This window comes from Coturnix japonica, chromosome 12 (assembly GCF_001577835.2).
Source record: "Coturnix japonica isolate 7356 chromosome 12, Coturnix japonica 2.1, whole genome shotgun sequence".
In the NCBI taxonomy this organism is placed as follows: Eukaryota; Metazoa; Chordata; class Aves; order Galliformes; family Phasianidae; genus Coturnix; species Coturnix japonica.
In genome coordinates, this window is record NC_029527.1 from 5,597,519 (window position 1) to 5,669,607 (window position 72,089).

The 72,089-nt window shown below is 38.7% G+C and overlaps 2 long non-coding RNA genes across 3 annotated transcripts; both read left to right on the forward strand.

Moving 5' to 3' along the window:
* The first annotated feature begins 17,276 nt into the window (after positions 1-17,276).
* Positions 17,277-34,969, forward strand: LOC107320027. 2 transcript variants are annotated; one of them, XR_001558113.2, is made up of 5 exons: positions 17,277-17,378; positions 19,089-19,255; positions 25,482-25,629; positions 29,884-30,920; positions 34,242-34,969. It is a non-coding gene; the product is annotated as an uncharacterized LOC107320027 (long non-coding RNA). The 2 variants fall into 2 exon arrangements; XR_004308839.1 differs by lacking the exons at positions 17,277-17,378; positions 19,089-19,255 and adding an exon at positions 25,115-25,389.
* A 24,328-nt stretch (positions 34,970-59,297) lies between these two features.
* LOC107319779 lies at positions 59,298-62,577 on the forward strand. The gene is made up of 5 exons (XR_001557938.2): positions 59,298-59,370; positions 60,916-60,982; positions 61,058-62,110; positions 62,193-62,344; positions 62,492-62,577. It is a non-coding gene; the product is annotated as an uncharacterized LOC107319779 (long non-coding RNA).
* Positions 62,578-72,089: the final 9,512 nt, after the last annotated feature.

A 72,089-nucleotide genomic window follows, 5' to 3' on the forward strand; every position in this document is an offset into this window, starting at 1 on the left:
TATCAAAGGACAAAGGGCACTTTGAATAGTAATAAGGACTTTCTGGTTTTAAATTCCATTACTTGCATTAAAGCCACTTACTGCCACGAAGAAAAATGAGAATAACTTTGTGCAGTTTGTGGCAAATAAGCAGTCTTTTGATATCTTATAGCAGAATGTTTCACTTAATAGTCTTCTACTTGAAAGTACCCTTTCACACCAATGGTTGCAAGTGCATTCTGCGTTTCTGTGTAAGTCTGACATCCATGAAAAGACAACCAAGATCTGTTTCTTATTGTGCATTAAAGAGGATTCTTTGGAAATTGCTGAATAACTCAGCAATATGTTCTGTATCATTTTTACTGACGACAAGAGAGATGTCATCTCTGGTGCATCTGTATAAAGTATCTTCTTGGATGACATCTGTGCTCTGCAATCTGCTTCATTTCTTCAAACAGGAAGCTGTTCCAAAAACCCTGCTAATTGGCAAATACAAAAAAAATTCACTTATTTGCAAGTAACAAAAATAGCACACGCCTGCTCTTGGGTATCAGTGTAATAACTGTTCCATTAAAAAGAAAAAAATAGAGTGCACCTTATCTAAGAGCAGAGCCTTTTTTTTTTTTTTTTACCAAGTGATATGCTGTATTGTTTCAACCATTCTGGTCTTTGCCTCAGTATGTTTAATAAGCACAGCTGTATCGAGTTGGTTTATCTTCCAGGAAAGGTCAGGACAGCTCATCAGATACAGAGACAGAATTTTTATTATATTTTGGTGTTTAGATTCGTTTTATTCTGTTTATCACTTTTGTACTTGGAAGAAGAAAGGGATCCTTTCCAAATAAATCCCATTTCAATTTTGATGTAGGCTACCTCTCCTGATGGCATGGGACATCATCTCAGCAAGCAGGGTGCAGCAAATCCAATGAGTGGTCCTGCCCTGGCTGTACTGGATTAACCCCATAGATGTTTGGTGCAAGCATTGGGAGCAGCCTGAGAACACACTGAGTGCCTGTCCCATGTGCATAACTCCATGCACAGCACGTGTAGGATCAGGCTGGAGGTTTTAGTGTTGTCTCTTTCACAGAGAAAAATGCGTCTGCCGTAGGCTGCCCAGAGAGGTGGTGGAAGACCTGTCTCTGGGGATGCTGAAGGTCAGGCTAGTCCAGGCTCTGGGCAACCTGACTGAGTTGTTTGTTGCAGGGGAGCTGGACTAGATCTTTAAGGAACCCTTCTGACTTCCATGAAAACATATCCTGATAGAGCTTAACACAAAACCTAAAATGAATGAATGCTGCCTTTTGGTACACTTGGTGTAGGGTCACTATTAAAAAAGTGGGAATCACTCTGCAAAACAAAACTGAATAGGTTCTGAACAGTACAAATTTCTTGCAGATATTCCCCTTTTTCAAAAACAAAAGTACAGAGGAATGGAGCAGGAAAGGACAATGAGCAAACAAAGCACACCTGCAAGCATGGGCTGCTACAGCTGTCTCTCATCCCAGACTTCTGATGAGATATGCTCAACAGCTCACAGCAGTTTTAAATTCTGAAGGGGCAGGTGTATGGTGGGCAGTGCTAACAAGTAACCTGCTATGGCCAGGGAAATGTTTTGTACCAAAAATGAAGCAATTTTCACATTTTGCTCAATGGTGTTAGCTAATGATTCTAAGTTAACACATCTGTGTTGTTTGAAAGCTTTTAAATATCTGGACTGTCCATTACATGGTACATCAACAGAGACCCTTTTCTTTCTAAATCCATAAGGCTCAGCTTTAGGGTATCCCTATTACATCTAAATGGGGTTGTTCCTGGAAGTTTCTCTTACACTAAACTTAAACGAGCCTTTTTTCACTGCAGCTGTGGTTTGGGATCATGCCACAAAACTTCATCCCTGGGAAAGTTGCTCAGGATTTGTCGCATTAATGTAACTGCAGTTTGGTGATTAGTATTCCTACATTGGGTGTTTTTCTAAAACCCCAAGGGTTTTGATTTAGCATATTGTGTCAGGTCATTATAGATGCAGTGAGTCAGCATTGGTCTTCAAATCTGGATCAAAACCTACCTGTAATTTGGCATTGTGCTCAGTGATTTGCTGATCCCCTGACTACCACTTCCTGCAGATTGCTATGAAATTGGTAATATTTAATTCTAAAATCCTCCTGAAAAGAGCAAACACTGTTTAGTGAGATGTGAAGAACCATACTCCTAATACTACATTCGTGGCTTCTTCCATCCCTCTTTCTTACAAAATAAAATGTAAACACTAGGAAAATATTACCATTTAAAACTATAGAGTTGGACTTTTTGCTGTATGCATGTACTGTTTTTCTTTTTAAACGATGGCAACTCAGGCATCAAACCGACTTCTTAAACTGTGATTTTAAGATGTCATCAGGAACATTTCTTTTACTGACTGCCAATCATTAATTGTTTCTCCTGTATGTCTCCATAAACACTGTAGATAGATATATTAGTATATAATATTCTTGTGTTTTATGTTTATATAAACGTACTGCTAATACTGTGTTCCTCCAATAGAGATGTCCATAAATCTTGACCTCCAGAGATACCTTATAATGACTTAAACATTACACCAAACAAGAGATTCCAAGGGGACATGATCAGGATGTAATAATGGGCCAATGTCAAAAAGGATTTATGATTATTATTCATATGACTCAACCATATGCTCCAGCTACTGCTGTAGTCTTGCTAGTCTTGGTTTGACATCTGTAGTGATAATGAGTAAAATTGCATTACGCCACAGAAAGAAATCAAGACACTTAAAAAATAACTAGTAGGCTGCCAGGAGAAACATTGACCTCCTCTGTGGGGTCAAGAGATGGTTTTAAAGTATGCTGGATGCTCCTGACATAGTTGAAGCACTCTGAGGATCTGGCAACCAGCTGTTCTAGCTTTATTAGAGAAGAACTTAAGTATAATTGAATTCCTAAACCATATGTATGTAACAGTGTAGTTGAATAGCATACATGATCCTATCAAGTTGACTTTAAAAAAGGGAAGTTACCTATTTTCTTTTATATAGTAGGACAACTGGTAGCTGTTCTAAATAATTTGAGGTTGGGAAAGGTTCATAACTAACAGATATTTTCAGGATCATCTAAGCAGTCATACTATCTGTCTGTCTTTCCTGGTTAAGCATTAAGCTTCCAAGTGACTATGATGAAAAGACATAATTCTGCTTTTTTTCCCCCTAACAGTCTTTTCTCTACATGGTCTCCTATGGAGCAATACTCAGCTCTGTTGGCAACAGGACCTGACACCTGCTGGGAAAATCCAGCTCATCTATGCCATTTCCAGGCTTCACCATTCTGTGGGATATTAGTAATGAAGCAAATACCTTCTGGACCAATATGTAGACACTGGGAACTCCTTCTGAAGGAACATGCAGTACTGTGCGAGGTTAATTTCTGAATGTGGACTTCCTTAGTTTCTGTCACAGTCCATTAACATTCCATTTCTGACTGCAGCACTTAGGTGGGAGTTGAAAACTTTTGTTTCTCACCAAGAAAGTGAAAACTGAGGTTAAACAGTCTGATGTCAGCCCTGCTAATCCTGCATCGGTGGTTAGTAGAAGGGCAGCAGGCAAAAGTCAAAGGAGCTCATGCATAAAGTGTGCTATGTCACAAACCACCGAAGTTGCTATAAAACTGTGGCCAAACATAGCAGTAAAGGACAAATATTTGGGCAGTGTCAGTCAGTCAACTAATGTATGTATCAGCATATTAGTGAGGAAATCCCCAGAACCTCTGTGGGAGGTTGTCCTTTTGATCTGCCACCACCTGCCAGGCTGCTGGCATAGCTTCTGCAGCCACCAGGCAGGCACGAGCAGTTCCTTTGGGATCAGAACAAGTTGCTCCTTAAGGCAAATATCCACTTCATTAATTCAAAGGCACGCTGGGCAACTGGCAGCAGGTGAGGAGCAAACGACAGGGAACCAGACTAGATGAGTATATCAAATATTTATTGGTGGGGAGGCAAGCTTGTCTGCCTGCTTGTACAAGATCCTGGTGCCTCTTCTCATCCTCCTGAGTTCCTTGGCCAACAGACACATTCAACATCTGCAAAGCCTGCAGCCTTGGCTTGCAGGAACACAAGTGCTGGTAGACTCAAGATGTTGTTTTAAGTACCTGGCATTCTCCATCTATCTTCCTTATTTTTAATTATTTCTGCTCTATGGAGTGACCTAATCAAATAAGCTCCTGTTAGATGTCAAGGTTCTTTCTTTGCTTTAATCTCTTCACATTTCTATATAATTTCTTTTCCTCTGGATCTATCAAAGTATTTTCTTCAACAAGTACATCAACGAAAAACAAAGTCTGCATTCTTGAATTCTAAGTCACACATAAACCTTCAAAATACTGTTTGCTTGGTGTTGACAGAAGCAGTCGTCTGCCCTAATTTACCTTCATTGTATGTTTTTATTAGAGCTGCGAGAGCGTGCATAAACTCACCAGGGGAACATGCATGCTACAGGGCTCTTTTCTTAAACCCTCCACTAAGAACACATTGGCAAAAGCACTGCCCTGTATTGGGAGAGTAATACCTCTGAAAGATACTGTTGTTTCTGTATCACAAAAATTATCTCAGAGAATGTTCATTCCCTTAAAGACACCTCAAAGGGCATGAAGAAATGGTCTTTGTGAAGCAGTGTCAAGGAATTGTCCCTTTTCATTGGCATTCTTCTGGCCTGTCCAACCAAAGAGCTTAGTAATGCTTTACCTGTGTCTTAGGTGACAAGCCTGGTATTTCAAATCTAATTCAGTGATTTTTCAGGTGTGTATGGGGAATGACTAATGTAGTTCACTAACAAGTCTTCAATAGTAGCTGAAGTTTATAAGCTCACATTTTCTAAACAAGATTTCCACGTTTACTGAAAAATTTTTGAGGTCCTGCGTATTGACCAATGTTAAATATGGATGCATACATTCAATTGCATAAAAATAAAAGACAGACAATTTGAGCTCAGTGGCAAAAGAATTATCATTGTGGCTGATCGCAGTGCTTCACATTTAACTTACAAAAATCACTTAGATTAGAGAAAGGTGTTATTTGATCTTCCATTTTTTTTCCACAGATGCTGCCAAATAGTTTTCTAAATCAGTCCCAAATGTGGCCAAGCCTCCATGTTGGGCCTGTGTGAGTATAGTGGTGGTTTTGTTCCTTCTTGCTACTATTTCTTCTCCCTCCACATTTCCTCCCAGACTTTGGGTCGAGAACACCAAGCCCCAGAATATCTCATACTTTAGACAAAACAAAGTTTTAAAGTGTGCTAGATGTAATAACCTGCAATGTCTTCCTGTCATCCCAAATTACTGGAACATGCTGTGTTTCAGCCCTGCCACCTACACATCTGCCTGCTACAGAATGGTGCCTGCTCCTCATCAACCAGGATGGTGCAGTGTTCAACATCAGATCCCCCTTGCTGAACTGTGCTCACATTGCTTTCTGCCTGCCTCTGATTCTGTGGGCACACAGTACTTAGGTTGGGCTCCTGGAGGTTTTCACATGTGGCTCCTCAGAATTGGTTTGGGGTTTGTTGACTGTCCCCAGGAGAACTGTGGAGATTTATCACAGCCAGCAAGCAAGTCAGGCACACGATTTTCACTATCAGCTGGTGCATGCCCTCAGCAGTTGCATAAACCAGTCTCTATGTTTGGATTTATGAGAGGGGGAGAAAGACTTTCTACCATGTCAGGGTGGCAATGCTGCAAATATGGGAGCTATGCTTCTTAAAAAATAAAATCTATGACATGGTGGGCAATGCATTTCTAAAGCAATCCTGTGTCTCTATCATGGAGACACATATTTGATCTTGTCACAGATTGCTTGTATTCTTAATGAAGTTCATCATAATTTTTGGTCTTTTAACTTTACCTCCTGAGTATTGAAAAGCACTGCAAGCCACAGTGAGTGGGCTGTGTAGACTAAAACTGCGTACTCTGGGCTGCACTCTCAGATGACTGAGCTTTAAGACTTAATGTGCTATCAGGTAACTGATCTTTAAGACTTAATGTGCTATGTTGGCTTGATGTTCTTATAGTACTAAATATATAGTACTAAAGTGCACCAGGTCCACTGAAATAGTTTATATCTAAAGACTGAAAATACCATCTCAACCAGGCAGAAGCAGGTTAGAAAGCATTTTTTAAACCTTGTAGCTACCAGCCCACAGATCACAAGCACCTGAAGGCAGTGGGCACTCCCATTGACTCTTATGAGTCCAGAAGATTATGTATTCCTTCGCAGCATGGTAAGTGAATCCATAATAACTACTGCATGGCAGTTCAATGTACCTTGAAGAGTGTTGAGGCTACACAGTGACCCATCTGCAAGCTTTCCTGGTGTACTTATTAGCATAGTTTAAAGACAAAGATGTAAAACTAATATTTCAGTTAAATCAATGGGAATATGGCAAAAAGTGGTAAAATAGATGTTTACCCATCAATTGGTGAACCATAACATAGTCTAGATATTTTTTCCCCCCACTACTGCAAATAGTTGCCATATTCAGCAGAGAACCAAGGCCCCAAATAGCTCTGAGACTGCATATATTCTTGCATGCATCAATTTTAATCACTGATGGGGACTCTGTACTCTAGGAAGTCCTGCTGCCTTATGTATAGTCTTCTATTTTGTTCGTTTCATTGGAAAAACTAATGGTGGAAAGCAGTTTGGTTATTTGGCAGAATGCTGTTCTCTCATGCTTTCCATGTACTTTTTCTTCTATTTACCTGAAAAAAGAAAACAGCAAGCACTGCAGAATCTGGTGAGCATGGCCTGGCTCTGTGCCAGTGAAAACCCCACCTATCCAGCAAATTAGATTTTTTTTACAATACTTTCTTGAAGCGTGAACACAGGATTTGTAGAAAACATTGTGAGAAGAGCTCAAAGGGATTGAAAAGTGCTGTTTGGGTTCTGTTTGGTTTGCACAATGCAATTTTTGCTTGCAGCAACATTATTTAATGATGATCACGGCAGAAATAATTCCTAGTGTCAAATAGATTCTTGTTATTGAAGTCCTGTTTAATCTTGCACTTATTTTCAAACATTTCTTTAAAAGAGCATCAGAGGAGCACTGAGTACTCAAGAGAACAACTGGAAAGGCAAAGCCTGGGGCATCACATTCAGCTCTATTTCACTTTCAGGTGTGAGTTGGCTAATGTGACTAAGAGAGACAAGGAACGTGTGCTATTCTCTACCCACAAGTACTCGAGGTAAGGTATGAGCAGGTCTAAAAATGACCAATTTTTAACACACACCTGTAAGGAAGTAGGCAGGATAAGCAAGATCTAATAGTTGCAGTGGTTCTGCAGTGGTATACTGTTGCATTTTCTGCCATGCAGAAAGGGTATCTGATAGCTAATCAGGTCATGGCTGTCCAAAAGGAAAAGAACAATTCAGTAACACAGCAAGTCCATGGTTCTGTATCTTCAGCTTCACTTACATCTTCCACAGTACCTGTCCCTGATGTTGGCAAAGGGCCTTATTCACTGTCCAGGTAAATACTTGATACAAACACTATATAGGCTGACAGCAAAAAGCTGCTCCTTCCTCACTGACAGTTCAGGTCACATTAGAAGAGCTGTGCAGATGGGGTACATTGGGGCATAACTGAAGAAAAACCCACTCCAAGCCCTTTAATCAGATCCTCTGCAAGCGTAAACCAGACTGGCTTTCCTTACTTAGAAACCTGTGCTGACAGCAAGTGTAAAACAATATAGAAAAAAGCCACCAGCAAACCAAAACAGACAGTGTGATAGCCTGATCTTCAGGATATTAACCAGCTCTAATGATGTACTTTGCTAGGCTTGAAAGTCTGCTGGAATGCTTGAGTTCTCAAAGGTGATGGAAAAAGAAATATAAGTGTGTTTGCATACTGTTAACAAAGGTCTTTTGGTAGGCTGCAACCTGTATTTCTGCTAATCTACCAAAGATGTCATCCCAGGAGCACAGTGTCCAAAATCAACCCAGGGAAATTTCCTTCCAATAGTCACAGTGTGAGAATAATCACTGCCACCTTTGTATCACAGGGATTTCATATCTTTCAACAGACTTTTCTATCATCCTTGCAGTAGTGGTTTGTGAAACGAATGAAGTCCCATAAGTGAAAACATAAGTAGAGTAACTGACCTTCATAAATATAGGTAAAACATAACAAATCAAGCATCGCAACAAGTGAACAGCACAGTGTGCACAGATGAAGGCAGACAAAATAAATTAAACCAATGGTGGTATCTGCTCTATTGCCCCAGTATCTGAGAGGTACTGAAAAGCTGTCCAGGTACTTTTGTGTTGTTTTTTTCCTTTCTTCTTGTTGTTTATATTCAGAATTTTAAAAGCCCAGAATTTGCTTTATGGACATTTTGCCTGGCATTTAATGATAAATTAAGGGAAGAACAACTAGAAATTCAGTAACTAATTGGGCTGGTAATTTAATCATAAATTAGTTACCAATTTAAGTATTCTTTTTAAATTATATTGAATAGTAACATTCATCCTTCTTGTTGCTCTGTAATTTAGATTAAAACTACTGCTTTAAAACCACCATCTTAAAATCAGAAAGAAAGAAAAAAAAACAACAAAAAAAAAAACCTTAAAGAAAGGAAGTAGTTGAATGCTAGTTTCAGGATGTTTTTATTAGAATACTTTTAGAAGAAATGGTTGGTGAAATATTGTTCTTGTAGCTCGGTTTTCTTTACTGCTGAGGAAAATCAGAAGCAGAAAAGGAGGTGGTTTCTGGTCACACCACAAGTCTAGAGAAATAGGGCTCAGTCTCTGCTTACTGCTTAAACTCATAAAATGCGTAGGCTCATCGTTGAGCTCCCTGGTGTTGCTCTGAGTCGCTGGAAGCCATGCCAGCCCATTCAGACAAATTGCTAACTAACACATCTTGCATTTCTATACCTGTCTTCTTAGTGCCAAAAAGGAAGAAGATTCATCTTTCTGTAACACAATATGATCAATTTTGGGTACTATGTTTTCATCTCTGAATGTCATTTCACATTTAGGTAACTATATACTCAGCTACAATTGCAAGCAGCACGGCATAAACATTTTTGCTCTCTGTTTGTCCACATTTTCTACACCCTTTTGTTGCCTGGTAGACTTAAGACAAAGGTGTGTAGTTTTGTTTTGTTTTTTAAGGTACTATAGTTGTGTAAATATAGCTCTAAAACAGAGAAAAACAAGGTTACTGCCCTTACCATTCAACCAGCTGAAACATTTCTCCCTTTAATAAAACGTGCCCGTGTTACTATCACGCTTAAACAAACAGCCTTATAGGCAGCTCAGTCCAAGGGTGTGTACCCAATGTCAGCAAATCCTGCTTTCTTGCTTTAATCTTGAGAAGCAAAGTGTAGCTCAGCGCTGCGGGGCACGGGAGCGTCCCCTGGCGGCAGGTCCCGCAGGCACAGGGCAGTCTGCAGCGCTGCGAGCCGCTCAGCTGCTCAGTGCTTGAATATCGTGGGTTAGAAGGGACGCACAAGGATCAAAACCCAAATGCTTCCTGAGCTCCAGCAGCTCGGAGCTGCGCCCACGGCCCTGCGGAGTGTGCTTCATTCCCATCGCCATCTGCTGCAGAGCCTTTCCCTAACCAACACCCGACCCTCCCCTGACGCCTCTCCACGCCGTTCCCTCGGGCCCAGAGAGCAGAGCTGCGCACTGACCCTCCGCTTCCTTTGAGCAACTGCAGGGCCATGAGGTTTCCCCTCAGTCTGCTTTGCTCCGGGACCTCAGCAGCTCCTTAAACATCTTGTCTTCCAGACCCTTTTCCATTTTTTGTAGCTCTCTTTTGTATTCATTAATAGTTTTATGCCCTTCTTATACTATGGCACCTAAATTGCACCCAGTGCTTTAGGTGAGACTGCACCAGCACAGAGTGGAGTGGAACAGTCCCTCTCCTCCCCCATGTGGCAGTGCTGGACTTAATGCACCTTAGGGTATGGTTGGTTTCCATTGTGCACTGCTGACTGCATAGCTTTATTTTGTAAAATAGATGGGCTGAAAACTCTTGAAAGGCTCTGTGGAGCCACTGTCAAGGGTTACAGGAAGAGTTAAGCGACTTTTGCCACGAGATGTTTTGTAACAATAAGCTGCATCCATGGAGGCTTGTAACTCAGCTTGCATGTGCCCACATCACAGGGCCCTGTGGGAGCAGCTTTTGCCACGAGAGCTAAGATTACAGAGAAACTTCCATCCCAGTCCCGTGGTTCCCCACGCACAGCACACATGCATACTTCCAAAATACTCCATTCGGGGCAATGTGTGTTTTTTTTATGGAGTTGCCCTGTGCCAGAACATTCTGCAAAATCTCTTGAGCTTTTGGGGAGTTATGAGAGGATAGCAAGTATGCCCTTCCTATCAATCAAAAATCCCAACCACTATTTATTTCAGCAAGAAACAAGTAAAGCTACTGTGAGTCCTGAGGTATGTCTCTTCACATGCTCTCTCTTCCAGTCATTTTCCTCTTCCCAAACAGCATTGCTTTCACTTTCCCCGCTGAAGAAAATGAAACCCATCTCCCTCTGTATTCTCTTCCTGCCATTAGCTCTGTTCTTTTTTTTTTTTTTTCCTACAAAATCTTTGCCTCTCCTTTTCTTCCCTTCACTTCTTCTTTATATCAGATGCTCCCCTAATTGTACTGTGCTTCTTCCTTCTCCTGGCTGGAGGAGCCTGTATCGTCACCATCCATCATTAAGAACAAAAATGGGTGAAATGTGATCCCATATTGTCCACTTGGACATGACCTTAAACTCGGTGTTCAGAGGAGTGCCCCTGGGAGGATTTCAATGCTCAAGTACTGTTTTATATTCTCCTGTGCCATTTTAAGCAAAGGGATGACTTACCTGGTCACAGCAGCATCTGAGTCCACAGGTTTGATGGTTTCAAGTTGGATGGAAGATTCCTGTGCTAAAGCCCCTGTACTGATGCTTATTTTCTGCCACAGTCATGATGCTGTCATTTGGAGGACTCACTCTCTGCATTCTGCCTGCCCTCAGAGGTGTGGAGTTTGCCCACCTGGACGTCAGAGCAGGATCTGGCCCTGTTACTTTTTGGCTTCTTTCCCCGTTTATAAATTCTGTCTTCTGTAACTTGAGCCCATGGGAGATGTTGGCATCTGACCACCAGTCCCTCAGTAGAATCTTGAAATTAAACTTCTATTTGTTACTTTGTTATATCTTTAGTATCATCTACGATGGATCTACAAACCCCACATCCTTTTTGAAAACAAATGTGACTGACAGCAGACGTTACAAAAAGAAGCTGAAGCAAACCTCGCCTTGGGGGATTTTCTGTTAGGATTCATAATAGCATGGAGTTAAAAGAGAGAAAATAGGTGCTTTGGAGCATAAGATCGTAAAATGCTAATTTCAGTGACAAAGTGGTGGACTGAGTAAATATAGAAAGGATTTATTATGAAGTTCTTTAGTGTTGTTGGCAGTAGCAGCAAATTGCTGGGCAACATTATATCACCAAAATCCAGGAAATAGCACAAACATTGAACCACTGTATTTTCAGTGACAATAATGAGAGAAGCTTTGGTGTTGGTTGGCATCCCCACAAAAGGCACATGTTGGCATGTTCAGGAATGTAAATGATAGATCTGCTGCTTGAAGTTTATAATTATTTAATCAAACCCAGACTGCAGAATCTGGAGGGACAGCGTGGATCCTTAAAGTGGAAGAAAGAGGGAAAAAGAAGGGAAAAAAAGAAAGAAGAAAAGCCACGCATTGCGAATGATGGAAGGCATCAGTCCCCTGGGTGTGCCTACCACATATTTGTGATCGCTGCAGAATTTGTGGGTGATCTTTTCTGCTCGCTACGTCACCATATATTTAAGTAGCGCTGCAGAAAACAAATTGCCAACAATCTCTTTTATATGCTGATGGAAGTCAGATCAATTATTTCCATTTCCTTTCATGGAAGAAAGTAAATCTACAGATCAGGACAGGAAACCACGCATTTGATAAACTATTTCGGAACTACTGTACACACACACAATCTCCCCCTTCTCTCCTACAAACAGACACGCACATTACTACAAACCCTCTCTCTCCGAGACACACAGAGAGGCACATTATTTTCAGCTCACATTTCACATTTAGATTACTATTATGGAATTTCAAGAAGACTTATTTTGTTTCCATTTTTAAGGGGGGAGGGGAGGGGGGGGTGAAGAAAAAAAGAAAAGATAATGAACATTCCGTTTTTTGGAAATAAATCTCCCACCACTTTATGTTCTGGCTTGTTACAGACGGAGTAGCAGAGGTCTGCTACATTCCCAGCCTGCGCTTTTTGCTACCGACTCAACTTTCAATTTAGTCCAAGCATGATGGAAAAAGAAAAAAGGTCTTTTGAGAGCGGTAATTGTGTGTTTCTGGGGAGAAAGAACAAATTACTAAATCAAATTAGCATTATGTTTCATTCCTAGACCCTAGGAGATTCAAGGATTTACATAGGATACTTTCTTAAATTACGTTGCTAGCGTAAACATTAAAGATTCTGCACGAAATCCTTGAGAAGCGCTGTCTTTAGGTGATGTCATCATACAATTCTTACAAAATAATGAAGTAAGAAATGCTTAAACTACACTTATCAACACATGAGTTTACTGTATTTTGAAAGAAAAATGCAGGATTTTATTGTATTCTGGAGGATCTAGTGTTACTAATTCTTTTACTGTGCATACTAGGAATGCTTGGATTGCTGTTCTTTTCTCTGCAGTATTGCTTATCTTTTCTTTCTCTCCTCACTGACAAAAATATTTGCTGTAGGATATTCATGGCTGTAGAAGATTAAACAAGGCCTCACACGAGACAGTGGGAGAGTTACCATGGATTTCTATACAGCCATTGCTTGATTCAGAGTCTAAATCAGGATCCTCATTGTTTCTTTTTATAGTGAACTCCTCTTTCTTTGTATCACCAAGTTCTTTGTAATTCTCTTACAGTTTGGTTTTTTTTTTCGTTTTTTTCTTTCTACTTTTGTATTTGGAAAACCAATGAAGAGCAAAGTTTCCATATGGGGAAACTCCGCAGCTCATTACATGAGTGCTCCTGCACTTCCACTCCCTCTCCATGTCACATTAATAAGAATGTGATTCTATTGTTAATATTTTGAGGTTCAGATCCTCAACTACAGTTGGTGCCAGGAGAAATGAAGTTAAATTGTATTTGTGTCTCAGGACTTTAAGGGGCAGTCAGTGTTACAACGCTTGTCGAGACAGACTACCCCATCTGGGGAGCTAAATCATGATAGCACAGGGAAATTTGGAATTTATGTTTAATTATTTTAACTTAATGATGAGTTTGAAAGCTGTAGAAAACAAGGACAAAGTGAAAACGTATCAAAAAAAGCTTCATACATGTAAAAAATATATACCTATTTTGTTTTTAAAGTAGGTATGAACATTTCTATTTATTGTGGAATGTTTTCTATCTTTCAGACAAAAAATGCTCCCCACAAATTTATGCAAGAATATGTAATATATTCATGAAACCTTATTACTGAAGCAATTTATGTTTGGAAAGTTATCTCTAAAGCCAGAGGGATAGAAACATTTTTATAATGAGAATTTGTATCCCACACATAATTTCTTTTATTTAATATACTATTCTTAGAAACTTATTATTTTTTTTTTAAAAAAAAAGAAAAAAAAAAGAGAGAATAAATTTTGGTTGGAAGACTTAAGAAAATGTATGCAAATTATGACAAACAAATTCAGGCGTTCTTGTGATTTTATATTGAAATATGCATATATGCTTCTACTAAACACATCACTCTCCCAGCTTACAAGTAGATTACTCATATAATACTGGGGAAAAATACTCAATGATCCCTTTTTCTATCTTCTTGTTTGTTTATTTCCTTTTCTTGATAAGGAATGTGGACATTTGTATTTTTGTCTTTGGTGATTTTCTGAATTGGAATCTGTCTCATTTTAGCTCTCCTGTGGAATTCTCCTGTATTGATAATGGAGTTTATGTAAGATCTGTGATTAAGGAAAGATATGAATAGATTTTGCAAAGTACTTATTAAATATGTATAAATGAATTGAAAACTGACTGGACCACTCAGGAAAGCCTCCACTCATTGATCTGTAAGAATCATCCAGAGAGGGGAAGGAATATCTACAATATCTAGTTATTTTCATACAAAAAACCATAACCCATGAAGAATTTTTTTCTTTTTATTCCAAACAGCTTCATTTCATGCTAAAGTATCCAGGTGTGCTGCTTGGCTGCTGGTCGGTCTTAAAGGCTGCAGTTTCAAATGAGGCAAATCCGTTATCCAGATACATATGCTCTCTGCAGATGATCCTGAATCCAGCAAAATCAAGGGGAGACCACACGTGAAGATCAGGCACAACAGCTGTTCCACGGAGGCACAACTTTGTTGAGTGAGACCACATAACCTCATTACTTCACACCAGGAGAAACAATGTACTGAAGATGATTTTAACTGATCTCTTAAAACTGGCTCAGTCTCTCAGTTCACAGTAGTCCGAGTACTTGAAATATGTCAATAGATTCATTGCTAATAGATGTTAAATTTTGCTCCCAGGTGTGTTGAAGGAACTTCTACTAATATGACTAGGAGTAATGAACTAGCATAAGGTGAATTGATTTTAAGAGAACTTACTTATGCTCTAAAAATATGTTACCATCATCTCAAAGCTTTCTTTTTGCTTTCTTGTCATAGACACTTTCTAGTTTCCTTTGATTGTTTCCCAAACTGCATACAAGCGTTTTAAGTCCTTGTGCAACTTGGAGTTTTAACACACTTTTGCCTAATGTCAAGAATTATGGATGCCACTCGCTGTACATGTGATTTTTGTTTGAACTATCCTGTCAAAGACACACATGCTGGTCTTCATCCCTTTTGTTACATAGTACAATCAATGCAGTGTGTGTGTGTTTATCTATACATCACACTGTCCAGTCTGCATGACATATTTGTGGTCTGTTTTTCTAAAATCCTAATTGTGACTGTCTAAGCTTTCCAATCCTGCACTTGGAAAGTCTCCCTAATTTCTTCCTGATTCCCAATTGAGAACTTCTGTGCACCAGCAGTATTTTGAGAATATATATATGTAATTATGTGCTTAGCTATCTTATGTCACTAAATCACGTGCTGATAAGTAGCTGCCAAATTTTAGCCCTGTATTCTTGGTTTTCTCCAGCACTGGGAGCTTTGCATGTGTTAGAAGGATTATTGGCACTTTCCCAGGGAGGTGCCAGCTGTGCTTGAACCAGCTGTGCTTCTCACTTCTGCCTCTGTATCAGTGCCTGTGTCTTTAGGCACATTTGTTGATGATGTATATGTGCTTTAACTTGAATTTCAGCAGTTTAAGTTAAATTATGGCTCCACTTACTTACTTTTGACTTTTAAGGCCAAATCACTTCTTTAAAAGTTGCTGCTTGGTTAAAGTGTTTGTGTACAATCGTTACCAATGCTTTTGTCTTACAGTTATTTTCTTGAGTGACACTTACAGAACAAACAGTACTTAAGCACAGTGCGTTTATATTAGACATGTACATAGTAATACATTCTTATATTAGAGTATCATGAAGTTCTGTGCAGTGTAAATAGCATGTATTTTCTAAACAACACTTATGCTTCAACAGCCTAAATCTCCATTCATCCCACAAATAAATTTCTCCAGACCTTCAACCCAGAAAGAAAAATACTTGGTTGAAGTGGTGAACCCCCAACTTAATGACATGGTCTGTGCTGCCGTCACTGGATATGACAGTAATTCCATAGCATAAAACGCAGACAACATAATATCACCACATCAAGTTTTAAGATAAAGGTTAATCTAAACCCCTTTCCATTAAAAAAAAAATAAATAAATCTGTTTTCATAGTTGGAGTACTTTGCAGAAATTTGATTATATAAAATGGTCAATTGAGGAAAACCTATGCTGTTCATTTTATTTCTTTTTAACATGACATATTTCAATAAGAGATATATTTCATTATTATAATTTCTGTTATTTGACTTTTAATCCATATTACTGATTATACCTTTTTAACACTGTGATATACAATGACAAAGGACATTTGAAATAGAAGAGTTCATTGGGTTAAAGTGAGAATATTTTCTAACTTTCTGTCTAATGTTGGCAACAAAGTTCCAGTTTATTTTTCTCCCTTTCAGTATTTTATTTTTTATTTCAGAATAACCAATGAATTGCAAATTCTGATTTCTGCTCAGGAGGAAATCTGAAGAATTTATAATTTATATTTACTTGTATACTTCCTATGTGACTCAGTTTCTCCTGTCACATAAAGGAGAATGATGGACTTTCCATTGTAAAGTACCTTGAGATTTACTAATGAAAAATAGTTTATATAAAATTTATTTGGTCTTGCTTATCATGCTTTTATTCTTTTTCACCAAGTCCTCTAAGGACCAGATTCTCAGAAGCATGATGCTACCCAAAAGCAAATTGGAGAAGCATGGAGCTGTGAGGCTGGTGCAAGCACTTTCAGCCCATCCTCAGCTTTGGCCTTTCTGCCTTAAGCTGGTGTCCAAATGCACCCACACATGGCAAGTGACGAAAGAATTCTACAATCTTGTGTGTCTGATGCCCCCTTTGCAGAAGGAGCAGAGAAGAGGAAGTCTTGAATATAATTATCATCTCTCGCATTTTAGTGTTTCACTAACATGCCATGTTATGTTTAAAAACCAGACCACAACCCTGCAGTGGCCACATCTTTTTTACTACACCCAAGGCAATGGAGTCATCACTGGGATCTCAGTTGAGTCCTGTCCTGTCATCAAACAGCTGTCTTGAATTAAAAACAGTGACTCAGATCAGGAAATTGGTAAGGAAAATATTTCAGTATAGGTCTAGTTTTGAAATGCTAATACTTCTTATGAAATGAGATTAATACATTTTTAAGCTAAAAATGCCATACTAGTGCAGTGGAATTTACTTTAATATATTTACTAGCATTCAGGTAGAGTATTATAACTCTGTAGGAGACAATCTTTGATATGAGCCTGGCAATGTGAACCATTTGCTGTTTATCCTCTTCCACATTCTGCCAAAACACATCTGCAGCAATTTGCCTTGCAAAATGTCCTCGTTATTGTCTTAATTAACATGTGCTCTTATTCAGAGCAGTGTGTGACAAGGACCTGATGGGGGGGTGTATGAGAAATCACAGCTTGAACCTCTGATTAATCAGCTGAGGCAAGTGTTGGGTCAGCTGCGGGAGCACAGGTGAGAGTAATTTAGCTGTGCTCCTGGAAGAGGTGGAGCTTGACTCTACCTCCTCTAAGACCTCATTTAAGGGCTGACCACCACCAAGGCAGCATCTTTTGGAGACTGCCCCAGCTTTCTGGTCAAGGTATTGATGTTGGTGAGTTTTCTTTTGCAAATAACTGTTGAATATTTACTATCATCTTTGTTAACATCTTTATATTAGCCACCTTAATGGGGGGTGTGAAGAATTTTCAACTGTGTGTGTCCTGCTTGCACCCACCTGACTCCACTCCTCCGAATACGGCTGTATGTACCCCCAATGACATACTGGAGCAACAAGCAGGGCATCAGCTGGCTTTGTTCTTACCCAAATAAGTCCAGGCCAGAAAAGTCCAGGATCATGGGGCATATTTTGAAAGAGAATGGCTCCTAGTGGTGCACAATTAGAAGTAGCTGCTAGTAGCAAGAGAGTGGGCATTGCACAGAGAAAATGCTCTCATTTACTTGGGGAAAACCATATAGGTGCAGCTAATGTTACCTTTTGAACTCTCTGGAATTCATAGCAGAAAATAACTGTGCAGTGTACCAGTCTGATTGTGCATACACAATGGGAAATACTTTTCTACTTGCTTAAATATTCTCTGAACTGGATGCTATTGTGTGAGTAAGTACACAGAAAAAGCACAGGATTTTTTGGCTACCCTATTGTTCCATAAGATATTTCTGTGCAGCAATGAGCAGAAGACACAACCCTAGTGCCCAGGGTATCTCACAAGTAACATCCAGAACCATGGGAGAACAGGATGTGCAAGGCATTTAAAAATCTTATAAGGTTTCTGTTAAGGCTAGAAAAAACTGCAAAATTGCTGTTCAAGTCCTATTTAAATTCTACTTCCCACTGTTCTCCATTATGTTTGAAAACCAAGTAACAGTTAGTTCAACAGCCTGTCAAAAAAGGAGGAAAAAAAAGAAAGAAAAAAGATTACTTTGCAGTAAGTGGGAGGGCTGATAAAATTACAGCAGCTGGGTGTCTATTCCTGCAAGCTTCATTGTGCAGAGCTACAATGGATCTTCCTACAGAAAGCTAATCAAGGTGGAAGAGAAAAATTGGGTTCATTAGCAATCCCCATCACTGAAAAGTCAAATAATTTTTCACTCTTCAGTTGAGTCCAATTACAAAGATCTTACTAGAAGGTCTTTTTCTGTGACAGTACTTTGGTGCTGTTTTTTTTCCTTTTTTGGCACTTTGCTTATTGTGAACTCACATTGCTCCCATTGGTGAGTGTAGATTAACACCTGTTACTGTTTTTACAGAAAATGATGAATGGTGCCATTACTGGCACAGCTTTACCTGAGCAAAATTAAACTTGCACATTTTAACTTTTGCAGTTACAGTAATTACTACAATTACTTTCAAATTATAGATTGCACAGACCTGCACCAAAGCTGAACAATTGAAAACAACCATCCGCCCTCTTTCTTGGAGAGGGCTGTAGGCAAAATGCAAACTGCAGGCTTGCTTCATGCCTCTCTGAGATGAGGAAAAGTTACAAAGCACTCCCTCTTTTTGCCTTCTCAGCTGGCCATTTTCATAACACTGTAACATATATATGAGAATCTCACATTACACTTTATAGCTACTTTTGATTCAAATATGAAACAGATAGTTATAAAGCTTGAATCAAATCTCAAGTGCTTATCTGGATTTTTGAAGCCTGACGCATGTGACTAAATTAATGGGCACAGGTGTACTTTGGCATTAACTATGTATATCAGTTGCACCAGTCATTATAGTTCATCTCACCTGGCACTGACTGTCAAATACTAGGGTTCTTGTCTAAGATGCTCATCAAGGTCCTCTCTACAGCACATTGGGGATCAAGAGGCATCAGTGCTCCAAAGATAAACGTGTGGTATGAGAACAGCTGCTCTCCAGAAGTGCCTTTTTCTTTGCTTGGACCATAGAGGGAGCCAAGACAATTTATCTTGACTAGAAGCCCTCCAGCTGAGCTGCAGGAAAATTGCCATCTTCAGGTAATCATCTGCTTCTCTCTTGCCAGTTAAGCAGCTGTCTTTCACACAGTAGCATATACTTTTGGGTAAAATCCTTCTCTATTAAAATAGAGATGTCTCTGAATGCAAATCTGTTTCTTTTTTTTTTTTTGTCAGGCTTTGGTTCTTATAGGGAGGTATACGTAATTTATAGCCTATACTTTCTGAAATGTGACAATAAAAATATGTAGATGTAAAGAGATCTAATAATCTTTTAGATCGTTAAACCTATGACTAATGAAAACATGAATGACCTTTTTATTTCCTGGAGCTAACCATGAAAGTCCAGCATCCCTTCCTTGTTTTGTGGTGAGACGAGAAAATATATCTTTGTGATTTAATCTGATATAAATTTTTTCTCTAAAATACTTTGCATAAAAATTGTTTCTTCAAAGAAATATATTTTCCTGAAGAAGAAAAAAAAAGCAACAAACAATTCCCATATCATGTTTCTTGAAACTAACCATCTCCATTCACACAAACCAACCATTATATCTTCCTGTTGACAGTGCTGTGTTTTCTTTTACTTTTTTCCCCTCATACATTTCTAGCATGTGGATCAAAGGTTCATAGATTCTTGTCTTTTCTTGAACCCACAAGCAAAGTAGCAACACAGCCAAGTTTTGAAAGTTTGCAAATCATTAAGAAACAAAGCAGACAAAACATACAGTGTTCTCAAGAGACTTGAGACATGAAAGCATCTGTGTTGTGATCTACATACACAAAATCTGTTGGGACTAGACTTAGTTGCTCAGTAGGACTTGGAATGCACTATGATTCAAATCTTCTGTTGTAAGTTTAAAGAATCAGTCTATATGTTTTGCCTCAAATCCTCAAAACACTATGTAAATGATTTGAACCTGTCCATTACTCTGGACCAAATGTCAGATTTTAGGACACTCTGATCTTCATCCAGATTTTAAGTACATGTTTTCCTTGAAAGCTAGCTGTAGAAGTTTCCTAGATCTTGCTTTCTTTACAAATCTGATAAGAAAATCTATCTCTATTGAAGTTAGAGGCTCTGTCACTACCTGTAAGATTTTATCCCTGTTTCTTGTTGGTTTCTTGTCATGTTCCTCTGTAATAGCTTATAGCTGGTCTTCTTTCCTGGTAGTAGCTTATAGCTGGTCTTCTTTCCCCCTTGCTTCACCAGACAATATTTAGCCTGACTCCACCCAGTCAGCAAGGACAGTATCAGACAGGAAAATGGTGCATGCAGGTATTACCTTTATTTTCCTCTGTTCTCATAGACTGTTTTATTTAATGCTAGAACTTTATTAAAGTTGTAGTTAGGTATGGAGTCAAATGCCTTATATAAGTCATACATCTGTGCTGTTACATTCATCAAATTGTTTGACAAGACTTACATTTTCATGAAGTCCTTTTGTCTGGCACCAATTATACTGTCATCCTTTAATTTTCTACTAATTGAATCCCTTATCAGCTTTTCCATTACTTTGCTTGGGACTGCTGCCAGATTAACTGACCTGTAATTACTGTGATTATTCTGCTTCCTCTCTTTGGCTTTTGGCAGCATTGTGTATTTCTACTGTTCTCTAGCAACCTTTCAGTTTATAGTGCATGAGCTCTCTTATTTAAAAATACTAATCTCTAATAAAAGGGCTTTAACAGTGACTTTTCTGGGATATGTGATTCAAGAGTTTATTAACATTGTGTCATAGGAATCTATAATCTTTTTCATCAAAGACTAAACAATACTGTGTGTGCCTGCATGTGTCTATATGCTACATGCGATTATTTCTTATCTACTATACTAATAACAAAGTTGATTTAAGCAATACAGTAACATGTCCATACCATTTTAAGGAATTGTAGGTGAGTTAGTATACTCCTTAAACACTTTCTTATTCTTCTTAGTGACAAATATGTACATACAAACAAGGGAAGGTCTTCTATGTTGTGCAGCAATGTCATGTTCTGGTATTTTCTGTCAGAGTATTTATTCTGTTACATCTCAGTAAAGAGACTGACACCCTCTACTCAAATTCTTTGCTTTCTTTTCTGTTGTACTTTTTTTCCTTTGCTTAAACACGACTTATTTGGAAATTCTGCTTTTTCTTCTAAACTCATTCACTTTTCCCTCAGATGGTGAGTACACTTTATATCATTGTACCAATTCATGGCTGCAGAGCAGTTTGAGTTTTACCAGTGACATTTTGACAATGGAGCCTTACATTTTCAATTTATTGGGTTCTGTATCTCTCCTGTTTACTGTTGCTTCACAAGAGAATGAAATTTTATAAATACGTGGTAATTTAGTTTAAGTAATGAGGTAAAGTATTAACAAATGAGCGCTTTAAGGTTTGGCATTCAGATATAAAACAGGTGTTTATTGTGCTTTTTAAGCATCCAGGAGATCTTGTCAAAAGTGTCTGGCATGTACTGTTATTTTTATGTTATATGGAAGTGTATATTATTCTTCATTTTCATGCACTAACTCATGTATTATTTCATAAACGAATTTGGTTTTCTTATTATGAAATAACACTTTTGGTAATTATCTACAGCTCTGCATATAAATGTACTCTACAAAGGTGTTTGGATTAAAGATGTCTGGCTACAGCTTTATTAAACAAACTGCTAATTAATCTCAAATATTATCTAGCATGCCAAAGGCATTCCTTCTGTAGACATTGTGAGTTTATCTATGGAATCTCTTTTCCAGTCACTTGGGCTTTCTTACCTCTAGTATGCCAAACCTGTTTTAATTGTTTCCCCATAGAGAGCATAGGGTGTAATAATGAAACTTTAACCAAGAACTGAAGTCTTGATATGCAGCTTTTGTTGGTGAATCACAGTAGCTGCCTGGATGGGTCCTGTTGTTCTCATGTTGTGCTATGCAGATCTCACCTTTAAAGTTGCATCTAACAAAAACAAAACAAGATTGCCTTGTTAAGGACATTTTTTTTCTTGAGACATCAATCCTTTCCAAGTGTCTTAAAAGAAAACCTTCTTTGTTAGAAAGGTAAAGCTCCAGGAGTAGCAGCCATTCCCACCAAAATGTTATGACACTTTTTTTCTCTTTAATCTTACCTGTTTTGTCTTAGTCTGGATCCTCTCTTTTTTTTACCAGCCAGCTAGTCCCCTCTTCAGCTCCTTTCTCCTCTTTTTTGGTTTTTGTTTTCCTCTGATCTTTCTCCTTGTTCTTCTAATGAAAATAGTCTTAGCCAAAAGTAGTGAAAAGGTGTTTTTCCTGGACTTAAGAATGAGCTTAAATATAAGAGACAGAATACTTCTCCCTGTGTATTCTTTTTCCAAAGGGGAAAAAAAATAAATCTAATTATAGAGTGGTTAATTAAGCAAAAGGAACAATTATAAATGGGCCTAAACTTAGAATTATGAGTTTGAAGTTAAAGCCCACTGAAGACCATGAGAATACTTCCATTGACTTCAAAAGGATCTGAAACACGCTCAGTCTTACTTTTCTGTTTAGCACAACTTTAGGTTAGGGCTACATTAACAACCTAATGAAACTGCCTTGAAGGTTAAGCCAGCCTTTATTTTCAAAGGGAAGCTTGACAAATTTTACCAGACTCTGAAGCTTTTAATTGAAACACTGGGAAATTTCAAAGTGACAACTACTTTAAGACTTCTTTTATTTCTATTTTTCTTCTTGGGCAGATCAAGTAAAAGAAAAAAGAACATCATTGCAAGCTTTTCCTTCATTCACATACCCATTCAAACCCCTTTTACAGAGGAAAAACATATAAATACATATTACTTTGACTGCCTTCCTATCTTATGCGGGAATAAAGTTATCTTGTTCTTAGTGTAATAATATCTGATATCTTAAAAATAATAGTAATAATTTTTAAAAAATGATTACCGGTTATATTTTCCCTGTGATTATTTTGTGTTTCTGAAATATATACAGGAATACCTTTGAAAGAAATCAAAATGAGTCTGTAATTACAATAGTTTAAACAAATTTATTGAAATTTTTTTTCACTCTGATTTGCTGAAGTTTCTAGGCCTAGGCATGTTCCTCTTTTGACTCATTTGCTGTACCATGTATATGGCAGAATTTACTGCTTGCAACAAATACCTAATTTTTTGTTATTTGTATTTTTTTACTTTGGGCTTTGTGCACCAGAGAAGTCAACATTTTTGTGTTACACAGGGAATGGACATTGCTTCAAGCCAGTATTTTTTCACGATACCATATGTACTGCCAAAGCGCAATTGACTGAGGTGCTGCCTGTTTTCTTCTCTACCATAAGCAGATTTCCTCTCCAGAGTTATATTTGTTTGTGAGTTCTGTGTGCATGCTATTTTTAAAAAATCTCTGGTAGGGCACCTAAGGGATTGTAATCTCCTACTTCTTCCTTCAGCAATCAGCATGAGATGGTGGTCAACATGTATTTGAACTTTGTTGTAAGATGTGTATATGAATCTCATATATGGAAATATATGGAAAAATCGTAAGATTTCTATGTAGTAAAAAGTACTGGTGTTTATCTACATATAATTATGCACATTTTTTACCCATTTTCTTGCTTAGATCAGGCTTTAAAATCATTTTCTTTGTTTGTACTCTCTTCATCCTACACAAACAACAAAAAACTGGGAGAAGATGACTAGGTAATATTTTCAGTCAGCAGTCAGGCCTTTGAAAACTTAATTGTGGGCAGTTAGAGCTAAATGCTGCATTTTTGTCTTATCAGTCACCGTTTCATGGATTTCATTATTTTCCAGAGTTGTTAGCTTTCAGTACTTTAAACATAATTTTTGACATGTGGGGAAGATAGACATGACAGCACAGTGTTTGGAAAGAGAACTGCTGAGCTGATTTCCTCATGGTGTGCGCTGGTATGTGAAGGCCCAGGCTGCCCCATCAGCAGTGTGCTGATGATACCATGAGGCTCTTTGGATGCTTTTGGAGTAACATCTGTTGAAAAAGAACCGAGTTTCTCTTCCATTTCTCACAGTCCTACAAGGATAACATCTTATGAGCACTGTCTTGGCTCCTTTTTGCTTTGTTTTATAATCCCTTTGAGGGCTGTTCTCCACCCTTGCTTCTTCTACAGTGTTGCTTTGAGGTATTGTTCTCTTCCTTCCTTCCTCCAAAGTCTTTCCACTTTTAGATGGAATTAAAGACCTTTGAGTCAGAAAAGAAAAAAAACTGGATCCTTCCAGTTTGGGGATAAACTTTGATGGTTTGTAGAAGGACCAACCCTAGTATTTGCTGAGATAAAGGGAAGTTGAACATTCGTCTCTGCTCATATATATTAAAGGCTTTATTTTCAAAGCGGCTTCTGTTTCTGGACAAAAGCAAAGTAATGGAATATGCTTACAAGGAAAACAGTTTCTAAAGCCATGACAGATCCTCAGCTCTTTCCTGTGGCCCAGCACTGAGAAGCAATCAAGCTGCCTGCAGAGGGCATCTGGTGATCCTGTGGTACAGAGGAGTCATCAGATTGCTTAGTCACTTCGGGACATCTGCTCTTTTTAACCTTTGGAGAGTGATAAGGTACAGCCAGAATCTGCAGTTTTTCCAAATAGATCTGTCAGCAGAACAGTCCCTGTGCAGTTCTGTCCCTGCTGGTATAATTTCAGGTTGATTCAGGTCTCAAAATCAACCAGAAAAGATCCAGTATGCTTGGATCAGAACAGAATTCAGAATGGTATTTTGAGTAGTTTTTGTAATATCTGTTGAATCTTCCCAAAAAGTAGATTTCCCAACAGTAGATATCTGTTCCGAACACTGAAGAGTAGTGACACAGGTTGCTCTGAAAGTAATGCCTCCTATTTATTTCCATGAGGATTGCAACAAACAGAAAGGGAACAATAACGACTTGATGGTTTTCAATTCCACCTCTTTGCTCCATACACATTTCCATGGAGACACTGTTCTGTCAGATTGCCTCTCTGTTGCCATCTGTCACACGGCAACAAAATATAATGGAATATTGGTGGGAAAGTTCTGCCTCTACTGCCATCCCACCAATATCCGCCTCTGATATTGTAAGCCAACTTCATAGAATAGGAGGCATTACTTTTATATCTCAGCTATTAATAAAGACAAGGAGTGGGTAACTTTGTTTAGTCAGAAGAATCAGGAGTTTGGGATCATATTTAGTTGACAAGAGCATGAGGTAATAAATATAGCTCTGAATTTTGCAGAGCACATCCTTGATGTGAAACAATCACAAGTGCTTTCTGAAGTGGTGATGTTCTTATCTTCCAGGAATGCTGAAGCTCCAATAGTCACTGCTACCTACTATCTTCTCATCACTTTGTACCGCCATCCCATCCTTGGATTCAAAACATGAACGAATAAATGGTAGAGTAAATCATCCAGACATCCATCTCAACAGAAAGAGCAAATCTAAGAGGTAACTCTGCTTAAAATTTTTTGGGGGATCATGGATTTGTAAACTCCTGCTCTCTGCTGCTCATTTTTTTTTTGGTAAAAAATATGGCCCAACATGTATCAAGAAAGCGAGGAAAAAAAAAATAAGATGATGAACCAATTTGTTCTGAACACAAAGAGGATGATATGTAAATTTTCACCTTCTCCCTTGCTACACCGGTAACTGAATGGATAACTACATGACTTGTTCCGTCAGATTCCCAGCCTGTGCCCTAGAATAGCCATTGACTGTAATGAAATATTTAATAACTGAGTTATCCTTTTAAAAATATTATTTCCTGTTGCTGGCTATATATGAAGTCTACACAAGTGTGTCACTGTGAATAGATGTTTTGAAATTATTGAAGTCAACATTGTGCAAAGGGCTATCCTGATGCATCTCATTTTATAAGCTACCCAGGTGTTGATCCTGTGGGCTTTGTTTGGTTTTGTTTCTTTAGTAATCTAGTGATGGACTTTTTAGTCATAATTTAATCATCAGAGCATAACATGATCAGATGGGGATATGTCATACAGCTCCATCACTGCTCTTTCTTACTGACTATAGAAGGCATAAGCAGAAGGGAGGGCACATTCATCCCTTGTTTCATGCTACACTGGCGGCTTGATCACCACAGTCTAATAACTGGTATAGAACAAGGTATGTCCTTGAACTACCATATTTCTCAGAATAATTTCTTGGTAGAGGTTGGAACTTTGAAATGTAAAGTGTTAGAGACATGGTCAATTTCTGCCACTTATTTACTTTCTTACTGAGTACTGATGCAGTGACATTCTGGTCACAGATAATTATCGTTTACAAGTACACATATGTTAGTTTAAGGAGTATAATAATCAATCACAAATTTTCTGCACTTGCTTTGTGGTGTAGTACTCCATCACTTGGTGTAGTATGAAACATTACAATTCTTTACACGAGACTGTTAACAGAATATTTATTTGAAGGGATTTCAATGTAAATAAAGATTTTCTACATGTGTTTCTACAAAATAATTTATTTTTATTCCAACTATATACTTTCTTGAGGAAAAAAGTCATGCAAAAAAATAATCTGTAAGTGTGAATGGCATGAAAAAGGAATTATCCATCAAATGGAGGGAGAGATCCCTCCAAGTCAGGTATGTAAGTTTGGGTGGGGTTTGGCTCCATAACTTTGAGGGATTGCTCTCCCTGTCATTCTCCCATGACTAAAGATCATTCATCCTTTGAAAAAGAAAAAGAAGGCTGGTATAAATTAGGAATGGTAATGTAAAAGCTTATACCCACTTCGTATAAGACTTTCAAATTAATACAAGCATTAAATTGCCAAAGTTTTTCCATATACTGCAAATATTAAACATGACATGCCTGCTAGGGTTGGTATAAAGTTTTGTCAACATTTTTGGCATACAACTTCTCAGCCTGGAGTCAATATTTTCATGACCAAATTTTGTTGTTTCAGTTGTTTTTTACCTCACATATTGTAACTTAAACATTTCACCAGAAAAAAGAAATTTGGCAGCCTATTAGTCCATAATGTGGTCTAATGCCTTTGGGTATTTTTTTAAATGTAAATCATTGAGATATTTAAGGTTTAAGGACTGTACACAAACTTTAACAACTTCTTTTAAAAATATTTAGTATGCATATTTACTACATATGTATCTTATAGAGGCTAGAGATTAAACTGGAGATTACTTGCTAAAATATGCAAACTGCTGTCCATGAATAAACATCCTCACGAACTCCTATTGAAAGTTTCTTATTTTAAAAATGTTGTTTAAAACTACAATAAAAGCAATGGGAAGTAAGATGGGTAAAGGAAAAAAGCAATGTTTAAGTAACTTTAATGGTTTAACTTGGCCACAGAAAGTAAAGAAATTCATTTTCTTTCTCCTGGGATCTCATCCAAAGCCCACTAAGGTCAAAAGAAGGCTTTCCACCTATTCTCATTTGTGCTGCACTCATACGGTGCTCTGTTGCTCCAGTACTGGGCTATGCTGATGTCGTGTAGTAACAGATTCCCCCAGTGCAGCAGCCTACCTATCCACCATGTGCACTATGTAGGTTCCAAGGTAAGTTACTTGAGGCAAAGGACCTCTCTGGATCACCCTTTCTGTATCTGCAAATTTCGGTGAGTTTTCCACTTTTGCCTTGGTATATTTTTGCCTGCCAGTTGTTTATTCTAGCTCTCACTTAAAGAGGAAAGTTTTATTATCCTGCAAATGTACAAATCTCTCACCATTTATGTGCACACAACAGTTCTGTGTACCACATAGCATCCACCAGCCTGAGAGTTCTTCTATTTATAATGTCATTTCAACTTTCACTGTAACATAAGTCCGGGAACATATTTTGTAGTTTCTTTTAGTTATGAATGACAGGATTTGTGTAATCAATGAACTCTGACACAATAGCATGCAATATTCTTTAGAATGCAATTCCTGCAGCTTGTAGACAATCTGTTCCTTATGGTGATTGTAAACTCTCACTAAGATGCTGGCAACATCCACCAAGCATCTCAGTCACACTGTCTTTCTGAACCTGAACTTTTAAAATAGTGGTTAAACATGTTGTCTCCTTTAGTTTCCTGTCTATCTTCATCACAAGTCAGCACCTGTTTCTAATAAATTTATATGCAGAGCTGTATCAGCAACACCTTGGCAGCAGCTGCCACCCTGAAAAGCAGAATGCCCTTGAGGACAATACACCTGTGAACACATAAAGTGTTTATTTAACTGAAAGCCAAAACTTTAAGTTACATAATGCAATTATCCAAAGCCTAATATATGTTTATTATTAGCACAGAATATCCTTGTTCTTAAAAAGAATGATTATCTATTTAAACGATTTTTATGTATTGGCACTGTGGATCTGCTATTAGCCTAGGACTTGAAAGACTGATGGTGGGAAGATGCGTGGGGGAGGCTGCCTGCGCAGAGTAACAAAGTATTAGGGCACAGATTTGGAATTCATTATACACAGAGATGAGAGAAAGAGCCAAGTCATTTTCAGAGAGAGGCTGTTAAACAACGTGTTTTTTCTTTTTGGTTCTGCATTATAAAGTAGCATTTTGTTGCTGAAGCATAGAACTACTGTGTTTAAGATGGTGTTTGATCTTACCATCACTTTGAGACAGAAGGAAAAACTGGTCCTGGGAAAAAGGTTTTCTTATTACTAGAGCAAACCTTTCATACTGAGTTTACTACCAGCGTTGCACTTTTATGTAACAGTGAGCCTATTTTAGCAGCAGTAAGTAAAGATAGTTGTTTTCAGCAGATCACAAGATAATACAAACAACAACAACAGCAAACTAATGATTAAAATAAAACAGAAATTGAAATAAGCTCTCAAGTTTTGGTAAAGCAAGCAATAACACAAAGAACTCTGTAGTTTTAGTAACTTGTAAAATACATTTTCATTTCAGTATGGTTACTTTTAAAATTATTTGGTGAATCAATCTTACAAATCATAAATTGAAAGGTATTTTAGATTTAATGTTTCCAAAATTAACACTGAATATGAAAAATGTGTAACAATATTGGTGGGAAGTTCTGCTTTCACTGCCATCCCACTTACATCAGTCTCTGATGTCATAGGCCAACATTATAAAATGGGAGGCTTTACTTCTGGAGCAGCCCTCCAAGTAAATTTAAGAGGAGTGCATTTTCTTTTCCTAATGTGTATGATAACACAACAGAATGATTGATGTCATGTACAGATACAGACCTGCTTTGATTTCAATTTTCTTGGCTGTGTTTGATTATAATTTGATAATGCTCTAAGTATCCAGCTAGGATTCCAACTGAAAGGAAATTCAGTGACAGCAATAATAGTAATAATAATAAAAACACTATTTATTTTCCCCTGGAGTGTTTAGTTTTTATTAAATGTCAACAAATCTAAAGACATGCTTTCCTAATCTATGTTGTGTATGGGAAGTAAGTTACAAGCCCAAGTTACTGAAGATAATGTTTGCTTTGTTTTAGATAGACAAAGTTTAGTTTAGGATCCAGAGAACTGAGATCTCTCACAAGCTTTTAAAAGCTACCGCTTGTTTTCTGTTAACGTTTGTCAGATCTCCCACTGGTGATCAAAGAATGCCAAACATGGGGGCTGAAAGCAGGCCTATATTTGTGATTGTTTGCTACTCTCTGTGATAAGTTTATCCGTCAGTTTCTTTCCTGTTGACTTTCATGTGCACTATCACCCCAGGATGTTGTATTTTCTCAAACAGAATATGAAGTTACAAGCGGAAGATGGCGCTGCATGGAAGGTCTGCTGCTGTGCTGCCTGTTGGAGACTTGCCTTGGGGTGAGGGCTACAGAAACAAAAACAGTTTGGTGCTGGGAGCTCCTCCTTGCTGTGGTATAAGCTGGCTTCCTGCTGACCTCACATCTGCCTTTGCACAGGTTTTGCTGAGATCGAGATGGTAGAGTGAAGGCAAGTATTATGCACTGGAGAAATGTGTTAGACATAAAGGAGAGCACACAGCAGCCATGCTTTGTCTGGCACAGCATTTTATAGGGTTAAAAGGGAACAATTGGAATGTAGGTCCATGCTGGCCAGTTTAGCCTCACCCAAGATGTCCCAGCTTTGTTTCAGTGTGGTGATGAAACAGCAGAGGTTTCATAAACCTGGGTTTACTTAAGGAGAGAATGACAGAGCAAAGTATTACTGAGTCTTGTCACAGCAACCTGCATGTCCAGAATGGAACTGCTAAGCCAACAATAGGAGGAGGGTAGAGCTGTGGGACCCCTGTTTGCCTTTCATCAACAACCTTGTTGCAATGCAGCTTCTTCTTCATATCTCTGGTTTCTCATGATATAATATTTGGCCCAGTAAATGCAAGGCTTGGGTTTGGTCTTTAATCAGATAATACCCAAAAATAAGCATTAAAAAATATTCACCTCTTATTAAAAAGTGAAGAAGAAAGCACAGATGCAAAATAAAGTTTAGGCATCATAAAGAAACCACCACCAAAAAGGCTGGGTATGTATCAGATCAACTTTGTGCAGAACATTTCTTCTCAGATATAAGAAGGTGGGAAGAGAGCCACCGGTAGAATTTCCCCTGTTGCAAAACAATGAAAGAAAGCAATTTGAAAGTTCACAATATACGAAATTCATCTTTCATTCATAGAATGTGTCTAGCCCATTTTATACTGATGTTTGCTTGTTTAGGAATGCATGCCTGCACGTTACTGCTTGTGGAAAAGAAGTTTACTAGCCAAGGAATGTCTGGACTCTTACTGGAAATCCCATGTAAATGCAGGTATGCTTTCTGCTAAGACTCCTCTTCAGTAAATTATTTGCTCTCACTGCCATATTCCAGGGGCAAAAGAAGCAACAAATTATATACAGAAAAGATACAGGTAAAAATATTCACAGAGATTAAAAACAGTCCATGCCTGATCCTAATGATTCAGTGAGTCTTTCCCTGTTGAATGCAAGTGTTCTATTTCATACTACATTTATGTCAGATCAAATACTCTGCTCAGAAGCTGGGACTTCACTGGTGCCTCGTTTGTATTTGTTTTTACTTTGAATCAAAACTTAAAGGTGGTGACAGAAAAAAAATCAGATGTTTTGCATAGGATTAATAATTGAGAGAGCCATTCAGCTTTGTTAATCATCCCTTTGAAGGGAATTTCTTTATGCAAAGAGATGATTGCTCCACTTAGGACAAAACCTTTTCCTTTTTTTTATCTCTGGACTCCAAATGAGCAAAAAAGTGGAAAGAGCAAGGGGAGGCAAAGGAGCAAAGTGGGAAGCTTTGATCGTTTCACTGAGAGGCTGAGGCAATTTGAAATGAAAGAATCTCTCACCGGGTTAAAAAAAAAAAATAAAAAATAAATAAAAAAAAAAAAAAAGGAGAAGAAAAAGAAAAGAGTAAGAAAGAAAAAAAAAAAATAAAAATAAAAAAAAAAGAGAGAAACAGAGAGCACAGTGTGACAGAAACAAAATGCGAAGCAAGAGCCAAAGCCTCACAGGAAGAGTTGTTGCAAGACTCTACAGAAGCTTTTTAGAGAATTTAGTAGAAAAGGAGCATCTTAGTTTCTTTAACAGACTCCCTAAAACCAATGAATTGCCAAGAGAAGCAAAGAAATCAAAGGAAGAAAATGCATTTAGGTGACTTTCCACTTTGCCTTGCTCATTGCATCTTTTGTGCAATCTAGATGATAAAATAATTTTGCCAGCCTGGAGCTATGGAGAAGCCTGTGTCAAAACAGGCAAGTTGCAAGAGGACCATTGGCCCTGAAGTCTGAAGCAGTAGGCCTGAGAGTATCCTCAATGAAAAGCCATATCCACAGAGAGTATTTCTCAATGAAGAGTCATATCCTGGGTGTCTACTGGGCTTTGGAGCCCAGTGAGCTTAACAGAAAAAGCAGCAAATAAATAGAAGCTGGTTCAAAACTCGTGTGGAGCAGGTCTGCTACTGCTGCGCCTCCACTCAGAAATGAGCAGAAAATTAATAGCTATAATCTGTGGATGTAATTCTGTCATTACCAGTTTGACTGGTACTTTATTCCAGCCCAACTAAATGAATAGGACTTTCTGCCAGTCAAAGTGCTATTACACTTGAGGCAGGATCTACTACTCTTATGTAGCCTAATTTTCTTTGCTTTAATCTTTTAAATTATAATGCCTATAACACCTGCCAGTAAGCACCCTGTTGGCAGGCCAACAAATAGAGGTGAATGTACAAGAAAGCAAGTCTATCTGGGCTTGGACTGTTGACAGAGATCCTAATGGATTATGAGTGTGCAACCCAAACACACTAATATGTGAGCATTTTCCCTGGCAGTATGTACTTAAACATGAAAAATCCATGATTTGCTGAGTGCCAGTAAACAAGAGACCTGAGCCCTTCTTAATTTGCAAAAAGATTAATTTTTGCAGAATAATTATTACTACATATGTGATGCTTAGTATGCTTTTATTTTTGCTAGAATAGGCATAGCATGATGGAAACCTCTACTGTGATAATTTCTGTTTAAAGAATTGTACTGTGTAAGTTATTATAAACAGTGTATTAATTCAATGTTTGAATAACTGTCATCTTTTTTTTCCCCACCAACAGCAGTAACTATTCAGACATTTGAATGATAGAAACAGAACCACACCTATTCCCTGTAATTTATTTCAGTGATTTTCAACAAGATGTTCTCTAAAAAAAAAAATTCCTTGAAAAATTCACGTCAATCCTTCATCTCTCCTCTCCTCTGAGGAATGTGTATTTATATTATTCTTGAGCCAAGAATGGATCATCATTCACATATGCAAAAGAAACACTAAATTACTCTTAGAGTTTTCTCATTCTTACTCTATTTTCTTCACTTTTGTGCAGCAATATACATTAAGCCATTCTGCTGAGTACAATGGGACTAATTAGAAATTTACATAGAAATGTGTGCTATGAGACTGAGTGAATATTGCTGATTACTATTGCAAGAATCTGCTTCTTCTTCTTTTTTAAGAAATGGCACAAGAACAGTCCTTGGCAAGCTACAGGAAGATACTAGTCTTCTGCATGCTTTCGGAAACACTACTTACAACATAACAGTCCTTTTCTTTGTCTCATACACTGTCCATGCTCAAAGAGAGCAGCAGTATTTTACATCAATTTAGTTGTATATGTTTGTTATTTCAAGCAAAATTCTCAAAGCATCAAAAGGCTTGTATATATGAGGTATTTGAAGAAAGCAGACGCAGGCACCCCAGATCAAAGGTACAGAAAACATTCTGATTAAACTAATTTTTTTAAAATGCATCTGAAGAAATTCTCTTTGATTCAGAGAACATGAAAACCAAACAGCCTTTGAACAAAAAGGTCCAGTGAAATCCAATATTTTTTATAAATTAAGAAATTCAGGTTTTTTAACATCTCTTTGCTTTTGTCTTTTTATACATCAATTAGATAAGGACAGAGCTATAGTATGAAACATACATGGGGTTAAAGACTAATGCAGAGCCATCAGTAATGTCTGTAGAACATCTGAGTTTTCTTTGAATTTCATCATACTTTGGAACAAACATGTTTGCAAAAGTCTCAGCAAATTTTCAGTTGTTCATTAAAAATAGAGACCAACTTTTGGAAAGTACACTACAAGTAAATTTGCAGCTGTTCCTGTTAATACATTTGGAGACTTCATTTCTACTCAGAATTTATCCATTTAGTTATCACGTGATCTTCTATAGAACTCTGCTTCTTTACAATGACTTTGGTGCCTGTTGGAAGAATTGCCTACTAAGTCACCATTTCTGTGTATTTTCTGACTTTGTATGGATGTATAAATCTTGTTTTGAAAACCATTTGGCAGAAGTAGACTGTAAATTGTTCCTAGTAGCAAGTAAACTTTACTGGTGATGATTGTAAAGTTGCAACAACTATAATCAATATGTTGGCTGTAAGCCTCCAGCAAGGGCAAGAACAAAAATTTCAGATTAATGGGTACCAGTAACTGTTTGTGTTCTCCTAGCATAATGGCAGAAATAATAAAAATGCCTATGTAAAAGTTTATTTTACTTATTTGATATATACCTCATTAGTCCCACCTTGACCATCAGTTACCCAGTTCTTGTCCATTTGCAGGACGTAGATGCAAATGAAGTCTCTGGTACTGTGATGCCAATAAGTATAAACCTGAAGTCTCATCAAGTAATTGAGTGCAAAGAAACTGAAGAAGCTGTCAGACATTCTCATGTGTTGTCTGTGCTGTAATTGTTTCCAGTGGTCAGCAAAAAACGAAATAGAACCATAAGGTTTTAAAGATTAGGCTTCATGTCTCCCGCGAAGTCTAATACATGATATGGCCCTTTCCTGGAACTCTGAATACAGTGAAAGAGAATGATGAAGCAGAAGAATGGGCATTATGCCATTGCATCAGATGAAAGGGACGTTGGTGGATATTTGCCATGGGAATTCTTGACTGTTAAGCACTTGATCTACTGTCTGTTAGCTCATGGGAATGGAACTAGTAAACTTGGGAAACCTCAAATAAATTCCCATTGTATATACAATATAATCCAAAACAGAATTTTCTTGGGAACAATTGCTAATGATACTGGAAGTCATCCTTGTTGAATGGAAGAAGAGATAATTTTCTGTTATCCATTTCAGTACAGATGCTGAAGATTTTTAGCCAATAGTTACAAGATGCATAGTCTATCTTCAGTTAAATCTTTATTTTAAGCATCATCCTATTCAGGTGCTACAGAGAACATTTTTTTAAAGTCTGCATCTGCCACCCTTACAATGACATGAGGAACCTTTAAAATTACCTAGGTGATAAATTGCTGTTTCAGAAGAATTCTTGAATGAGCTCATCTTTGTACTCTATCCACTATAGTCATGGTTTCTGTTATAAAACAGATGAGTTGAACGTTTACCTTAGATCTTTTTTTTTTCTAATTTATGAAACAAATATGTAACAAAGACAAAGTCACTTTCCCGTACTAGCAATTTTGCAACCATATAAAACAATCCAATCACTTTGTCACTGTGTGGTTGGGGATAAAACTATTTTTCAATTCTTCCTCAGCCTCAAAATGCCAAGAACTGAAGATACCTCACAGTGAATAAGTCATGCATTTCTTAACTGGCTTTCTGAAAGGGGTTTTATTCATTATTTAATGGAAACCATTAAACTATTGAAATCAGAATATACAACTAACATATTAACAAGCCCAAAAGAGAATAACTGAATACTCTGAAGAACTGCTTTTAATTACCACACCTCAAAGAATAAGCCAGCATAGACTAATGAATGACATATCAAATATACCAGCTTTATAGGGCATATATAAATACTGAAACAGTGTGATATTAGAGCCAGGGGCATGAAATAAAATGAAATTTTTGGATATCTTCTTATAGAAAATAAATTTACTAGAGCCAATTTAATGACAGTGACTATATTTTCAGACCTTTCAGATTTCTTATTTTAAGTCTTCTTCTCTAACCCATGAAAGCATGTTTCTGTATCTATTTTCTCAATTCTAATGTATCCAAATTTTGCCTCAGAACATTTGCTTGCCTAGTTTTACTTTCAGGAGACATAGATAGAGCATAATACATGTCAGCTGACACACAATACATTCTACCATAAGAATGCATCCAAATTTGACCCAGAGAACAAGAAATACCCCACAATATATCAAAAACCTTAATATGAAGTTGCCAGAAGGGTATCTGGTAACCTCTAAATTAAACATCTTTTCAGTCAAGTCTAGCTACTCTGTTTCTCCATCACCTTCCCATGGCCCATTACAGGTACCTGAAAAAAGAAAAGCTTTGGAAAGAATAGTCTTTTCACAATTACTCCAGGTGTAGGTGAAGCTTGGTTTTCTGATTTAAATCACTCTCAGTTTTCATACACCTATTTGTCTGTTTTCCAATCCCTCTCCTCCTCTACTTCTGACTATATTTCTGAATGGACTTAAATAAAATTAAATAAAATTAAATAAATACAGAAAAGAAAGGGGGGAAAAAGAGGTGTATACAGCTGTTTTCTTAAACTCTCGCACCTCTGGTAAAAATACTACTAGGCATTGCAAACTAACATTTTTGCTGTAAAAACACAACATGCTTGCAGTCCTCTGTGCAAGATCTTTTCACATGTGCAAACACAGATGATATTTCATCACTTTCATGCAGGGATAAATAAAAGAACTGTGGAAGAGAAATCCACTGCAGCTCCTGTCTAATGGTCTAGTTACAGATGCTGCTTTCTCAGCATCAGGACTATGCATGTTGATATTAATTATGAACGTCATTTCCCTATATACTGCCTACTGCGAGTGGTTGAAATTATTTCAGTGTGCCCTGAAGTTGTCACAAACTCCCTACATACTGAGAAACAAAACAAAACAAACTGTTGCACTGCTGTCCTGCTGAACCTAAGTACTAATCTAACGATCCTACTTCAGAGAATCCCAGACCTGCTGATGTTGGAAGGCACTCTGGTGGTCATTGAGTCAAGACTCCTTTTCCTCATGTAGGGTTTCCTAGAGCCCATTGCTCAGCCTGTGTCAGGGCAGCTTTTGAATATCTCCAAAGATGCAGGCTCTACAAATTCTTTGGGCAGACTGCTTCATTGCTCAGTTGTTCCCATAGTAAATAAGGTTTTCCTTATCATAGAATCATATAACAATTTGGGAAGGGACTTCAAAAATCATCTAGTTCCAACCTCCCTGCTGTGGGCAGGGTTATATTCAGCTACAACTTCTTGTGTTTCAGTTTTGTGTTATCTCTTATATCATCAGTGGGCACCACAAAAAAGAGCCTGGCTCCATCTTTTTTCAGATATCTATATAAAGATATGATCTCTCCAGAACCTTCTCTTCTCTGAGGGAAACAGTTCCCAGCTCTCTCAAGCCTTTCCTCATTTGAGATGCTCCATTCCTTTAATCATTTCTGTGACCCTTCATTGGACTGCCTCCAGTACTTTCACTATTTACAAGGGAGAATTTAAAGCAATGCAGAGCCTGAGCTAAACATACTGGAATAACGTAGCAACACTGTCCATGAAACAAAAGGTATGAAAACACTAGAAAAACTGACCAAATAAATAAATCAGAAAAATTAGAAGGGACTGAGCAAAGGATGTTTAGACATAATATGGACGGATGGATGCCTATGTCTGTGTGTCTGTCTGTGTGCATACCTACCGACAGCGGTCTGCTGCTGCTAAGGCACTGTAAGCTGATGCAAACTGTTTCATATGTTAAAAAGCTGTATTAATAAAAAGATCTTTTCAGAAGTAGACAGACATGATGTCTATGCCAAAAAATGACATTACAAAGGGATTAACTGTTTAAGTGGTCAAATTAAACCAGACAGAAACAGTTAGCTTCCCTTGGTCTGTAGCTCCTCTGCATGAGGCAGCGTGACTAGAGTTGCCAATACCTCTTTGCTACTAAGGCGAAGAGACAGTAACATTAGGAATTGGGACACTTCCCAGACTCTTTCTGTCTGGCCTTATGTCTTGTAGTTTTATTTGTACTAGAGCAGGATCTCCCCGTTTCCCTGTGATAAACATGGGCCATTGCAGAGAGCTTTCTTGGGGTAGCTGTTGCTAGTAAGCTGTTGTAGCACATGGTGTAGACATGTTTATTCTGGCAGAATTTCATTTTTGCTGCGTAATATGGGTGAAATAAATGACCCTGGTGAATGCACAGTTTTGTCATAACTAAATCCACAGTGACTTTTGTTGACAAAACAAGGGATAAAACTCTGACTGATACTGTAGTCTGTAGTGGAAGCCTGATCAAAGTCCAGGATGAGGACTTATAATCTGCTTGTCACTCTTTTCATTTAGCAGCATTTCTTAGATGGTTAGGACTCTGGTTTGATACTTGCTTCAGGGAATTAGGAATAGTATTGTGCATATGTGAATATGGATGAAAACCTCTGTGTGTGCAGCAGTGCTCCAGCCCCATCAAAGACTATTCCAACACAACTGTAGAGTTTCTAGAACTAGGCTTTACCCCTTCAGAGCAAGCTCAGCATTCTTTGGACCATTTTCCCAAACCATGTGCACAAGTCAATGCACGGTCTCTTCCCACAGATTTACAATTGACTACACTGGAGTTATTCCCTTTAAAATTAGATAATGTCTCTACAGCAAACCTGAACTGAGCTGCACATTGCTTTGGCTGCTTCTGCCAGAACTTGATGCCATGAATTTTATATCATATTGCAAGTACATCCTGGCATAGCTATTCGTGCGTATTAAATTAAGATATTCATCCTGAATGGCTTGAAACCACAAAGACTTCATCATCACAGTGAAAAGTGACCTTTCTCCCTCCATCTCATTTCACCTCCCAGTCACAGTGATACAGTATAGAGCCACGGGATTTTGGGATACCTAAGTATGTCCCCCACATTCCCCCCTTAGTTCTCACACAAGGTGTCCTTAGTAGGTCACTGCCTTACTGTGGGTCAGGTAGCATTATCAGAGAGACCAAGTTAAAACCTACCAGACTACCACCAAAGCACAAAAATCATATTCCACAAGCCTCTGGCAAACATTAAACAAAGTGCCAGAGAATGTTGAAGGCCCTAACTAGAGAAAATTGATTTTGCAATGACCATTAATTGGAAAAAGTCCTGCAAAGCAGAAGGCACAGAAGGATGGAGTGTATGGGGCATAATCTCTTTACTGTCATAGATATCAAAGATAGAACTCAACTATCAGTGGAACTTTGGTCAGCCACTGCCTGTTTTAACAAGTTCATCCTTCATGGAGTTAGATCATCATGCTCTTGAATGCTGGAAGAAAACCTACAAAACAGGCCAAGTAGGGAGAAGAAAAGCAAGAGGAAATGTCGACAATCTCTGAAAGGGCCAGTCAACACAGCTGGAAGAAATGTTCTGGATAAATAATTGCAGCAAGAAGGAGTGGTGAGATGCAGTTAGATTTAACTAGAGCAGTTCTGAGCAGACATCAAAAACCTGCTTGCACTAACAGTATCTTCAGTAACACGCGCAAAGCTACTACTGTCAGTGAAGCTGACTTTATCTAAAATAATTATATTTTTCTACTCTGAAGTGATCTCTGTATTTACAAAAATAGCAAATGCTCTAATTTTCTAACACATCTGTCTGGAAGTCAGCTAGATGCACAGAATGGGATGCAGACCCACAGTCACCAGAGCTGAGTGCCCAGGCTGGTGAGCTACAGCAACTGCAGCAGCTGCAGGGCATCAAGTGATCCATGGGCTGCTCTGGGTGTCAGATGACCCAAGTCCTAATATTGAAAATTGCTGAAAAAATGCTGAGTACAGTACATCATTGATTCGGTATTATTTGTACTACATTTCTCATTTATTGTGTCATGTCTGACTGTTGCTATGGCTTTGACCAGAGAGGGACCTGGCAAGGACCATTCTAACTATTCTTTGCATTTTTCTTTCCAGCCTCAGTGTGTTCAGTATCTCCCTGTGCAGGTTGCCTGTTTGCCACATTATCCTTATATATACAGACATATGTACATACCGATTAATAAGTTAAGTTAATTTAGCACAAGAATTCGATGGTGAGACAGAAGACCCCAAGAGAAAAGTTCTTTCCTGTTGAGATAAAGCAGCAACTCTGTTAGCTTAAGCCAACACAGACTTTTTTTAAGTTACCCAGAATTGCTTAGACTGAGATTTTCTGAACATCTATGCATTTGAAAAAGACTAAACTATTTGAAAGGAGCTATTAGCATGCATGCTTTAACTTCGCTTCTTTTTCATGTTTAGCTCTTAGAGAAAAAATACCAGATTTTGATATGAACATCTGTTTCATGTTTTTCTAAATGTGAGCTTAGTATGAAAATTAACCCCATAGTTTTCGGTTTGAGTAGCCATCTAGCTGTTCAGTATGCATTCAGGAGACTTGTCTTCCCAGCATTGCTCGGGACCCAGCTGTGGCTGTTTTGTCCTCTGGAAATAACTGGTCAACGCTTTATGTGTTCAAATGTTTAACGAAGACATTATTCACACAGTCGCCATTAGCAGTTGTCACTGCTTTGTGTTTAGGCATGCCAGTGGCTGTAACTCAGCTTTCAGTCTCATGCAGTGCCATTCAGCTTTTATCCCAAAAACTGCAGGGAAATAACATTCATATTTGCTCTTTCCAGAAATGCGTTTTAGTTACTAACAGTCCAGCAGATGTTCAGCAATGCTGAAATCATGATGCACAGCACAGGTCTGAGCTTTATTTAGAGGGAAGTTTCTTCTCCTTCACCAGAAAATGAAGGCTTTAAGCACTGATATATTTTTACCTACCAAAACAAAAATAATTTTGCTTCCTGTCAACTTAGGTTACCTTAGCTGAAGGTAGCTACTGCTAGCAAACCTCCCCAAATGCAGGGCTTCCTTTCAGCATAGCTGGACTCCCAAAGTGCCAGAAGATGAGACATTCAGTACCTCCAGCCTCAGGCTGGCTCATGGATTGCACCAATGGTCCTGCTTTTTAATTGTTTGGCAATCCCCATCACAGTTCATAGAATCATAGAATCACAGAATCATTTGATTTGGAAGAAACTATTGAAGACCATCTGGTATGACTTCCCTGCAATGTACAGGGTCTCAGAGCCCCATCCAGCCCGACAGTGAGTGTGTGCAGGGACAGGGCACCCTTCACCTCTCTGGGCAATATGTGCCAGTGCTTCATCTCCCCTAGTGTAAATAACTTCTTCCTTATATCCAATCTAAATCTCAGTTAAAGGGGGACAATATGAAGAGGGAGAACAGAACGAAATAAAAAGAAGACTGTGTATTTTAAAGTCTTCAGAAAGTTTACCTTTGACCTGCAGGAGTTTCACTTCTAATACAAGTTATCTCTCGCCATTTTGGCTGTCTGAACATAACAGGGCTCTGCATCAGCTTGTGGAAGCAGTAGGTATTCTGGACCGTTACCATGTAAAGAAGCCACTGCTTCTTTTACCACAGTGAGAAAGATTTGCACATATTTTCACGAATAACTTAAATACTCAGCAGTAAAATCTTTCACAGCTTAAAAGAGACTATTAGTTACCCCTTCAAAATATGGGTGATGTGTAGGGTTTTGTTTTTATTTTTATTTTGTTTATTAAAAAACAGTTTGTATTTGCATACTAGCATTGTAATTTTGAGGCCATCAGTGACATCCAGTGGCCAACTAGATTAAGCTTAGACATGTTTTATAGGCATCTGGTTGCTGCTTTCCTTAGTTTAAAAATAATAATAAAAAAATAAAAATAAAAAAATAAATCAATAAAAATGTTAATTATGCAGCTGACTTGTACAGCTTAATCCTCTCTCTTTGTGAGAAGAATCTCCCCAGAGAAAAGGCTGCAGGGTTGAGCCTTGTGCTATTCTCTCCCTTTGAACTGGCAAAACCCAGAATTTTGCTGGAGGGACAAGGATGTGATTTCGGTTCTGCATTCTGTGCCAGTGTCACTGAGCTGAGACAAAACTGAAGCTGCAGTCTGTTGGCACTTGAATTGGTACAAAACCGTAACTATCTTTATTTTTGTGTGTGATGCAAGAAGACGTGACTGTCAGTATGAGTGTGCCCTGCCCTCTCCATTTAATTAATAAGAATTTATTACAGCCCCAAAGCAGTTGAGTCAGCTCACTGTCCAGGGGTATGTATATCATACATGGGGAAGGTGAGCAGGGTAAAGTTTGTCCTCATGTAGTTAGTCCATAGAAAGTAAAAAATGACCACATTTTTGCTTGTAAATGAAATCTTGAAATAGAAGGTACATGAAAGGAATAGAAGTTAGAGACCAAAGTACTTCGTATAGAGTTCCCAGGGCACAGGGCCTTCAGGCTCTGACTTGGTGTGACAAAAGTGTGGGCAATAGCACTGGTGGCTGCTAGCAGCAGAGTAGGCCTTGCGTTACTCCACTTCTGTTTGTGGTGCCTCTCATATTTTACTAGAGAGTAAACTTTCCTGTGACCTGTGCCAACGAAGAATTACGTCTGCACTTTGCAAGAAACTGAAGAGCTAAATGCAGTACATTGGAAAAGGCAGCTCATGCCAGGATTGTCATTCTTGTGATTTATTTTTCCCCCATTATCCTTTCTCCATAGCTGGCACAAACTAAAGAAACAGTGCTGCTTATGAAACATAGTTGTGGTCAACAGAAACAAGAAGAAAAAATAATAAATTCCAGAACTCCAGTTTAGAATAAAGTGTTTTACCAACAGGGCACATAGTCTAAGTATGAAGTAGCAGTGAACAAGAACTAAATGTCTGTTGTTCATTAGCCCAACAGATAATGAATTAGCAATACTTCATGGATTATAGAATGTAAAGATGGAATCTGTACACACATAAGCTGTTGACAAGAGAGCATCAGTGATACTGAGATTTACTCCACATTAAAACTGATACAGCCAGAGAAGGAACTGTCCTTTCGTTTACAGTATTTTTCTAAAGGAATATATTACTTCAAATACATCAATAGTATACAATTAACTGGTTGAGAGGGGCCACAACCAAACTCTGAGTTTCGTAAGCTTACATATCTGATACATACTATAGAGGATTTAAATTAAAAGGCGACAGATGTCTACTAAGTTTTTTTGGCTCTTGACAAGGACAGAATGACTTACAGGGTAGACAGCTGTCGCAAGTATGTTGTCTCGTCACTGAAGGCAGAATTTTGTCATCATCTCTTGATACAAACACAGGACCACTTTTGCACATCATGTTTCACAGTAGCCAGCAGCCACTTAAATGTTAGCCTATTGCACCAGGCAACCAGAGAGAGATGGCATGGGACTGCAAATATGTACATATCAATACTTGTAGAGAGTTACACATAGATACATAAATGGAATTGTATATATATATTTACCTTCAAACTCTTGTCCAGAAACAGTACTTTAGGGAGTCTGAGCAAGGTGCCATTAGCAATATTAGTGCTCATATTCAGACCATAGGTGTCTACATTTTGTTCAGGGTAAGAAAATCAGTTCTCTCTGTTTTCACAGTAAAGAGAAAAAGTGAAGCTGGCAGAACTGCTACGAATGAAGTATAAGAAATTGTTGCAGATCATTTATGTAGTAATTCTCCCTGAAAGCCAGCAATGCATTTAGAAACTAGCAATTATATGTGCAAGGCCTTGCTACTGGCAAGCGGCACTGCAATGATAGGCTGTGCAGTTGGTATTGTGGTTACTGATGTTTTGCTCTATGGTTTCCTTCCTACATATCATAGAAAGATATTTTGATGATGTTTCACCACTCTAATATACAAATACCATTTTCTGTGAGGCTGAAAATTAAAATCCAAAGTAGACACCCAAGGCAGTTATTTAAAGACTCTTGCAGGAGTCCAAGCATAGCTAAAGCAATAGTGCTCCTTTGGACAGGATAATGGAGCTCAAGATGTTCAGCTCACCCTCAGCTGCACATTCAGCTCATTGCCTGGAGCTTTTGCCATGGTTTTCCTGCATTCTGTTATTAAAACAGAGTTTGAAAACTCCACCCATAGGTTTACAAATATCCAACCATGAGCAGGTGTGTAGGGTCAGTTACGGAGCTGGTCAACAAGAACTGCCCTATGTGCGTGATCTGACAGCATTCTTGCATGAGAGCATCCCACTGTCTGAACACAGACAGTGGAAGGAAAGATCTCACTGATGCTGCTCATTTAAATGGGAGGCCTCCAGCTTAAGGTGTTTGCAAGAGACTGAGGGTGTAATTGCTAGGATCTGCATTTTATGGCGATGAGAAGCTCTTGTGCAGCTGGATAAGAAACCATGCACAAACCACCCGCTGACGTCGGCCCAACATTCAGCAGAAATGTCTAAGAAAAAGAAGAAATACTGAAAAAATACATCTGTTTCTTGGTGTGTCTGTGTCTAGAGGAAGTTCAGACTCATTTGAAAGACTGGCAACATCCAAGCCGTCTCTGTGAAGTAAGCATCTAGGTAGAAACTATGGAAAGAAGACATTCATATGCTCTTGTGGACTTCCAGATGCAATAGATGAGCAATAGCTTCTCCCGAGGGGGAGAGAGCTGAGTGTGCACCTCTGCCTTTCATGACTTCTCTCCTCAGATTGGAGCATGTGCTAACTTTTGCAGAGAAACAGAGCATATTTGCATTTTGGGAATATATTGCTTTTAAAAAGCCCCCCGCTGCAAGTCTAATGACAGGGTTCAGGTCTGCTGAGCTCTTTCCTGATCTTGCTGAACATATTTCATTAGCGTTTCTGGCTCCACAGACAGTTGATCATAGCACTGGCAGCACTGTGTTTCCGTTTAAGGTTTGTCTCAGCTTTGGTCTAGGTTAAAGCAATTATGGAATTAATTATTGGCTGTACAGCTGTTCTCCCCTACGCCCTGCCAAAAGTCAGCTTAGCACACATTCTTCCCTGCACAAAATGCTAGTGACACAAAGCAAATCTGGTGCACTTTTAGTGAAGTATAGAAATAGCAATTCCCATCGTATAGCCAAACCAGCAGATTACAAACAAATGCTTGCCAGGAGCACTGCCATGCATCTGGTGTGCCTCTCTCTGCAGCCTCTGGACAGGTGTTGTGAACATGCCTCTGGGATCTGTAACACTCTCTTTAAAAAGAATATATAAAAGCCAGAGATACCGAATAATTTGCTCTTTAAAAGCATTTTCCCCCAGCTTAGACTTCCAAATTCTTCACCAACTGTACTAACACTGACACTGTTTCACCAGTTGCAGTGTTTTTCAAGCACATTTTTGCACTGATTGTTCCTTACATGGTCCTGTGCATTTCAGCGTACCATTATGTTTGTTCTATTTCCTTTATTGACAAAATCATCTCTTTTTTTTTCTCCAAGAACTAAAGGAAGAATCAGTAATCATCATCAGACTCAGGTTAGTAGGTGGCACAGTCTCCTACACACCTACTTCTGTATGTACAGGCCAGCCTCCACTCACAGAAACCTCTCCTGTGTATTTCAGAAGAGGGCATATTATTGCTATAAAAGATATTGTGTAAAGAACTTGCAGAATGATGTGTGTCTTTGAGAGGCACAACCTTTTCTCCAGCATAACTTCATTTCATAGAAAGGAATGGAGCTCAGCAGCTGATCTCAGAGCCACTCCTCACCTGCACCCCAGCGCAGAGGTGGGAACTTAAGTGATTCCCTCATCTCATGCAATAGTTTCCACTGTATCAGCAGAAAATCATATATCCCATATATCCTTCCAGTGTGCTGTGTGCCATTATCACCACTGGAGAACTCAAGGTATACAGGGAAGTGGAGGCAGACTTTCCAAGCTAGAGCTAATTCTCCATTGTTGTGACTGCAATTTGCAATCCACTGCATTATATAAATCAGCCAATCAGCAACTAGGAACAATACCACGTTGCTTCAGAAGCTAACCACACTGAGACTTCTGACATTTGAATAGCGAATCCTCAGATGGATCGTCTGCATACTATTCAAAAAGCAAAACAATATTTTGAAGAAACTGGTAGGTGATCTTGAGCAAATAGGCCAGTTATCTTCAAGAAATTCATGTGAACCAAAGAAAAGCACTTGTAGTTAAATTTAGTTAATTTTAGTTTAACAAACATTATTAACCCCTGTAGACATGAACCCCATCACTATGTGATTGCATCCTATCCTCCTCAACACAGCATATCTCAATAGCTATAGTGGAACTGTTATTTGGTTGATTGGGTTTCTTTTGAATATTATTTTCATGTGGAAAAATTATATCAGCATTATACATTCTGGAACAAGAGGATCTTAATGGACAAAGATATTTATTTCTTAATGAAATGTGTTAATGTTACCTTCATTTTCCTCTCTGAGTGAAATCTGAATTGCCTGATTTCTCTCTGAAATTTTGCTTCAGTGTCTGATTTCCACATTACTGCTAACGTTTGGTGACTTTAAATAAGTTGTCCAGCGGCTCTCTGACAATCTGAAAGTCTCTGTAATACAAAGCAACTCTCTGGGAGTCATTTTGGCAGTACAAATGCTTTTGGTTTCAGAAACAGACATGGCAGAATCTAAAAAATAAAATAAAAAATTGAGATATTTATTTATGCAATACAGCTGGGCATATCATGCTGTTGGAATCTTAATCCCTAAACTGCAGCTTATTCAGAGCTTATTTCCCCCCTACAGTGAAGCCTGAGTGTTGCAAAAGCAGGAAGAAATAAATGAGATTTTTCTAAAGTGGCAAGAAAATTATCAATAGCCATGAGATTAAATTTCCCCCCTCCAGTACACACACATCTGAAGTGACCTGGGTGGTTTCAGATGAGCCATTTCTAGTTTGCATCCACATATTCAACTCCAGAATTTTCCTTCTTGTCAGTATCTGTCAGGTGTTTTCTCTAGCTCTGGGATCTACTCAGTGAAATGAGGATACATCTCAATGAGATACAGCAGTTAAACAAATTTAAAACTGAAACATTTGCCAGTTTGGTGAATATCAGAATTGCCTAAACCATGTATTGTGCAGCACAGAAGTGAGACAACTTTATTTGGCTGAATTTACCCTCAAATACATCAGCACTTAGGAACTACAGTGGGACTAACTAAAGAAGAAAGCAGTGGGAACAGATTAATGATGGTGCCCAAAAGCATGTAGTAACACTTCCATACCATCAGGAATTATGCCTCTTCATTTCTCATGGAAATAGAACCCTTCTCAAATCCCATCAAAGGAGAATGACCATCACTTGACCAAAGCAGTGATTCTTTTTGCTTTGCACCCCAAAATGATTGCAAAGGCACTGATGGTAATAAAATTATTATCAGCTGTTTTGCTACACCATGCCAACTCACACATGCATTTTAAAAGATGAGTAATTATAACCTCCCAAGATTATTACATGGGGTTAACAACAATACAGCAGCAGTACAAAGTAGAAAAGAATGTAACTACCAGGCTAATTTTCTCCTGGTATTTAAATAATTCCTGTGCTCCTATAATTATGTGCATTGCACATTAAACCTACCTAATACAACCATTTAAGTTACTACAGCATTTTTAAAGATGAAAACTACTGCAGTTGTGAAATATCATGCTGAAGTGGTAAATATTATGTAGCTCTGGGATTTCAAAAATGCAAATTCTTTCATCTTTTTCAGGGGAAATAAAACCTGGAACTGCTAAACACTAGGGAGAATACAAGTACAGCTGCCCAAAATATGTCCTCTTTTCTATCAAAAACTCTAAATTTTAACAATTGACTTGTTTTGGTCAAGGAAATAATTATGTGAAAAATCTGGGGATTTTCTTATTCAGCAATTAGCATTTTAACAATGATTATGAAAGGAGTTATACCAACAAAAGAGAAGATAGACTGAGTGGGACATTCTCCCAGAAAATGCTCAAACTTGGCCCAAACCCCTGAAGTTACTGATAGCTCCACTCAACCAGAAAAACAAAAAACAGATCTAGCCACCAAGACCTGTATGATTTCTGTTGGACACACTTTGACACTGAAAACCCACAGGCACCGTCACTTTCAGTTTCAAAATATCAAGGTTAAAGAAGTGCAAGAAGAGAAGGTCTGTGTTCCAGATTGCTGACTGCTTCTATTATCATAAAGGAACATACAATCCTTGTTGTAGTTGTTCCCGGAAATCCAGCAGCAGTTAGCAGTTATAACCAGAGAATCATTGAATGTCTTGAGTTGGAAGGGATCCTTGAAGGTCATTTAGTCCAATTCCCCTGTGATGAACAGAGACACCTACAGCTCCATCAGGTGCCCAGAGCCTGTCTAGCGTGTCCCTGCATGTTTAAAGGGGCAGGGCATCCACGACCTCTCTGGGCAACGGGTGCCAGTGCTTCACTAGCCTTATCATAAAATATTGTTTTCTTTATCCAATCTAAATCTTCCCTCTTTTAGTTTGAAATCATTTCCACTTGTCCTATTACAGCAGACCCTGCTGAAGAGTCCGTCCCTTTTTCTTATGGTGCCCTTTCAGATACTGAAAAGTTGGTCTCCTGAGAGCCTTCTCTTCTGCAGGCTTACCAGCCTCAGCTATCTCAGCCTGTCCTCATATCAAGCAAGGTGACATCTCCTTGACTGGACAGTGAATGTTTTGGTTGTTCCTATTCAGAGATGCTCATTGCACCTGAGCCCAAGGGCTGAAGGCTGGTACAGAAAGACTGGGAGTCCACTGCTGGCAATGGCATCCTGCTGGGGTCTGCATCTCTCCTAGAAACTTGCTGGAGCTGTGCAAGAGGCTGGGACCTCTGCCTTCCCTGCACCCCACTGGCTCAGCCCCACTCTCTGTAGAAGGGATAATGTGATGGAAGATTGCAAAGCACCATGACTCTGGTGTTACAGAAGACATCAACTCAGCCCCCTTAGAAGACACCGTCCCATTTAGACATCAGAAATATCCATAAATCTTTTAGAACACATTTCTCTCTTCAAATTTTTCTTCCTCTTTTCAGAGATCAATTTTCATGCCTCTTGGCAAGTCTATCGTGACCTTAGATAGCAACAACTGTCACTTTTTTCCATCTGGGAATATCCATGCTAGCTGATATTTCTTAGCAGCAAAGAAAGGTGCAATATGAGCCTTCAGGAAACACACTCTGCTCTCAGATGTTCATGGACAAGTCTTGTTGACCCTGGGGCATAATTTCACCTTATAAATTGTTTTTATCAGCAGCTTAATGTTTCTCTATAAACAGTTCAGGATTGCTAGAGCAAATGTAAAGTGTTATTTCTGAACAGTAAAACTGTTTTCCCCCCAGAAGTAGAATATGGTTCTATTTTTGGCACGAAACTTGCTCTCTACCCTGGGATAGCTTGAGTGAGTAAAAGGAACAAGTGACTATGAACTGAATACTTTAAAAAGAAATACAGAAAGAAAGAAAAATCTCCTCCTGCTCGCAAATAGCTGAGTGGTTCATTTGCGCATACTGTGTAAAACTTGCCACAGAGTCCTTTGTGTCATCGGCATGAAAAGAGTCCTTTGCCCAGGCAGGAGATTAGGGTGGCCAGCGGGAATCCCTGCACCCGAAATTCAGATCAGAATGGGTAAGTTCATGGGAAGTTGGGATTTTAAAGGGATTGTTCTGATGATGCCAAAAAAGAAACAGGAACTACAGCCAACTGCACGAGCCCATCCAAATTTCTGTTTTCTCTCTCAGCAAAGGGATGGAGCACACGGAGCTGCCTGTGCTCACCTTCAGGAATGCAATGTGGGAGAGACCCACAGAGTGAGAGCAGGTCTGCTGGGCACCACAAGCACAAACCTTTGCACCAGCAGGCTCCTGGGGATCAACGCTGGCATTAAAACCCTGAGAGGAGGCGGCAGCTAAATGGCTCTGCCTCCCGCAGCACAATCAGTGCATCAATCTTCCTTACCCAGTGTCTCGCCTTGGCTCACGAAGCCGCGGGCAGCTTCAGCGGGGAGCAAGGCTGGGGCACAGCGGGGCTGGGGGACACAGCTGCCACCCCCTGTGCCCCATTGTGCCCCTGCACTGCTGAGGGACTGCGGCCTCCACCTTCTCACGAGAAAAGAGAGCATGGCCCCATAGAAAAGCGAGGGATTCAGAACTTTTCTGTGGGATTAGTCCATTAGGAGCAATGGACTAAAAAAAGGAGAAAGGGTTTTTTTGTTGTATGGTAAAATATAAGTGATTACAGGATTTAAAGCAGGGATAAAAATTGTCTGTGTGTAGCAGGGAATACCAGCACTGGAACAATGCATGTCTGACGATCTGCTTGAGGCCTTGTGCTGCTCCCCGTGTATCTCCATCCTACCCAAACAACATGGTCTGCTGTGGTCCTCTTCCCTGCTTGCTCCTAGGGGACAAGATGTGTGTGTGAGGTTCAGTACAGGTTAGAAGGGACCTCCTCAGGGAGAGGGGAAGGTAGTGCTGAGATTTTATAAAAGAGGGGGAAAAAAGACAAAAAAGATCCTGATGTGGTTTTTCGCACTTTTCCCCACTGTTTTTCCACTTTTGTTTTTGTTGTTGTTGTTGTTTCTTTTGTGGTGTCCTTTTCATTTCCTCCCATATCTGAATGTCTCCTCATCAGTTATTTCTCCCATTAACAGCTGAAGTGCTCCCACCAGCTTTGGGAGAAAAATAAAAGATTGTGGATTGCAATACACAGAGCCCTCCAATCGCCCTAGAGACAGAAGGCTTTTTAAAACTTTTAATACCATATCCGTACAGATCTGCTAATTTGCACAATATTTATTTAAATCCCAGTGATTTTAGAGGCATTTCACAGAATCTTTGAATAGCTTAAATTGGAGGGGACCTTAAAGATCATCCAGTTCTAAGCACCTGCAAAAGGTTGGTTGCCCCCACCAGCTCAGGCAGCCCAGAGACCCTTCTGTGGCCTGGAGCGCCTCCAGGTATGGGGCATTACAGCTCTGGGCAGCCATGCCAGTGACCCCCCCACCCTTCTCCCTCTGAGTACATATTTTTTTCCTAAGATCTAACCTAGATTTCCCCTCTTTGAGTTTATTTCCAGTTTGCTTGTTTATTTTCAGTTTGGTGACAAATTGAAATCATTTTAAATGAGATTTTTTCCACATGTTGGAGACTAGCACACACTTACCATGAGACTCATTCTCTATACAGTGTCTTTCAAGCTGGAGGAGAACATGGTGTGAGCTCTTCTGCTTCAGTTCAGCGTACAGCCTTAGGAGCAGCTCATGGTTCCTGCAGGCCACAGAGTAACAGAAGGTAAAAGGCTTTGCAAACTGCAGATCATGCAGTCCTTATGTCAAAACTACTCATTGCATACCTTATGATCCAAATTTCAAATAGATTCTGATCTTTGTTTAGAAACCATATGGGCATAGAAAAATAGCCAGCTGTTTAATCTCTCCTTTTTTTCTTCTTCTTCTTTTTTTCTTTTTCACTCCATCTCAAAAATACTTTTCAGACCTTTTGTCAAGTGTGATAAAGGATTTTGAGATATCCAGTGCACGCTGGTTACACATAACAAAGTTTGTGCAATCACATGCTTGTGGCATTAAAACCCCATGTTCCTACCCCTTACAGATGGGGGATTGTAATTAACTCTCTGAAAATAGCTCAGGGTGTGGAAAAGATACACGACGCTTGCACGCAGGCTAGGCCACCCTTTTACAGATTTCCAAATGTAACCAGCTTTTGGTTGTATGGTCACATTAAAATTCCCCTTTTGCAACACTTTATGCAAAAAACAAACACCTGGATTCAGAGTTTCCAGAAGGAGTCATCCAAAAATAGGTACTTTCTGCCAAAATGTCATGAAGATTTATGTGCTTACATTCACAGATTAAATTAAGGACAGGTGGGAGAACGTTCAAGTATGAGAAGAAATGATAGAGATTTTATGTGTAAAAACAGGGGGGCAGAGGATGGTAGTTAATAAACAATTTCTGGTAGTTTAGGTAAAGCACACGTAGATTTTGTAAAAGGGAAGGTACTTCCTGAGAAGCAACGCTTTATCAGTGAAATTATTATCCATCTGAAAGATTGAATGCCCTTAAATAAAAAACTGAAGCATCTGGAATTCAAAACATGGGCTGGTGCCCAACTGCAGAACTGGGCACTGCGAACTGTCCTGTTCTGAGGATACCCGTCACCACCACAACCAGGGGACAGTGGATCTAATGGGATATTTCATTAGAAGTCCTGCTATACTCAGTCTCAATACAAGACATTGTTAAACAAAATGTTACACTGAAGGAAAACTGTAATACCAAAATAGTCAGCCAAGATGGCTCTAGCTTTAGCCTCCATAGTGTAACACACATTATCAATATTCTTAGCTGATACATTGCAAATCAATCTGTTTAGCAAGCACTGCATTCCTTTAGGATTCAAATTAATGTTATTACAATCCATGTATGAAGAGCTGGTTGTGTATATGCTCTGGATCCTTGAAAGCAGTGGTGCAAAGAAGGTCAGCATATTCCCAGCTTTTATATCAGAAAAGAAAATTATGCTGAGGCAAATTAAAACTGAAGCACATTGACAATCTTCCCCACGTGGAATTGGAAATGACTGCAGAGATGGGCAAGCTAGTTTTTCACAGGAGTTCTGTGTTTTAAGTAAATAAATACATAACTAGGAACAGCCATGGAGGTTAAAGGACATCTGTAAAGAGAAAATAGTGTTTCCCAAACTCTTTGTTAAGTTTATTTAGTAGAGGGACCAGAGAAAGTCTCAGATTGAGTTGTAAGGTGCTAACAGTCTGACTAGATAAATGTTAGCTCCCCTAGTCTCTGTGCCAGAAGAAACTGTACCATGGCTGAGAACTGACACAAAAATTCTATCCAAGAAAAACAAGTTATTCTACACACAAAAAAATATTAGGGTATAGAGTATTACATCTCAGAGTAACATTAATGTATCATTATTCTTTTTCATACTGTAGCCTTCAAGACAGAATAGTGTTATGTATTTATATTAATCCTCCCACGCACAAAATTTATTTTTGAAATTGTAAGTGGAAACCATCAACCTGTGCTTTATAATTTAAAAATTATTTTTATTCATTGTTACTTATAATTACTTTTTAGGAACTTGAAGTTGAAATTGGCTTCCTCTCTAACATATATTTTTATATATTAGACATGTAAAGATTTATCAACACAGACCATTTTCATAAATTCTGAGCCACTGGAATTGCTGCTTTGTCCAGGCCTGAATTAAATGACTTTCACAGGTATAATGACTTCGGAAATAAGCCTTACAGCAATATTTTTGCAAGAAAAATAGACGTAATTCAACAAGTTCAACATTAATTGCCATTAACAGCAACCTGTTGGGTGAGCATGTTGCAATTAATTTAACAATGTGTATTGGGTAATGCCCCAACACAGCAGCATTTTGGACTGCTCAGTTGCCCTTTTCCTACAGAGCTGATTCCTGGCCATTCTCAAGCTAAGGAATACATTAGGAGGGCAAAGGCAGACCAGCTGCACCTGTATGTTGTTGCTGTTATTTAAAAGGAAAGTTGTTTTTCGAACTATGCCTGGTCAAGTCATCCTATCAGGTACAACCAAAACCTCCAGGGAAGTAATCACTCAGATAGCACAGGGTTTCCTGCCTAAGGTTCACCAATGCAACACAACCTAATATGGCACAGCTATGTTTGAAAAGTGGCGGATTCAAAGCAACATGGCTACCCGTGTTTACCCACAAGGGTGCTATATATTTTAATCTATTTACACATTGTGATCATTTTAACCTGTATAATCATACTGAAACCAATGGAAATAGGCAAATGAAAGTAAATAGAAATTAAGGTCATTGTTCCCTTTACTCTTAAAGATAAGATTTCACATAGCAATTGCCTCTGGGAAATTATCCATTTTGGACTAAGTAAGTCCCAGTTGTAATGTTGATTTTTAACAACTGTGCTACACTAGGAATACATATAAACCCACTGTTCTCTGTTGTTCTCGTTAATAAGCCACATTGTGACACTCAGTCTGCATGCAAAAATATAATTACCATTATTTAATTACTTTGTTTTTGTAAAAAAAGTCTAAAAGATTAGTTGTGTATAACCTGTAAATGTGGCCAAATCAAAGTTGTGCACTCCAAACCAAATATTTTTTACATTGTTTCTGCACATATAATTGCATGTAATTTATAGTTGTATACAGAATTTTTATGATAAAACCTCATTAATCACAAATTCATCAGTGCAACAAAAATACATCCGAGCAAACATGGTATAATATTACAAACATAAGACATGCTTCAGGATGGAAAGAGGCCAGGAACCCCATCTTCATCTATCCCTGAATGTTACATAAATGACTAAGTCATCATATCAGTGGTTTTCACATGGAAATATAAACACCACTGAAATTCCATACACTATAAATGGCAATGACTCTAGAGTGCTCAGAATCACTCAGAAACCTCGTAAGAGCAGAGTATGCAGCAGCCAAGCTGCCTACAGTAAGTCAGTGCCAGCACTGGGGAGCAGCAGCCATGGGGTGAATCACCACCTCATACATACTTCAGGTCTCATGGTTCCCTCCAGCTCCTAAAGTGGATTTTGTTACACTTTATTGATTCTGATTAGCTAGCTTTGAAGGCCCAGCATGCATGTGTACAGATCCTGGCAGAGCATGGTCTTAAATATCTTTGGGATGCTCAAGCCCAAGTACTGCACTTGGCTAAAATCAACCTCTCATGAAGGAAGTGCGGACACTGTTTTATTGCAGGGTTGAAGAACTGAAGTCAGCCCAGTGGAGTCACTCCTAACCTGTATCGACATGCAGAGGAGTAAAAACATTGTTGCCTCTGTGCTTCTGCACCTAAACCAAGGCCCATCTCTATTCTGATTTAATCACAGCCTTTGTATCAGCAGCACATCCTCAACTCAGCATCTTTATAGCTTCAGTGTCTCAAGAAGACCATTCATAGACAATAGACGGCTGTGAAATGCAGTCAGGCAAGACATGCCTCTGATTTCAAGGCAGAATTACACTCCATATTGATGGCCCTACTGGCTCAAATATCATATTTACATTCTGGTTTTTAATGACTTGCAGTTAGGAATCAGACAAACTGATCTGTAGGTGGTCTAAATTATATCCTGTGTGCACGCTGCATGCTGAGAAGAATCTGCTGATCTAACAGATGATAAAAGACAAAGTAATCATGCACTGTAAGTCCAAATCTTTACCCTGGCAAACCTTACGCTGTTTTTTTCAGAGTTACTCCTGGATAATGTATGTTAGATTTCTCCAGTTTTGACCACACCAGTGATTAATAATCCATCATAGGGACCTCAGCCTGGTTCATTTTAGTACTCAAAATTCATTCTTATTATAGTAACAAACAACAACAAAAAAAGAGCAGGTTCTATAGCCTATTTAACTTAAAGACTCTCTGTGATTAAGATATTTTCTCCACTTAACAGAGAGCTGGTACATAGTTTTTCGTACATTCTGTTACCTAAAAATGTAGCTGGATGTCTCATGGGATTTCCAGGAGTTCCTTTCTCACTAAAATCAATGAGAATTAAGTTCTTAATGTCTTTAATGAGTCATACCAAAGTGACAGATGAGAAAAATCACATTAGACAGCTGTGACAAGCAGATTTACTCTGCCACCCATACACCAAACCACGACTTCAATCCCTGCACTTGACTTCTGCTAAGACTGTCATCCTTCTTTCACTTCATTTCATGTTGTTTAACAAAGGTAGTTCTAAGATCTGACCTGATCATTCAGTCTTCACATAACCCAGCAGTGATGGTCTTAATCCTGTCCAAGATGGACTTAATGACCTGAAATGATTTAATTAAAATAAAAGGTAAAACCTGGAAACTGTACTAGTTACCACTTTCCATTTTTGTTTTTAATTTCATATATAGGAATAGAGATGCTCATTCTTTGGTTGTGGATTTATTTATTTGTTTGTTTGTTCGGGGGGGGGGGCGGGGGGGGAGGGGAGGGGGCAGGGCAGGGAGGGGTGTGGGAGAGGTTAACATTAACCATCAACACCACGACAAGCTCCTAAATGGTACTGGTTGAGACTTGTGGGGGCAGTCCTGGGGCAGAGGTTCATCACTGCTGACAGCAGGATGGGAGGTGTTTTACAGCAAACTTCCCAGGAGTCTGTGCTCTGAAAACACACTTCAGACAGTAAGAACAACAGAGGGATTTACTGTTTGACCCAAAGCAAAATAAAATATCTAGGACTATTTAGTATCACTGAGGTAGCGTGGTAATATTTTAGCATTATCCATGGCTATTGCATTTATCATCCCATAGCATAAAAAGCTTTCCCGTCCACTTCTATATTGTTTTGAATATTTACTTCATATTACAGCATATTTATAGCTCTCCTTCATCAGCTAACTTACTAGATCCTGATGGGATAATTTCAGGCAGCCTACAGCTATGTTCCCCCCTGCTTGAGCTGACTATGTTTGGAGCAACAGGATATCAATTCCATGTTAATATAAGCAAAGTAAGAGCAAGTTTTCACTGCAATAGGTTCATCTTTTAACTCATTCAAGTTTTCAGGGATGAGAATGGCTTTTGTACTATAAAAGAATGTTATAGTTTGCTCTTTTCTCAGGCTTGTCATATCCTATTAGCAGCTATCTAGAAATGTCAGTGTCATAACATGTTGGCAGTGCACTCATCTTTACTAGTACCCTATGAATGTCTGCTCACATTAACCTACAAACTGTGGCTTAAACAGCCATAAAGGCATATTGTGTAACAGGATAAAATTGTGAAAACTCTCAGACTTTCACATTCCCAATACAAGTCAAGAAATTATGTGTTTTATTCTATAGAGCCTGTACCTATGTTTGTGTGCAATAGACAAAAGGCATCATTATCACAGGTGCTTTCACCACACATGCACATTTTACATGTTCCCTTAGCTCCACAAAAATTCCTTGCAGTACCTGTATTTCATGACCACAGCGTCTGCTGCAGTGCAGATGTAAAGTGCTGCTCCTTAAGAAACCTAATAACATCACATTTATTCACCTGTGAAATTAGGCCTAGTTCATTATAGAAACCTCTATGCCTAGTCATTGTAAGAAATTACTATTGCATATTCCTATAAATACTTATTCATTTTAAGGATAAGTTGAGTAAGAATTTGCTTCCAAAGGATTTTCATCAATATACTGTCAGCTTACTGCTGATACTTTTTAATTACATGAGGTTTCTTTTCTGGAGATTTATCCTTAAGTCTCCTGGTAATCCCAGCAAAGTCTTGATGTCAAGTAATGGACCGCTCCCCTTACAGTGCAATTACATCAAGAAAAGAGTAGGATCTAAATCGTTCTTTTCCTTTTATTTTCTCCTCATTTTAATAACACGAAATTGTTAAATGGGCATAGAATTTAGGAAATGTCAGTCCACAAACACAAAGCTCCCAGGAGAAGATCCTGCACTACACATTTTCCTCTAAAAAGAAGAAAAAAAAGGAAAAAAAAAATGGACTGCAACTCCATGGCATGCAATTTCATCTTTCAGGAATTTTACTGAGACTCACTAATGAATACACATTATTCCTCTTTTGTCCACAAGTGAAAAACCAAGGCCAGCTACCCCTGCATAAGCTCAAAGCAGGAAAGAGAGAGATGCAGAAGACCAGCATGAGTTTACTTGGATTTTGAGTGCAATTTAGATGTTAGGTGGCTTAGCTATTTGAGGTATAATTGCAGTTGTGAATATTCCGGGGTTTCTGGGTTAAACTGAGTAAATAAATAAATAAATGGGTGTGAACACACAGTTGATCCGGGCATTCGGCAAAGCGCCATCTCCCAAAGACCTGTGGAGGCTTTGTGCACATTTCTCCTGACTGAATGCCGTTCCCTCAGTCAGTCAGGACGCGGGACGAGTTGCCAGAAATCATTCATCAGCCCCTCGCAGAAAGGGCTGTCAGCTCGGGCTGCAGGCCTAGCGCCAGGCTGTCAGGCGTTGGGCTCGCAGCCAGTCTGTCATGGTTTGGGGCTAGTAGCCAAGCAGTAACTTTGATGTTGAAGGGGTTAGCCAACTGGTATGTGAGGGTGGCCTATCAGCTCAGAAATAATATACCGCACTCAAAGGTCATGAGTTCTGAAACTAATCTGGCTGTTATAATATTTCTAATAAAAACTGAGGTAGACATTTTATATTGTAAAAAGTGTTCAAATTATTTCAGTATTTGTTTTGATTAAAATTTCCATTACACGTGCTTTTCATTATGCAACTCAATTAGTATATAAAAGATTTTCTGTTTAAAATGTTCAAATGAGCATAATTGTTCAATTTGGAAAGATTACAATGCTTTTATTTAATTAACACAGCAATAAATACTTCATTTTGTAATGAACCCCATACTTTTGGGCCATTAACTATTCAATAAATTTACAGTATGGAAGGTTCTTTATGGGGAAGAAGATAAATAAAGCTATTTAAATGAATGTGCAACAGTTATGATGCTAAGCAGCAAATTATAGCTTTTCCTTTCCCATCCACTAGAGTTGTACCTCGATTACAAACATATGGGAATGTAATAAACACTACACATTTCAATTACTATTTTGAACATGAGTTACACAACACTCTTGCAAATTCACTACGTAAAAATGCAGTCTACATTCATGATATCTCACCGGAAAAGGAAGGTGAAATGAACATCCATACTGCCTTTTGGTGCTGCCTTCTCCTACCCCCTCCACATCATCTTTGGTTCTGCAAACCCATGGACCAACCTGAGTTCCAGATTTGTTGGTTCTTCATGAGAGAAAAGGAATAAAAAGACTTGGTTGATAATAGTTTATTTACCGTGGTGTTATAGTAAAGGAACTGTCCATGGAAGCAGTGTAGCATAATGCAATCCTATACACATTAACAAATGAAATAATGGGGAATTCAGGCTCTAACAAAGTAACAGAAATATAATGGAAACAATTTATAGTGCTCCAGGTGGATCATGTATTAAGATTATTTTGAGGACTATAATATGTGTCTAAATCTATGAATCAAAAGAGGCTCTTTCTGGTAGTGAAAGCAGCACTCAGTCAGGTGGAAGGTGAAGTCTGAAGTCCCATAAGTGACCTGAGGCTGACATGACTGGCTGCAAGGTGCCAAATGCCTAAAGATCCCAACAAAACCAGCAGCACTGGGATCTCCCAGCACTTGCAGGAGCGATTCAGCTTCATATCAAACCCAGCTGCCTGGTAACAGTGCAAAGAGATCTAAAATGCCTGTCCAAGTGCCACTGGCAAGTTGACTGTTCATATGCCACCAGAAGGGTCATGGAAAAAAGGGTCACTAATCTCAGTATTCTGTGTGTTTTCGTGGTTGTATGCAAGGATGCAAAATGGAAGGGTGAAGATATTTCAGATTTGCAGAAGGGCTCTGCCAACAGAGTTCATTAAACTAATTTGTCAAAAAATGGTGATGTAACCAGTAACAAAATTCAATGTGTGAACTTCACATGGTTTAGGAAAAAAAACACCCTTTTGTAAAATTGTGATTCCTTATGAACTGTAACCACTGAACAAACTACTTGAAATGCATTGCTTGTATGGGAAACTGCTAATCACAGCTGGAACCTCTGATTACCCATCTGAGGCAAGTGATGGATCAGCTGTGGTAGCACAGGTGAAGGGAATTCAGCTGCGCTCCCAGAAGGGGTGGAGCTCCACCTCTTCTAGATCCTATTTAAGACCACCACTGAGACAGTAACCCTTTCTGGAGATTGCTCATGTGTGGAGTTTCTATTGCAGGCCTTCACATTGGTGAGCTAGCCAAGAGCTGAACCTACAATCTTCTGAGTAAGTACAGCCCAGCCTTTTTCCTACAGAACTGCTGTATGCTGTATTTCTCAAAGGTTCTTTGAATTTTTTTTTCCCCTAAACTAAAAATACATTAGCACCTGAGACAAAAAATAAAATAAGAATTAGAGACTAGTTAAAAATACAGGTGAAAAGAAAAAATTCTACCGAAACTTGACTCAATAGAGAGTTTTTTGTAAGAGCATTTGAAATTCCCAAGAATATTTTAAAGAACATTTTTCTCAAGAAATCTTGCCTCCTGTTTTTGTGTACTTTATAAAACAGGAAAGAGACTCCTCTTGAGCAAAAATAAATTGTGTAGTTTGTGGTAACTTTATTAAAGATGATGAATAATTTTTCTAACTAGAAATTAGGCATAAACATTTAACATAAGAGACTTTTTCTAATGGAAGTTTGAATAAGGAAATGGCTGTTTGAGACTGTAGAATTACAGGGAGAAAAGCAGCAAAATATTTTGAAACATTAAGTGCGTAGCCTGGTTAGTGAAATTGTTAAAATCAGGTTGAAAACTCAACAAGCCTAACCCTGTTCTACACAGGCTTTTTAGACCCTTGCATTTGCTCCTCCTGCTTAACTAGGATACGAGCTTTCCAGCCATGTTCCTCCACATATTTCATCAAGGCTGGTCTCCCTGTAAGTTGTGTGTGTCAGTACACTTACTTAGCATTGCTAGAAGAATATAGCTCTTCAAGTCTGTTTTGAGGGCGTATCTCAAGGGCCTGATTAATCGATATGCTCAAATCTATTTGAACAGCCTGATTACTAATAAATACAATTTGAGCTGCTACATTTTAGGGAGCTTAACTACAAGTCAATGTAGTAGCTTTGTTTAAGCCTAAGTGATCATTTTCCAAAGGTAAATCAAAGGTTCTTTCTGACTACTAGTTTTCTTTCTAATTTTAGACTCTAAGAACTGTTCTTGCATAACAGCATAATTTAGGACCAATTTGATCTAGAACTAATAAAAGATTCTTTCATAATTAACTGATGTTATCGAACACCAAACATAAAAGTCAAATATTGTGGACAAAATTGCATCCTCCACTAAGTTCTGTCATGTTGTCTCTGAATTCTCCACCCAGAAAGGAGACTGCCTCTACTTTAGAGCTCAGGTACCAAGGAAATATAGAAACGCTACCTTTAATTTTCACAGAAAATGAGAATAAAAACAATTAACAATGACAGTGTAAACTATAAGTTATTAATTTTTTTGCCTACAACTTCTGGCAAAATGATTTCTGTTCACACAAACAAGATTGATTTTTGTTTTTAAACGTTTTTTTAGTTACCATTATGCCAACCACGCAAAACTCTTAATCCTTCTTATTTTATGGCAGTAATGCTTTTATTTATGAAAGCAATAATCATAGTCTATCCCTTAAACTAATTAGAGTATCTTAAGTAAGAAATTCATTGACTGATCAGTGTTTGGGTGTGGTTTTGTGTGGTTTTCTTTTTCCCCCTAGCTCATTCAATACACAATTCTGAACCGAATAAATAACCTTACTAAAATGTATGTTGCAGGACAATGGAGCTGCTCTAAAAAGGGTCAGCTGAGAACCTGGTCATGAACAGTAACACCTTAATCAAGGTATCTCATAACTGTAGTAGAAAGAGTAGAAAGGGCTTTTATTTATTTATTTTAATTATATATTTTTTCCCCCAGCATTGTGGAAGTCTGAAACTATACCCCTAAATACTCTGAGTTATGTGTCCAGAGCACAATCTTGTCCACTATTATGTGGATCAGAAGTTGAAGACTCACATGCGCAGCACTTGGCACTCAGTGGGATCTCTTCCAAGGCGTTCATTCTCTGGACAAGTTTTTCTTCAAAGCCATAAACATCTGGAAACTGTGCACTATTCTTGCTATAGAAATCAAACTCTCAAGTCCTTATTTGATCTCATGGGGAACATTCCCACTGCTTTCTTCCGCTGTGCCTTAGAATTTGGTTTTCTATTTGACAGATTATTTTCCTAGGTGATGAGGAACCAGTATCAATTAGTTTTTTTGTTTGGTTGGTTGGTTTTGTTTTTTGACAGCTGCATTATTTAACTAAATAATTAAATCTTGAAGAGAGGAGGATTTATACTGAGCTGAGCTTGTTATAAAAGTAAAGCTAGTCTCATTTGTCCTTCCTAGGTTTTACCTGTTCTAGAAAGATGAGGGCTTCAAGAAATGAAGTTATTAACCATGCTTCCTTTTGTGACACCTACACCTAGGAAAAGGAATGCATAAACAGGGCAGTTTATACAGTGATTTTTTGAGGCACGCTTGCTCATTCTGAGTATCAGGCTTTGGGACCTCCTAAGTTGTTTTCTAAGAAATAACAGTCGATACGCTCACATAATTGAGACATTAATAGCTTTTCCAAAAGAAACAGATCTTGCTTTATCTGAACATCGCAACATTTGGGCTTGGCCTGATCTTTGAAGTTGGAAATTTCCACAGCCAGAGGCTCGAAAACAGGTTTTCATATAAGGCTCTTGTATTTGGCCAAAGATCTTCTTTAAAAGGAAGAGATTTAAAGGAATGTTGGATAGTTTTCACTATGTAATCATGACTTTCCCGTTTTCTCTGTTACTACCATCAGGTAATTTTCCCTTCATAAAGAATTGTATTTAGTATTTTATTTTTTAACTAAACATAACCCACTGTTTTTTGTCACAGCTGTAATGTACCCCCCTGGAGTTTGGGAATGCAGATCCCTATAGCCTGGTGAGCTGACCTATTCTCCTAGGTAAAATCTTATTCCCATCAAAGTTCCCAAATAACATTTTATTTGATGATCTTCATTCAGAGAAAATCCCTGTGCATCTCAGGAAAGCAATGGAAAACTCACTTTGATTAAAATATCACGAAAATGGAAGTATGAAGTGCAAATGAGAGAAACACATCTTTCATTTTCATGTCAAGCACTTGAATATCATGTGGAAAAAATCAAAGCTTACTGTAAGTGTTTTCTTTCCCCACCAAAAAATACGTAAATTCCCTTCCCCTTCTGTTTTCATTTTTATTTTCCACTAATGTTGTCCTTCAAGAAAGAAATAATTCTGACCAGATTTTCCTGAATGTTCAAATATAAAATTTCCTTAACAGTTTTGTGACTGCAGGATGTGGGCCCTTACATGAACAGAAGCACCAGAGGAGCTGGCCTGTTGAGCATCGCATAAACAGGCATTCAGTAGCAGGTAAGCAAATGTGCTACTTATCAGACCTCAATTTATTTTTGTTCTCTAAAAGCCTGAAGCTGCTTCATGTATATTATTAATTGTAAGGCTGTAAATAAGTTGCTATAAATTTTGATATGGAAGCTATGAAAAAAAAAGAAAAAAGTTTATTTTTTGAACAGGATATTCCACAGCATAGAGCTTTCTGAAGGGCTGTACTTAACATTTTTTTTTTCTATCACCCTTTACAAAATATTTAAGTCTTAAAACTCCTTCAGTTATGGTTCTGACGAGGGATAACAAGTTTCATGTGGACATCTGAATATGTGAAAAAACAGCAAGTGAGACTGACTATACGCTTGTGAAGCATCATGCATGTATTTACTTTCATGAGTTCAGATTGCCTACCTAATTTATGAGCAGCTGACTGAAATAAAGCCATAAGAGAGTTCAAGTAAGTGGTCATTCCAGATAAGTTTTTTAAAAAAAACTCTACTACCCTCATATTTAACCACTGGCAATGTTGTCTGTCATATTGGACCACGTATATGATCTCTGCAATAAGAAGCAAACGGAACTTAATGCTCTTCAAGGGGTCTAAAGTGTACATTTAGAGATATTAGCAAGCAATTGCATTGTAAGAATATTCGTGGCTGGCTGTCTTGTTCTGGTCTGGGAATTGTCAATCTCTCTACAGCACGTGAGAATAACATGTTGGGATGCCACAAGTATGTGGGTAACATTTATGTAACCTTCAGCCTTTGTGGGAAAATAAAAGCTTTTGTTACTTGGATTTGACTCTGTACCAGATGGTATGAATAAATGTTTGCAATGCCAGTGTTGTTCAGCTTGGCTGATCAATTCTGTCATACTCTCAAGGAGAGCAGGAGAGGGAATAAAGAACTGTTTCAGGATGTAGAAAATATTTTCCCTTTCCTGTAACAATAACACTACGCAGGAGAGATGCTAGTCTGACTGCCAGCTTCTTGCTTTATGTGATACCTGGACTGTATAAGTATTGATCTGATTTTTAGCAAAATTCACACTATTTATTGCCAGCCCTTTCACAAATTTCATGCATTTTTAGTTGCCAAATATGTTTTAAGCAGAATGGTCACTTTTTTTTTTTTTTTTTTTTTGGTATTACTTCTTCTTGGACTAGCCAGAGCTGATGCAAAATCTGTGATCAGCTCTTGGTCAAATCTACTTTCAGTTCCAACCTGGCCAGCAAACGCATTTTTACGGTAGAATAATCTGGCAAATCTTTCTTTGGCCTGTACAGGCCTGATGACAGCAATCATCTTCTCTCTTGTGTGTGGAATACAGGTGGCTAAGACATGGGCATTAAGCTGACTCAGGGCTTCTACTGCATGCTATGAATAAAAACAAAGCAATTCATTTATGAGGTTGATATAACATTTCTTCTTTTTTAAAATTATCTCTTTTCTTTTCTGGATCCAAAGTGGTGGATCTCAGAAATGCTGGCACCAGAACTTTCTTTGAAAGGATTCGATGTCCTTCATCCCCAAAAGACTTCAGTCATTAAACTGTAGCATGTGTCAAACTTTATGCAGAGCCTGATAACTCACACCTCAGAACCCAAGCTGCATTTTGGGATGGGGAGGGAGGGGGGGGGGGGGGGGGGGAATTCAGCTAGAGAACTCATTAATACTTTTAATTATCAAAAGCATGCGCTACGTTTGGCTTCTGTGCTACATGGAAAAATTGGCTGAAATGCCTACTGTGGTATCAGGTTTGAGAGGCAACATTCTCCACATTTCTGATGTGAAGTCACTTTTAATTTGACAATGTCAGCTTTATGTTGGTTTTATTCTTCAAATTCCTGTTCTGTTTTAACCCATCTCCTCCATTTATGCTGCACTGTGTCATTTAGAAAGCTGTGAAACCTCCAAGGATTTTTCAACCCTTTTATATCCATACCACAGTACTTACCAAATCTGTTCCTGCAGAGAACGCCTCATTGCTCTTAACATACCATAGCAAAGTTTCAAGACAATCATTTTCCATCCAATTTTTCTTAAAGCAGGAGAGATAGATACATAAGTATTTAAATATTAGTGTCTATGTAGCTATTATTACAATGTAAAAACACCTGTATGGGAAACTGTTAATCACAACCTGAACCTCTGATTAACCATCTGAGGCAAGTGACGGGTCAGCTGGGGGAGCACAGGTAAAGGTAATTCAGCTGTGCTCCTGGGAAGGGTGGAGCTTGATTCCACCTCTCCTAGATCCCATTTAAGGGCTGACCACCACTTAGGCAACATCTTTTTCTGGAGGTTGCTCCTGTCTGGAAGTTCTACAGCAGGCCTTAACTTTGGTGAGCATCTTGACTGTGAGCCTCAAGATCGGTGAGTCTTTCCTATAGAACCTCTGGCTATCCATCTACTTTACCTTTGTATAGTTACAACTGCATAACATCTCTGGAGCAAATTCACATATGAATAATTTCATTGCAACTAGCAGAGCAAAACTGTGTTTACAGAATTGTATCTCAGAGAGAAATTCCCCTATCTCTATCCTACCTGAATCTGTAACAGATGAGTAAATACTCTTTGGGATATATATACAATATGAACACAGAACTGTCATCAAATCACTCTGAACCACGTTTTAACCCATACATGTGGTGTACACCTGTGCTTTTTCTGACAATGCACTTGATTTGTGGTGTGGGAAACTCCCAGGTTCAAAGCTAATCTAGTGTCTTTGTTTTCTCTTATGAATTCTTTTTAAGAGTTTCTCTGCTGTTCTTACACAGCTTCTAGAGTAGCTGCATTTTTAGTTCCTCCTCCTTTAAGAATATGGAATTTATTTTTGCTAATACAGGGTTAAGTATTTTAAAAGAAGGACCTATTGTAAAGCACAGAGGATTATGAACTGTTGCAGTAATGTTGTTGTTCAACTGTTTTGTTCTAAGTATGTTCTCTCAAAGCCAATAACATTCAAGAAGAAATCAAATTCATGAAATTAAAAAAGAGAAAGCAAAAAATAAAACTCCATGTTTAAAAGTTGATCTTCTTCACTATGTCACTTTAAAAAGCATTATCTCTCTCTCTGCTGTATTAACTATACCACCAACCACCAATGTGAACTTGTAGAGACATTATACAAATATTTTTCTTTCCATTTTGTTCCAAAGAATGATCTCCAGTGTCTTCTCTTGCTGCATTCCTCAGGCCAGGCTGCTTATGGATCCAAAGAGGAGTATTTACTATCTCTTCTGTTACGCTTGCTCATCCTCCATCCACCCCCTGGCCCTTCCCTCTTGGCTCCTCATCCTTATACCAGGTTCAGGGAGCGAGGTAAGCTTCTTTTTCAGAGCAAGCTTGAAAAGGGTTTCTTTTAAACAATTCAGAAACTCAAATTTATTTTAAAGGAATCTGGAGGACAAATGCACAGGAAAAAAATGTTTCTACATGAAAAACATAACACTCTTAGGTTATGAAACAGAGGTATCTGAGACCCAGAACTGATTCTGTGTTTCAAGTTGTCTCTTACGTGAGGTCTGATGAGTGTGTGCGTATTTTGTTGGATATCCAGTGAGAAACAGATACTTTATTTCTTGGCAATAACACTGACATAGCAAAAATAAATTACCTACAATAGCTATTTTGTAAAGTGGTTTAGGATAGGTAGGAAATCCATTTATGAAAACTAGATCTGTATAAAGAATCTTGTTTGAATTGTGTTTTACAGTTTCAAGACATTGCAGCTAGCAAACAAGCTTGTCATGCCTCCAATAGACAGGCGTTGAAAAGTCTTAAAATAATTTTGCACCTAATTATACAGATATTTAAAAAGAAATTCATTAACAGCCATTCATACGTTTAGCTAAGCTGGAGTGTAGTGTTCAAGGCAACAGTTGCATCCTAAAGTCAATGATAACAGGCATTGGCTGTCCGAACTATTACAGGCTATATGGCCACATCCTATATACAGAGTATACTAGCCTCTTTGTAATTTAATGCTGGCATCTTTGACAAGGTAGCTGCATTCTGTCTCACAGCATGTTGTATATTTTAAATGCTGTTGTACAACTGCTGGCCAGACCGCACAGTATAAAGTAACGGCTGAACAAAAAAGAGATTCAGTACTAACAGGCAAACCACAAAAGTTTTGGCTGAGCATCCAAAACTGCTAATGCTTATCGGGACCTCCTGAGAGCCCCCCTCCTTCCTGCAGCCCAGAAACCTCCACCGCCAAGTGTCCTGATCCTCATTAACTTCACATCACTGTCATTTGCTAGTTTCTCTGCAGCAGCCTCCGCAAGCTGCTTGGCACTTCCCAAGCACAGTAAGAGGCATGTTTTGCTATTGCTTTTTCTTTTTATTTTATGGGAGTGGGGGAGGGCAGAAGGCATGGGCTGTGCTGGGAAAATTACAGAATTAGCTCCATTTCTGAGCAGTGATGTGGTGCCCTTTGCTGTTAATTGGAGCCTGGCCTACCCAGCCCTTCAGAGGTTCTTTCTTTTTTCATTGTCACACCACCAGGCCTCTGGCCCTGCCAGCTTAGGCTGAAGCATGGGAGCAGCCCAAGAGTTCAGAGACATGATTTTTAAGTTTGAGCTACAGAGCCTGTGTTGTAGAGGAGACACAGATCTTATGCACAGGACGCAAGTATACATCAGAGTATACTGCAGGAGGGTATAAATGCAGCTCCATATGAAAACACCTGCACCAAGCACTGAGTTGACAGCAGCCTCTCTTTTTCCCTCCCCTACCCAGGCCTTCGTCTGCCAGAGCTCACTCACAGCTACATTAGTAGCACAGCCATTAGATGCAGTGCTAAAGGCTCCATGCATATTTCATAACAGAAATGCTATCACTGATACTTTCCCCTGTTGGTAAGTACTACTGTATGGCTACTTGGGTTTGGTTTTTTTGTTTGTGTTTGTTTCTTTTTGAAGTTTCTTAGATAGGCTTCAGGAGGTGCCATATAATTGTGACTTCATCTGAAAAGTACACTTATCTTTCCGAAGAACAGAAATTAGAGGTAAGCAATACACACGCTACATCCCTAGAACAGCATGTTCTTCACTAATTCTCCTTATTCTGCTGCTGTTATCGTCCTACTTTTTCATCCATTTGGCTCCCTGAAATCCTGATTCCAGCATCTCTTCTCTCTGTGCTTCTCCTCCTTAGCAGGAGACATTAGGTTTCATGATTTAAGACAAGTCCACTTTCCGAATGGTCTGTCATGTATGATGACATCATACGTGTGACCAGCAGGAAGATGAGCACAACTAATTTTTCTACAGACTATCAGGAATCACAGTTGTTTTACAGGAAATCATCTAAGCTCAATCTTAGCAAATCTGTGACCTGCCAGTGCCCTGGGGAATATCTGTAAGGTGTCACCAACACTCGGTTAAAAGTGTGTGCTAGCATGATTTCACTCACATGGGGCATAACAGCATAATGTTATCCCCTGGCTCTGATCTAGAGTGCTAAAAAGGGTGAGTGTGTATTGTTTGGATTTTAGTTGTTGTTTCCTTATATTTAACAATAGCAAACATGGCTTCTGGCTTCACTGTGGGTGGTATATTAAACACGAAAATTTCCCCTCCAAATATCTTCAGCTATGAATTTATTTTCTCCCCACCCTGCTTGAACCATGACATTGTACTAATATTAGTTACACCTAGGGGTTGCTACAAATCAGATATGCTGATTTTAGGATTTTCTTCTTATTTTGTGCCAAGAGTTAGAAATATTCATTAGCATTTGATGTAGTATCACAAAAATCCCAATTCCCAGGCTTTTCATAACATGCAATGTCTTCTTGCAGACATAATCCTGTAGGGGATAATAAAATGGTATAGGCTTGGTCATTGTGCTGGTAATACTTACCAAAGGGCAGCATTGTGGATTAATTGAAGAAAAAGCAAGTTGTCAGAGGTACCATCAGAAAATTCTCCTGACCCACCCTGCTTTGTCTCTATTGAACATATAGTGACATAAGTACCTGAAAACGGCCCTGATTAAAGAAGTTATGCTTATGGGAAATTGAAAAACTAAGTAATCCTTTATCTTGGGAAATAATTTCAATCCAAATAATACTCATCTGAGGAAAACCAGCCATCAGGTGTATGCTTTACTGACATTACATTCCTCATTTTGATAAGGAAACAGTTTTGTTTTTTTCTGTTCCCCAGCCTTAGAATTAAAAAAACAATGCATAAATTACAAATTTCTTTTTAAATTGTAGTTTGGAATTAACTAAATCATCTAACACACTGCTTTATCACCAAGAAGTTGAACTTGTGGATATTTCTTAGCAGGTGGGTTAAGAAACAGTTAGTTAAAATGATAACCCTATCTGACAATGTTCTCTTAATGACTGGATATTGCTTGTGTGAAGCCATGATCCATCACTAAAGTCTATCGGGGACAGCATGCTTTCTAACTAACTCATCTCTCAGAACTATCAAAAACAGTGACTTTCCACATCTTCGCTTTTAGATTGGAGGAGTTAAAGGGCTGAGGAATGCCTGGTTTTGGAGACTAAGGTACTTCACCAGCTAAGAAGTCCTCTCCAAGCACTTTGGCTTAATAGCTGGGCAGCATAAGAGCAGCTTATGTATACACAGGATTATACACACTCTTTGTCTAGCTAAGTCTTTTGCTTTTAAGTGTGCTAATCCTGGTATCTTTGGGTTGACTCGCAAGTCAGATAATTATCTTGGATGTCTCTAGTGACTCCTCTCTTCAGTGCCTGGACCACCCACTTCTTGGAGATGACCCCTCAGCCTCCTCCTGTGGCACTGTGACTCAGCACTCTCTGGAACAGCTGTCACAGCTGTTTATCACCGAGTAAGGAGAGAACAGAAAAAGCCACAACACCTCCAGTGTAGAGCTCATCTACAGGACAAACCAGGTAGACTTGCATTCTCTGACACTGTAAAAGAATGTTAAAACTAAGTTATATGAATTCTGGGCAAAAGGAATCTCTTTCCTCTCCTTCTGTCCTTTCTTGGGGGTTTTGTCAGCACTCTTCTACTCCACGTGTTCTTGGAGGCTGTTTTGAACAGCTGTGTGCCCAGTGTCTGTCTGCCTGTGTTCAGCAACAAGAATTCAGGTCCTTGGGGAGTTTTAAAGTTGGTTACAAACATGTTCTCTTAAGAACTTAATCAAACTGAGGTAGAAGCCATGGGGGAATTTTTCAGAATCTATATTTTAGCTTTAATCACCCAAATCCCTTCAGGGAGCTTTACGCACCAATTAGTGACCATTTTAGTGGTAATGAGGAAGGAAGGATAGAGTACAAGAAAAACAAAGTTTGCTGAAAAAGTGATGTCTGACACAGAAAAAGATGTGATAAATGAGATAATAAGCAACAGGAGCAGAAGTTCCTTTTTGACAGATGCAGCGTTTGGATTGATACAGTGTAATTATTTACATTATGATGGAAGCAAATGTAACTTTGTAGTTGATAGTGGACAATCCACTGGTTGTGCAGTGATAGGCAAATACCATAAATTGCTATGAAATGCTAGAAATTTGCTCTGGGCCAGCCCAGCCAGCATGTATCAAGGTATTCATATAGAAAAAAACAACACGTTTTGGGCAGCATTGACCTCTCTGAAGACCTCCTCTAAAAGCTGCCAGTGTTGATTTGGAATCCGTGGAATAATAGTAAATGGTATGCTGTTTTTACAAGCCTTCCCATTATTTTGGTTGGTATGGGAATGAGTATTAATATCAGCTCTTCCATACACATTCTTGGAATGAATGAAAATCTATTAGTACTTTCCCTAGCACCCAGAGCTTTTCTAATCTTAACCTTTTGGCTGCACATTTTCTTTCAGCTTTTCACGTCACGGCTTTCTGTCACCTGTTGAAGCAACATTATTTAACAGATTTTTGCTTCTTTATCATCAGACAGTTCTTCACAGTATTTTACCATCTGGCCATCATGGCCTGTTTTTCTGCATGTCATCTGTTTCTGATTTAACAGTTCTAGTCTGTGGTTTAGAAACTCTTGTCTGTGACCTCTGTATCTTGAATATCCTCTGTGAGTCACCCTCATCATTGCTGTCTTCTAATTCCTCTTACTTCTCATCTCCTCTACTTATACCTGACTAAACAGATTTGTTTATTTTGGCCATAGTCTATCTTCTGATCTTGTGTTTATTTAATCCTTAAGCCTCTTAACACCTCAGCTAAGATACATTTTTTTCTTCTTGAGCTGGCTTTTTTTCCTAAATAAACACAGAATCCTGGACAGATCCAGCATGACCTAGACAGTGAGCCCAGGAGAACCTCATGAGGTGTAACAAAGCCAAGGGCAAGGTCTTACAGCTGGATTGTGGCAGTCCCCACTACCAGTACAAGCTGGAGATAAAAGCACAGAGCGCAGCACCAGCAAAATGGATTTGGGGTTACTGGTGGATGGCAGATGGACATAAGCCAGCAACATACCCTACAGCCCAGTAATTCAACCATATCCTGAGCTGCATGAAAAGAAGCATAGCCAGCAGGGCAAAAGAGGTGACCCTGCTCCTTTGCTCTGTGCTGGTAAAATCTCACTTGGAGCACTTCATCCAGTATAAAAGAGATGTAGACCTGTTGGAGCATGTCCAGAGGTGGGCCACAAAAATGGTTCAAGGTATGGAATATCCAGCTGAGAGAGCTGGAAACTGGTCAGCCTGTAGAAGGCTCTGTGGAGATGTGATAGCAGACTTTCACTATTTGGAGGGGTGCTGTAAGAAAGAAGGGGACAGAATATTCAGAAGGGTCTGTGGTGATACTGAGAAATGTTTTCAAACCGAAATGGAAGAAATTTAGATTGGATATAAGAAAACAAGCTTTTTTGTTTATTTATTTATTTATTTGTAAGGGTAGTGAAGCCTTGTAACAAGTTGCTCAGAGAGGTGGCATATGCCCTGTCCCTACAGACACTGAAAATCAGGCTGAACCACCCTTTGAGCACCCGTTCAGGCTGTATGCATTTATGTTCAGTGCAGGGTAGTTGGACTAGGTGACATTAAAAGTCCCAATTCAACTGATTCCATGATTCTGTGATTCTAAATGAATTCTGAACTATCGTGGTGTCTCAAATATCCATTAACTATCTAGATCTTACACTTCCTTCCACACTAGTAGCCCTCAAACTCTGTCACTGATATCAGTAGTGCAGTGCTGAAGCAGCAGGTGGAAGACAGAATCCAGTTAAACCATGGATTCTGTAATATTTTCATTGCTCAAATTAATGCAGCTGGGAAAATGAGCTTTGGTTCTGAGACAGAAATTTCACTAACATTAATTCTGCACCTGACAAAAGGAGGTGCAAGGCCCCTGTGGTGGACCTGCTGTCCATCAGTAACAATACATTCAAGTTTTCCTCTACTGCCACTGAAGATGCAGCACTGTAGTAGGCAGAACTAACTGCTTGCAAGACAGGACTGCAAGTTGCTGGCCACCTTAGGCAGACTTTTCTGTTCCGAAAGGTCTAAGAGTTTCTGCAGTGGAAATGCTAAGTGATGGCCTGAACCAGTTATTGAG